Consider the following 71390-nt stretch of genomic DNA (forward strand, 5'->3'; position numbering starts at 1 on the left):
CTTTGCAATGTCATCTGTGTATGAGCACCATACGAAACACAAAGAGACAAACACCTCAACACATTAGTCAATAACACTGCGGACTTGAAAGAGGAAAAGCACATAACAAGCGACGTTTCGGGCAATGGCTCTTCCTCAGTATTGGGGTGTCAGGTGTAAGAGGGAGGGAGGTTGTGCCATGAGAAAGGGTCATTGCCCGAAACGTCCCCGATTGCATATAGTCCCTTATAAGGCCGCAGTGCTTTTGACGAAACCGTAAAGCCTTTTCAAGTGATAATTGTTTTTTTACCCTTTTATCTGGCAACAAAACTGACTCCTTTTTTACAAGAAGTCATGTTTGCATAGACCACAATACCTGCAGTCGTAATGCAAACAAAAAACACAACTCTGATAATGTATACACTGTCCTTGAAGTGATGCCTTTTGGCGTCATCTGGTCCAACACCATGTGAGACTAGGCTCTAAGAAAAGCTGTCTCGGGTGTGGACCAATCAACTTCAAGGACGGTGCATACATTATCAGAGTTTTGTTTTTTGTTTGCATTACGACTGCAGGTATTGTAGTCTATGCAAACATGACTCCTTGTAAAAAAAGGTGTCAGTTTTGTTGCCAGGTAAAAGGGTAAAAAAACAATTATCATATGCCTTTTTAAGTGTTTATATTGTCATATATGTATCCAAGGTAAGTTTCAGTGAGTCTCTGGGCATTGGGTGGAATATCACAACAATTCCTTTGGCGTCAGCACTATTTTTGTGCTTTGCGTGGGAGAAGGCCAGAGTACCCGGAGCAACGAGGGGATGACCCGCACCAGTCGACACACACACGCGGGTTGTTCACGAGCCCACTGCATGCGCTCCTTACCGCTTCGTGACCCAGCGCGCTTGCGAATTCGCACACTCGGATCAACCAACCGGCGCCTCCAAAGCGTTGGATCGCCGGGCGCGCGCATCGGCAAAACCTGCCAAGCGCTACCCTGCAAGTGCCCCGATGACGCCCCTGCCCTCGGAAGGTGGCTCCACGAGAGGGAGCTCGAGAGGGCCCATCTTAGAGAGCATTTAGGCCTCAAGAGGGCCGTCCTCTCCCGCCCTGGTAGGACGCGTTTGAGGAGGGAGGGGGGTCCCCACGCTTTGCCCCGCCGTGATCGCGTCCCCGCGCAAAGGAGTCTCCGCACTCGTCCAATGTCAGGCAGACGCCGTCCCCAAAACCCGGCGGCGCTTGAGTGCGAATGAGAGTCGGCGAACACGAGCGGGAAACAATTGACAACAATGGTACTTGACCAGCCCTCCCTCCCACTACACTTCGTCTCCCCTGCTATGCCCCCCCCCAACTCATCCTCCACTCGCCGCGCCCCTCCCACCCCTCTTCCCCCACGGCCACCACCAACCCCGTCTCGCTCTGCACCCCGCTCGACAGTCACAGCCTTCGCGAGCAGATTGCGGGACCTCATGAAGCGCGGACTCTCGAGGGAGGGGCGCTCTCTCCCCTCCCCACACACAACCCACCTCCTCCTCCCCGCCCCCCTCCCCCATTTATCCCCACCCCCTCCCTCCCCCCGCATCTTGGCCCCTGGCTCTGACACCCCAAATCACGATCGATCGCTAATGAACGACGCGGCGCCGGCCGTCTCGGACTTCGCTGTGCTCACATTGAGAACGCGGCCGCGACGCGCTCAAGGGTAGAGGAGGCAGACGCACGCGTGGGGAACGATTTGGGCGCGCGGCCGAGCGTCGGACGATGGCCGGGGAGGGCCGGGGTGGGGGGGGTGGGGGGGAGGGTCGGGGTGGGGGGGGGGAGAGTGGGGGGGAAGGCCGGGGTGGGGGGGGAGAGTGGGGGGGGGGGAGTGTTCACCTGTGTGGTGGGAGAGAGGCACAGTGCCCGTGATTCTTGAAGATCTTTCTCGTTGGGAGACTCGAGGGGACGCTCGCTCCCTCGCCACGTGCGGTTACCTCTGCCCCCCCCCCCCTGCCCTGAGTTAGGAGTCGGGATGATTCACGTGGCGCGCGCGTTCGTGGCCAAGACGTCTTAATGCCATCACCATCATCGTCGTCATTTTGCTGAGAGAAAGCCGATTACATCATCGTCACGCTGTTGTGGAATGTGGGTCGATGTCGCCCGCAACTCAGATTGTAAATGTTGTGGCTTGGCTCTCCAACACAGCGGTGTGCTGCACCAGTAACGAATTGGCACGTTCTGTTTACGGGACAAACCTTACCAATCGGCTGTGTCGGGTGGTGGCGGGTTTAACGGCACATTTCTATTTACGCGATCAAACCTCGGGCCGCCATAGGTGCTCGCTAACGGCATTTGATCACGAGTGGTGATCAGTGGTGGTGGTGAGTGGTGAGCGCTAGTGATGGTTGATGGTGGTTGGTGATTGTGGCCGCGCGCAGTTCAATTTGTATTCGGCGCCGCTTCGGCTATCAAATATTGAGCAGCGACCCCCCCGCCCCTCCCCCCCCTCACCCCCCCCGCCCCTCACCCCTCCCTACCCCCGCGCGCTTCGTCCAATAATTACAATTTGCAACTTTACCGCGTGCGGCGAAATCGATTCTCATGGTTGAAGATCTGCGCGTCGACACGCGCGCCTGGGGACGGCTCAATTTGTGATTGGTCAATCGCCGCAGCAGCAGCAGGAGCAGCAGCAACAGCAGCAGCAGCAGGAGCAGCAGCAGCAGAGGACGACGCAGGAACGTCCATTTGTTGTTGTCACCCCATGCACGTCCCGCTCGACACGTTGACCATCGCGGTGAAGTATGGTCAAGTCACCCTTGCGGGGGCCCCGCACGGCGCACAAATGAGACGGTACAAACGGGAGAGAAAAAATACACGAACAACACAAACGAATCGTAACAACCGGTCGCATCTCTGTGTGTGTGTGACGCGAATGCATTGACCCGCGCGTACATCCTCGATATCTATGTAGTGGTGGTGCGGACGCGCGCCCGCAGTGAGAGATCACTGGGCGGCGCGGGGTGCTTGGTTGGGCACGCGATGTAGGCGTGGTGTTGACGCGCGCGCCGAGAGTGAGAGATTACGGGGGCGGCGCGGGGTGCGTGGTTGTGCGCGCTGACACAAGGTGGGAAAGAGGATCGTGGGCAGCGCGCAGTGATTGGTCAACTGGGGTGGGTGCTCTCAGCGACGTCCGCATGAAGGACTATAAAGGGGGACGCGCGGGAGCACTCGGGGAGTTGTTAACCAGTCGAAGACCGAAGACGGAGTTCAAGAGGTAGGCCCTGAGACCCCTAGTCCCGCTGTCCTTGTGAGGGCCGGGGCCCTGTGTGGCTCGGAGGCGAGACTGTGGGACCCGTGGTCTGACGTCCATGTGGACCGAGACTGTGTGACCCAGAGTCGAGACGGACACCCCGGCGGGGTGTGTTCCGAGAGGCTACGGGGCGTAAGAGCCCGTGTGGGTGTAGCCGGGGGAACCCCGTGGGTTAAGGCTGGAGTTAGCCACCCGTGTAATATAAGTTGGTGTTAATAAAAGAGTGTGCTACCCGAAAGGTCGTCTCCCGCCAAGTTCCTACATTACATCTACATCAGTGGAAACCTCCTGTAAAGCACGTGACTTCTGTACGCCCCCCCCCCTCTTCCTTCTCCCCACCCCCTGTGAAAACAGACGCCGTGCCTCTTCCGTGCCGCTCACGTCTGCTCGCTCCATCCGTCTTTCTTCTCCGTCTCTTCCCTCCCCTCTCATCATGGTCACTATCGCCACCCTCTCTCTCTCATCTTGGCCCGGTCATTCCCTTTCTCCTCCTCCTCCTCCCCTCCCTGCCCCGCCGCTCCTCCTCCTCTCTTCCTGCTGCTCATCTCGATCCGCGTGCCCCTCTCCCGAGTCAGTCCGGTGGAATTTTTGTCCCAGCATTCATTCTCTTATCTCTCTCCCCTCTCCCTGTCTATCCTTTCTCCCACATTCCACGTTATTTTCCCATTACAGTTATGAATGTCCTTGACTCTACTCCCCGTCCCGTCGTGCGACCGCGGCTAAAGTAAAAAAAAGCGGTGTATCACATTAACAACAGCACAATTTGAGAATAATGACTCACTGTCTGTGGGGGTGTGTGAAGGACATACACACCGAAAGACACACACAGAGGCAGTCGCCCTCCAGCAACAACGGAGGGCGGAGGAGCGACGCTCACAACAACGAGCGGAGCGCCGAGCGGCTAAAACACAGCAAATTAGCACAGTAGGGGGCACAGGTGGTGCATAGGTCAGTCATCTCAGTCGATCGACCAATGGCACCTGGGTCTGCCCCGTGACCTCCTGCCAGCGGGCGTTCGACACTTCACGTGGCCTAAACGTGCACCTAGCCTGGCACAAGTGTTGTGGTGACGTCACCGCCACTTAGTAGCGAATCGCGGCTATTGTTGTGTGATATACAGGGTGCTTCTAAAAATGCTAACACTTTCATGGGACTATCGTTTTTAATGTAAAAAGAACGGATAATGTACTGTAACATGATAACAAATGTACAGTATGTTAATAGCTTCAAAAAGTCAAAGTCTCCATTTGTTCGCCATCGTTGTCAACGCGTTCCTGGAATCTTCTCCAGGTGGTCTCCAGAGCCCGGAGGCGGCACATTTCCCGTGGTGTTGTTGCAAATTCTCAGAAGCGTTAACATTTTTTTTAAGCACCCTGTATATATGTAGTGACAGGGAATGAGTCACTGTAGCGCGTGCCACTGGGAGATTGTCAGGCAATAGAATTGGGGGTATCAGTCCGTGCTACCAGTTGCTCCTGTGGGCAAGGCACGGAGCCCTCTGTGGGATCGAGAGGGGTGTGCGGGGCCCGAGGGCGGAGCCTGGCCACGCTGGGGAGGATAAAAGAACGAGCTCCGACTCACAGTCAGTGCTGTTGCCATCTGGAGTGGAACTCGTCGTGCTGCCGTCGTCATCGTGATCGTCACCCTCTTCAAGATGTGGGTCTGGCAGCGTGTTGGCCGTCCCGACCCGGTGTGTAGTTAGCCCCTAAGGCTGTGAAGGCCGGAATAAAAGAGAGTGTACCTCCTACTTGTGTCTGTGAATTAGCACAATCCATGTGTATAAATATATAAGCTATGCGCCAGGGAGTGTTATTGCTGTGATCCGCGAAATCCGCAGCACGCATCTCCACCGATGCCCTTGGGACGTCGCTCCCAACGTTAGGATCGTGGGCTCTTTTCGTGTGTGTGTTTCCGTTCTTCCTGCTCGCTCGCTCGCTCCGGCATCTCGCGGTTTCGGGGTCGCGTGCATCGCACATCCACGCTACACCGCCAACGACGCAGGGTTTAATAATTAATTACATAATAATTACAGCAACGGCAATGTTCTTCGACTTCAAAAGGTAGAGTTTCCGTAGCCCATGTCATACTTGTTTTGCTGTTAGGTTAGTCCACGTAGTAGTAGTTTGATGATTAAATTTTTTTTAGTATTCTGTTGAACTTCTTTCGCCCCGTACGTAGCCAACCGCGCTGATCCGAGGTGCGCGGTTGGCTATATATATAATATATATAATAACCCTCCACCACCCGGCAGGATCTTCACGTTGACATCGATGTTACCTTGAAGCGTGGAGTCAGCTGATGGGGCAGCCGCAGCAGAAGCGGCGGCGGCGCTCGATTTCCGAGTTCACCGCCTGGCGAAGCTCGAGGCGGTTCGAGCGAAACGTCGGCGCGCGTTGGTGACGCCGAGGTCGGCCGCGACGAGTCTGAAGCCACCGCCCGCGAAGGAGGAGTTTGATTATTGAGACGTGCGTCGATACAACGCCCGTGTCCACGCGACTGCCCCGTCGGGTGGCGGAGGGGTTAGCGACGCGACATTTTTTTTAGCGGAAACTACCAACGTGCCCTGGCCCGAACTCAAATCTGGATCGACAGCGTCCTGCAGGCAAAGGCGCAGCCCTTGCAACGTCTTGCCACCGCCACTGCTGACCGAACGGCCTCAACGAGCGAGAGAGAGAGAGCGTTCCAGAGAGCCTCTCTCTCTCCTCTTCCACACCGACCAGACGCGTGGGGAGAAGCGCGAGTACTCACACTTTAGCCCACCGCACGGGATCTACCGATCGACTAACTGCGCTGTCCCCGTGTTCTGTTTACTGCGGTGAGGACAGCGGCAGTGTGACGAGACGGAGAGGGTGGGAGGGGGGGGGGTTACAAAAATAACTTGCGTCAAAGTTTCTACTTCCGTGACGGGAGATCGAACGGGAGGGCCTCGATCGTAAGTGCAGTTCGCCAACTTTACACTATGGACACATCTTAATATTAATAATCACTGGTCAACACACTTTTTCTGGCATAAGGTATTCCAACGGTTTTAAGGTCATTTTGGGATGCTGATTCCAAATCTGGCATCAGTTTATGTCAGGTTTTTGAAATATCAAAAATTGCATTTTCAATAAAAACTGCAGAAGAAAAATATTAAATAAATGTGGATATCTACATACAATTATATTATAAACACACTATCCTAAAAATACAGCACCATATTTTAACACTAAAGCAGTCACTGACTCGCAACAGCTTGCAATCATAAGTGGCAGAGTTAATTTCGGGTAAAATCAATGAAAATGGGGTATGTCGATAGCATAAAATGAGATGTGATAGAGCAAATCTGAGATCAGATTTGGAATCAGCACCCTGAAATTAGTCTAAAACAGCTGCAAAAGTCCAGGCCAGAAAAAAGTTTTTTTTGTTGTTGACCAGTGTAATGCCAGTGAGTAATGCCCTTTATACGTTCGGTCTCTTGTAGACCGGAGTTGGAACGCGAGTCGTAGCCACAGCCAAGGCAAACAGGCGCGCTGGATGCAGTGTGCCGGGTACCGGAAAACATCGTCCAAGTAGCTGGTAGACGAGAGGAGACACGTGGCTCGTAGTCACGGCCGTGGCGAGAGGCATCCTATGGGGGTCTGAGAAAACCCTTGGCCGGGCAGCGAGAGATCTTGCTCCGTGAGGATGTGCGGCTGTGACCGCTTGCAGAGGGTGGTGCTGCAGAGAGCACAGCGAGGAGACGGAGCAAGTGGTTGCACCCCAGCGGCAAAGACTGCGATGGAATTCACGACGAGGTGGTCCCTTCTCGACATGGCGCACCGAAGTTGGACGGCATCGTCGCCGTTTCCGCCAACGCCGGCGCTGGGGTTTGCGCGTCTCGTGTCTCTGCGCCCCGCGTGCGAGGCCCCAACTCTTGGCTGCCTCGCCACAGAAAATAATTCAATTTGTTCGCTTTTGTTCGCCACTTGCGGCGCGTGTGCGGGGCAATTCCCCTCCCCTCCACCTCTACTCCTCTACCTACCTGCCTGCCTCCCTTTCTCTCTCCCTCTCTCTCTCTCTCCGCCTGGCCACCGTAGCTCTGTGAGCAATGCCTTGTTAGCGAATTATACGGAAACGCGAGCGAGCACACGGCGCCGCCGTCGAATGTGCAGGCGGTGCAACTGCACAGGGACCCCCGGTTCCAGAGGGACGGTCCAGGCTCCAGGATATTACGGGAGGTGGGGGCAGGAAGGGGGGGTCATTGCGTCCCATGCACAAGGGCCAGTGCACAATCACGCTAGGCCACTGTTTTCGCATGGAACGTGAGTAGAGGGGGGGTGTGGGGGGCAGGTAGGGGAGGCTCAACGTAGCTGTGAGGACACAAGAGATGGCAGTACAGGAATGGATTCATGAGCCACTCACTCAGCCACGCACACTGACTCTCAAACACTCACTCATTCAGCCACTCACTCAGACACTCACACTGACTCACTCAAACTCACTCAGACACTCACTCACTCAGGCACTCACTCAGCCACTCCCACACTTACTCACTCAGCCACTCACTCATTCAGCCACGCACACACTGACTCACTGAAACACTCACTCAGCCACTCACTCACTCAGGCACTCACTCAGCCACTCCCACACTTACTCACTCAGCCACTCACTGACTCAAACACTTACTCACTCAGCCACTCACTCAGCCACCCAGACACTCACTAACTCAGACACTCACTCACACACTCACTTAGCGACTCAGACACTCACTCACTCACTCAGCCACTCACTCGGACACTCACCCAGCCACTCAGACACTCACTCAGCCACTCAGATACTCACTCACTCAGCCACTCGGACACTAACTCACTTGGCCACTCAAACACCCACTCACTCAGCCACGCAGACAGTCACTCACCCACTCAGACACCTATTCACTCACGCACTCACCACGCGATATATCGCAGCATGTGTCTGTCTGCATCTTGTCTCTCGCACTGCTCCACTGTGGAACCCCCTCCTCCCATCGTCTCCATTTCCACGCTTCTACAACAATGGTTACCTTGCTCGATTCAAGACGCGTGTTAACTCTCTTCCATCTATTGGCCCGTGGACCTGTGCCGTGTTTTAACCGCAAAGGGTAATTAGCCCTCGCCCAGCCAAGCCCCTACTCCACCCCACCCCCCACCACCACTTTCCCAGCTAAAGAGAGATGGGGGTGGTGAGTTGATGCGTTTCTTGTTAGCGCTTAGGCTGCGCAACGCTTCAATATAATCATCTGCAGGCGCTCCCTGCTCCCCCCCCCAAGTTGCTGCTGCTGTGTGGGGGGGCGGGGGTTGTTTTTAAATTCTGGTAAATCCCGCGGAGAGAGCCACACTCGGAGACAGAGACGGAGCGAGAGAGCGAGAGAGACTATTGGAGAGAGAGTGACGGAGAGAGAGACACTCTGAGAGAGAGTGAGTGACTGAGAGCGCGAGAGAGACTCGGAGAGAGAGAGCGACACTCGGAGAAAAAGAGAGGGAGGGAGGAAGGTGCTCTACTCCTACATGGTGCGGTCTCACCAACAGGACACCCTGAGGAACCACAAGGACCATGCCTGGAGGAAAGCCCTGCCCTGCGCCTCTCCGGAGAGGCCTCGCTGGAGGCAACTCTACTCCAGCCCGACGTACAACCGCATCGGTGACCTCAGCTGGAGCATCGCCCACGGCACCGTCACCACCAACGCCTCCCTGGCGAGCTTCACCGACACGTCCCCGGAGTGCCGGTTCTGCGGTAAAGTGGAGACGGTGGCGCACCAATACGTGGAGTGCAAGAGCCTGGACTCGCTGTTCAAGGTCCTGAGAAACATCCTCCTAAGGTTCAGCCTCCACTTCTCCCCGACGGTCCTCATCTTTGGACACCCGAAGGGCGACGGATCCCAACATCTTCAGGGGCTGGTCAACGTGCTCGTTGGCTACGCCAAGCTCGCCACACACAGGGCGAGGAAGGTGGTCGTGGTGGGGAAACGTCCGGCCAGCAGCCTGGGCATCTCCCGCGCTCTGGTCGGTGCCAGGGTGTGTGGGCTGGAGTTCCGCCATGCGCGGCTGACCCACGCCGTGCCGGCCTTCATGGAGCAGTGGGCGCTGGAGGAGGCCGTGTGCTCGGTGGCAGAAGACGGGGAGCTCTGCATGGAGTTCTGAGAGAGTGAGCGAGAGAGTGAGCGAGAGGTGGGGGTTTACATAAAGCAAAGTTATTATGAAAAAAAACGAAATGATGAACGAAGCAAAGCGCCGAATACACCGATCATCTTCTTGTTTCCACTGATCGTAAAAAAAAAGAGGGGGTAGAGAGAGGGGGTGGAGAGAGGGGGGTGGAGAGAGGGGGTGGAGAGAGTGTGGGTGGATAGAGGAGGGTGGAGAGATGGGGTGGAGAGAGGGGGTGGAGAGAGGGGGGTGGAGAGAGAGGGGGTGGAGAGAGGGGGGTGGAGAGAGGGGGTGGAGAGAGGGAGTGGAGAGAGGGGGGTGGAGAGAGAGGGGGTGGAGAGAGGGGGGTGGAGAGAGGGGGTTGGAGAGAGGGGGTGGAGAGAGGGGGGTGGAGAGAGAGGGGGTGGAGAGAGGGGGTGGAGAGAGGGGGGTGGAGAGAGAGGGGGTGGAGAGAGGGGGGTGGAGAGAGGGGGTTGGAGAGAGGGGGTGGAGAGAGGGGGGTGGAGAGAGAGGGGGTGGAGAGAGGGGGTGGAGAGAGGGGGTGGAGAGAGGGGGTGGAGAGAGGGGGGTGGAGAGAGGGGGGTGGAGAGAGGGGGTGGAGAGAGGGGGTTGGAGAGAGGGGGGTGGAGAGAGGGGGGTGGAGAGAGGGGGTGGAGAGAGGGGGGTGGAGAGAGGGGGGTGGAGAGAGGGGGTGGAGAGAGTGTGGGTGGATAGAGGAGGGTGGAGAGAGGGGGTGGAGAGAGGGGGTGGAGAGAGGGGGGTGGAGAGAGAGGGGGTGGAGAGAGGGGGGTGGAGAGAGAGGGGGTGGAGAGAGGGGGGTGGAGAGAGGGGGTTGGAGAGAGGGGGTGGAGAGAGGGAGGTAGAGAGAGGGGGTGGAGAGAGTGTGGGTGGATAGAGGAGGGTGGAGAGAGGGGGTGGAGAGAGGGGGTGGAGAGAGGGGGGTGGAGAGAGAGGGGGTGGAGAGAGGGGGGTGGAGAGAGGGGGTGGAGAGAGGGGGTGGAGAGAGGGGGGTAGAGAGAGAGGGGGTGGAGAGAGGGGGGTGGAGACAGGGGGGTGGAGAGAGGGGGTTGGAGAGAGGGGGTGGAGAGAGGGGGGTAGAGAGAGAGGGGGTGGAGAGAGGGGGTGGAGAGAGGAGGTGGAGAGAGGGGGTGGAGAGAGGGGGGTGGAGAGAGAAGGGGTGGAGAGAGGGGGTGGAGAGAGGGGGTGGAAAGAGGGGGTGGAGAGAGGGGGTGGAGAGAGGGGGGTGGAGAGAGGGGGTGGAGAGAGGGGGGTGGAGAGAGTGTGGGTGGAGAGAGGGGGTGGAGAGAGGGGGTGGAGAGAGGGGGGTGGAGAGAGTGTGGGTGGATAGAGGGGGTGGAGAAAGGGGGTGGAGAGAGGGGGTGGAGAGAGGGGGTGGAGAGAGGGGGTGGAGAGAGTGTGGGTGGATAGAGGGGGTGGAGAGAGGGGGGTGGAGAGAGGGGGTGGAGAGAGGGGGTGGAGAGAGGGGGTGGAGAGAGTGTGGGTGGATAGAGGGGGTGGAGAGAGTGTGGGTGGAGAGAGGGGGTTGGAGAGAGGGGGGGTAGAGAGAGAGGGGGTGGAGAGAGGGGGGTGGAGAGAGGGGGGTGGAGAGAGGGGGGTAGAGAGAGAGGGGGTGGAGAGAGGGGGGTAGAGAGAAAGGGGGTGGAGAGAGGGGGGTGGAGAGAGGGGGTGGAGAGAGGGGGGTGGAGAGAGGGGGGTGGAGAGAGGGGGGTGGAGAGAGGGGGGTGGAGAGAGGGGGTGGAGAGAGGGGGGTGGAGAGAGGGGGCAAGGAGGCGCAGAGTGTGCTTCTTCATGTTGATCTGTGTGTCTACGAAGAAAGTAGCACGGATTGATTTTGTTGCACAATGGTAAAACACGTAAAAAAATTCATTTAAAAAGGGTGGGAGCGCATAAAGCAAAGCAATGGGGAAAAAAAATCGAAATGATGAACGAAGCAAGTGCCGACTAAACCGAGCATCTTCCTGTTTCCTCTGATCGTAAAAAATAAGAAAAGAGAGAGGGAGGGAGGGAGAAAGAGAGATAGCGACTCTCGCGAGACATGTGGCGAGTGCGAAGCGGATCGTGGCTGCACATGCACCGTGAATTATAATTGAATGAGATGCGTTGCCAGGGCCTGGTCAGGCAGCGTTCTCTGTGCCCAGATTGTCTGCGTTATAACAATGAATCGAATTATTGTCAACATTATGTTTGCACTCGTTTAACCAGGAGAGCCTCTTTCTTTCTTTTATTTCGATTTAAAGCTTTCGTAACTGCAGGGATTCATCTTCTTGGTTCTTTCGGTAAAGTCACGTAGAAGGGAAACAATAAAATAAAATAAATTCTACATAATAATAAACAGGGCTGTCGGAAAGACAGCGTCTGAATGAACCTTCATTCAAACGCTGTCTTTCCGATAGCCCTGTTCTTCACCTGAGGACGGCTGCTTGCGTTGTGGCCGAAACGTCGTAAAAATTGTATTTTATTATGTTTTATTTTTATTATCTTTCTTTGTTCGCCGGGAGTGTCCTGCCCCACGTTTTCGAAGTCGTGGACGGGCCCGATATCGATATTGTTGTTGTGTGTTGATTCCAATTGAGCAATTTGCACGGAATGTTGCAACATTGGGATGTTGTTTTGGGCCCAAATTATTGGCCTTGTGTGTGTGCGTGCGTGCGTGCGTGTGCGTGCGTGTGCACGTGCGTGCGCGTGCGTTAGCTATGGGAGGAAACCGGAGAACCCAGAGGGAACCCATGCAGAACCAGGGGGGAGAGCGTTCAAACACCACACTGAAAGGCACCCGAGTCGAGAATCGAACCCACACCCTTCTTGACGCGAGAGGCACAAGTGTTACCACTGCGCCATGCTGCATCCCCTGATTGCGTCCCTAACATGCGGGAGACATCGCAAGTGTGAAAGTTAAAAAAAATCACGCGAGCCCGATCTGGGAATCCGCTATTGCACGCCGGTCTAACTCACACGTGGTGGTGACTACCGCCTCCATCGTTTGATGCTCAACAATCATCATTGCACGTGTGCGTACGTGTGCACGGTACACACGTGCCCACGTACCCACGTATGCGCACGTGTGCGTACGTGTGCACGGTACAAACATGTGGAAGTGTACAGTCAGGCGGCCGCGATGTACGATGAGCACGCTGGACTTGCAATCCTCCTCCCCCCACCCTCTCCCCACCTCCGCCCACTGGGAAGCATTCTAAGTGGTTACACCACAACTCGATCGGCAGGTTGCGTGTGGTGGGGTGAAGCACGAGAACGTTGAACGTGAACCACCCCTCCAGTACCTCGCGTCGAAGACGAGCTTTACAAACACGACTCGCGAGGGGCCCGATGGATCTCGTCTCAGCCGGAGAGCCTTCGCCAGCGGGGGAAATTACAGGGCTGCGCCTTAACCCTTGCGTTTTTTGATGTTTTCCCTCGTTTGTTTGCAGCCCGCGTGATGAGTGTATCCCCAATTACGGGAGAAAGGATTGGAATTGCTTTAACGCATTCTCGGTCTCCGTCTGCGCAAGGCTGCAGCGAGGATCGCCTTTCTCTGGGTCTTCTGTGATTAAATCATCCATCGCTTCCTCGGATTCCCTCGAGGTCCACCCCAAACCCCTCCCCCCTCCCTAGCCTCGCCGTCTCGTTCCCTCGTCCGCGCGCAGCGACTTCACATGTAATGGAAAAAGTAATATTTTAAAAAACTTTTTTTTAAACATGCTTTTATGAAATGTACTTGTAATGGAAGAACTCCACGACTCCAGGAAGTGGCCCCGAGGCTTGCCATAACGTAAGGGACCGTGGGCAATTACAACCAACGTCAGTTGACCGTGGATAATTAGACCCAAGCCGAAACATAACATAAAAAAAATGTTAAAAAAAATATATATTTTTAATGATAGAATATAGTATTGTCATCAGTATGACATAAATATACCAAGTTTGCAGTCGATACCACATTGGGAAGTGGGTTAAAATTGAGTAACAAGATTTGAGGATACAACGACAACAACAACGACAACAACAGACAGAGTGAGTTAAATGAAAGCGTGTAAAATATGTAATGTTATTAATTACATATGTACTTCATATGTAATTAATAATGACCCGCGATTGTATTTTATGCATCGTCTCGTTCACGCACATCGCACAGAGGCGCCGGGGAAGGAAAGCGGCCAGTTACACCGGCGCTGCCGACGATTTCCCAAGCTCTGCGGTCCTACATTGGGATACTTGGCCATCCCCACGAATATGTTGTTGTTGTTTTTATCATATGCAGGAAGCAGACTGTTTCGGATACAGTATTTGGTATTTATCAATATTAGTCGCGGCCAATATCTGTCCAGCTGCCTGCAAGTATTCTAGTTACATTATACGTCCAAAGTTTTGTCATTCGCATAATAATCATCATCATAATGCAGCCCTCCAGACAATGTATGTACATGCAGATCCTCTCTCATGTAGTCTTGTGAGATCGTGATTTTTCCCCGTGATCTGCCAAGGGTTGTTGTACCTTTCGAGGTGGCAACCTCATGCAATCTCCTCCTGTGCTGTGCCAACGTAGCCGACGTTTATTTGACGACAACATCCCCTTAATATTCACTTGCGCGTGGCTACGGAGCGTCACTGTGGATTTGCGATGAATTGGTATTTCGTTCTGTGTGTGCGCGTGTGCGTGTGGGTGGATACTGGGAAGCGGCAGCGTAGCGGTTAGCGCTACGCTGCGCTACAAATTCGGCGACCCGAGTTCGATTCCAGCTCACGGCCAACACCGGTGACGATTATCTGAATCGGTCCTGGGCCTCCCCTAGGTCGACTCAGCCTCAAATTAGTACCTGGATGCGGTGTGTAAACATCGCCACTAGGAAGGCAAAAGCGGCCGGGCGTGGTGTTGGCCACCCACCCCCTCGTGTGCCGTGTTGGCCTTCATAGGTGCACCCTAACAGCACTTGCCCCAACAGTCTGCTACAGGCTATACGGGTGATATTTGTCTTCGTGGGTACTGGAGGGTGGTCGTCTAGAGATAATCTCACGGAGCGTGGCGTCACGCCGACTGATGGAAGCTCCCCCAGGGATCGCGGCCACGGGGTCCGTGGAGCGTGGCGCCTCCATGCGCAATGCGTCCTGAGTGACGTGAAAATAAATCGAGCAGCGTTCGTGAGTGACACGCCACCCCACGTGTTGATCGGTGGCACACCATCCCACTTTGCACTCCTATCGGGTTTGGTATTGTCGTCGTTGTAACTTTCTATGCCCGCCCCAACTGGACAACTGTGAAAAAACGTTTCATAGCTCATCGGATTCCTCCAGTCTGAATAAAGATTCTTATTTCGCCTTGATTTGAAGCTTTCGTGACTGCAGAAATCCATACTCTTTGGTTCTTTCGGTAAAGTCACGTAGGTACAAAATATAATACATCACGACGTTTCATGCTTTCCCACCTGATGACGGACGCTTGTGTTGCGCCCGAAACGTCGTGATTCATTTTATACCTACGTGACTTTACCGAAAGAACCAAAGAGTATGGATTCCTATTCTGATTCTGATTCATGTATTGATCAGTGACACACCATACAACGTGTTCGTCAGTAACAACGCCACACGTGTTGCTCAGTGACACCAACCCACGTGTTCGTCACAGTAACACAACGTCACACCTGTTGATCGGTGACTCACCATGCCACGTGCTCATCGATCTGCAGACGTGGCAATCTTATGTGGTTGAGGGTTAATGACAAAAACCTTGGCTTCAAAATACCGCGTGACTTAACCCCTCCAAAATACAAATATGGATCAATCTATCGGCTACGAAACCTCCGCTTTAAGTGAACTAACCAACCACTAATCAACCAGTGGGCTCGATGGCTTAGGGTTTTGTACACCACTCCTATTTGATTGGCTACCGCGCTCTGATTTGAATGCGTTTAATTCGCCATGAATAAAGGGCCATTGCCGAAAACGTCGTCTATGTTTTTGCTTTTAAGGCCACGCAGCCTTTTTGACGAATGTGTTAATTTTGGTTTTGATTTTGAGATGTTTGTTTGCTATTAAGCTGCTCTCCGTGCACCTCCACACACAGCAGCGCTCTCACCGATCGCGGCTTCTCGCGCTCATCCCGGGACCCGTGCAGACGTCACACCCGAGCTCCTTTGTTCATCCCGTGCCGGAGTCGTGCATCATCGCGCGTGCGGCACCAGACGAGCCCAAGGGGGTGGGGGGTGGGGCGGCGTGGGGAGGTGAGGGGAGGCGAGCGACGGAGTGGGGCGGTCGCCGTTCATTCACGCCCGTGGAATTCTAATGCGTCCACGGTCCGCGTTGCCACGAGTAAGAAAGAGCCGCCCATTGTTCCAACAATAATACACGGGGCTATATATAGACAGGTGAGCGAGAGAGCGAGGGAGTCAGACGGGGAGAGAGAGGGAGACGACGAGAGAGGTTGCGAGGCGTATGGGTGCAAATGGGGAGCGGTGGCGCTGCAGTCGGCGCACTGGCACGGCCGTGTAAGCCTCGCGGCCACGGCTTGCAAACAGTGGCGAGCGGCATCTAGACCTGCTCTGAAGCTGCGCCTAAGTTGACTCAGACTTAAATCGCCGCCTGGTGAGGTGTGTGAAAACAGCAGCGTTGGGGGGGGGGGAGACAAAATCGTCCCGGGGTTATGATGCTCACCCGCACCCCAACTTAGTGCACAGCGCCGCCTGCCTCAAATAGGCGCTCGCTAAGGACACTTTCCCCGGCTGTCTGTTTAAAAAAAATAAAAGTCTTGTCGGAGCATCGCTGCCTTTCTTTGTGTGAGGGCCGCGCGGGGAGGCGAACGAGCGACGAATTACCCACGGCGCGTTCCCCGAGCGGCGACTCTCAATTTGAGATGCCGGTGCCGCGCCGAGGAGGATTTTAGTGTTTTTAGTTTTTGACTGTCGGCGATTGGATCGGCGGAGTCGATGCTGACGACCGCTTGCTGCTTCAACTCCGCGGGCATTTCGGATGCGCCGCTGCTCGCGGCACTCGCAAAAGACGAAGCGATGGCGGGAGGACTGAGCACGGACGGTGGGAGCGTGACCAGGGAACGGCAGAGGGCCCGACGGACGGTGGGAGCCAGGGTGGAAGGTCGTGGCGAGATGGCCGATTAGAGTTGAGCGGATTGGAGAGTGGAAGGCGAAGAGGAGGGGGGGGGGGGAGGTGAAGGATCGTGGAGTGGAGCGTGGAGGATTGTAAATAGTGGATACGAGTGGGGGTGGGGGGGGGGTGCTGGATGGAGGGTTGAGGATCGTGTGGGTGCCCCATGGAGAGTGGATCTACGAGTGGAGCGTGGAGCGTGGAGGATTGAGGGAGGACGAGGCTCGAGTGATTTGCGCGAGGGGAGCTCCGCGGTGAGCCGTGTCGGAGCCCCTCCCGGCCACTCGGCCCCGTCATCAGCGCGGCGCTCCCCGGAGCGGACGGTGCCGCCTCCACGCGCGCATTCAACATCCCTGGGACAGGCGCGGAATGACAGCGCGGTCACGTCCCGTCTCCTTCAATTTGAAGACCTCCACGCGTCTCCCTGTGCCATGCGCTCTTCCCCTCCATCCCTCCCCTATAGCCTCCCTGCCAACCTCCACCCATCTCCCCCTCCGTCCCTCTCTCCTTTTCTACCCCCCTCCCTCCCCACCATTCCCTCTCTTCCTTTCTCATCCCATTAATATCTCCCTCCTCCGTCCACCTACTCTGCCTAAGTTCATATAATTTATTCTGAAAATTACGTAATTATACCCTCCCTTCTTGCACCCACCGTAGCTTCCTCCTTCCGTGTCACTCTCGATCCATCTCCCCGTTCCCTTCATCCACGCTCCTTCCTCCTGTCCTCGCTTCTCCCCCCATCCCCTCCCTCCCCGCAACGCGAGGTGAGAACAGATGATCGAACAATCGCCACGCTGCCGTCTCTGGGAGGGAGAGCTGATGACATGAGACTAAATATTGGGTCCGAAGCCGTTTGACGGCATCCTGAGAGAAGAGTGGTGGGGGGAGGGGCGAGGTCGCGGTGTCTTCGGGGTTCCGCCCGTACCCAGGGTCCCCTTGCTGGGTCGCCACCCCCCGTAGACTGCTCGCATCTAATGGGTCCATTACGCGCGCCTCCTAACGAGGCGGGCTGACACAGCCGGGCCTCGGTCACGAGCGCGATGAGCGGTAGCGGCACGCGCGCGCGAGCGATCGTAAGGCACGCGGGGACACGCGGACGCCAGTGCTTTGACGTAAATGCACGAGGCGGCGAACACGTGGATGCACACGTGCGTCTGCAACCAAAGATAAAGACAACGTTCCCACTATAGCCTGTTTAGGCTGCTGGGGCAAGTGCCCCTGAGCAAGTGGCACCAGGAGGCGGGAACGACGCACGCAGCTCGCCACCCTCGCCACCCTGATGCGGCGTGTGAATAGTGTCCCCAGGGCCGATATTTACGCACCACTTTAAATACTCGTTTAAGGCTGAATCGACCTAGGGGAGCGCCTGAACCGGTTCAAATATTCGCCACTGATGTTGGCCGTGAACGGGAATTGAACTCAGGTCACCGGGTTCGTAGCGCAAGGTGCTAACCTCCACGCAACCACACCCCCACTACACACTCGTGCATGCCCTAACCATAACTTTAAATCTAGTCTATCCTCTAACGATAGCCCCTAGTCCCTAATCTTAACTCTCGAGCAAAGAGTGACGCTTACAACTAAACCTGACTCGAACCCTAACCATGACCCCATGCCCATACCGGACATCTGCGAAAAAGAGCTTCATAGCTCATCGGATTCCTCCGGCAGACTAAATACAGACTCTCATCTGATTCTGAACCTGTGCCGAACCCTGCCTCGAACCTGAGCTCACGCACGCCCCTCACCGTAACCACGCCCCTTTGTATCATACCCGTTGACATCTAGTCCTGACCCAAATCTTGACTTCATAAATCCACGAACTCTCTCTTCGTCCCTGAGCCTGGACTCCTTAACCGTGACCTCCCTGACCCCCACTGCCGTGACAGCCGGTCACAGTCTCCCTCTCTGCGTTGGCGAGACAGTCAACGACCCCGCTGTTGCGCCGGGCCCGTTACGTCCACATGACGGCGGCCGCGGAACGGGCTCGGTCCTTCTTTGTGAAGTCGCGTTGCGGTGTTTTTATGAGGCCAGGACGGATGACGCGGGACACCACGTGGGTAATGTATTCCCCAACAGCCGACCACGGCGTTTCGCGTCGTCAGGCGTCAACGCGCTTTGCGATGCTGCGTTGACGGGGCCGGGTATGGCCGGTGAACGAGGAAAACAAATGATTGCGTGTCCAGGGACTCCTCTACTTACGAACGAATTATCTTCCAGAAGTCTGTTCGGAAGTCGATTTATTCGTAAGTCCAACTTGACTCCAATCGATTCTAAACCATGTTGAACGGCATGTACGCTAAACACGGTGAATGGATTTAGACGGTGTATAATCTCCTGCAGATGTAGATGCCACTGGTTCTTCATGTTCTGCAGATGCCACTGCTTCTTCACGTTCTGCAGATGTAGATGCCACTGGTTCTTCACGTTCTGCAGATGTAGATGCCACTGGTTCTTCACGTTCTCCAGATGTAGATGCCACTGGTTCTTCACGTTCTGCAGATGTAGATGCCACCACCACCATTTATTGCGCTGCGGTTGAAATTACGACTCTCGGTCCAAACAAGCAAATGGACATACGCATAGGTCTGTTCGTATCTCTGAGAGTTCGTAAGTCGAATGTTCGTAAGTTGAGGAGTTCTTGTATAATAATAGCCAACGTTTCGGGCAATGTATCCTTCTTCAGAGCAAGTGATCCTTCGAACTGGAATGATTTTTCTTAAGAAGTCGACGCACCCGTCAACAACACGATCTTACACAATAAATATGTTTTTATAATTGGCGACGTTTCTGACAATGACCCTTCTTCACCTCCGATTGACGCGGTTGGCTACGTGCGGTGCAAAAGAAGTTCAACATACAGACATAGAACGTGAAGGTCCGATGCTAGAAAGGTCACCTAATATACACTTCTCTTTAAGACTCACAGTGTTGTTGATAGTTGTTGTTGTTGTTAATTTGTGCTTGTGCACCACTGCCAACGCAACAGCAGCACCACCACCAAATAACTCTCTTTTTCAAAACAAGGGCAATTGCCAGAAACATCGCCGAACATGTTATATATTGACGCTGAACATGTTAAAATGACGTGCACGACCCGCCCGGAGTGTAGACCATCACCATCATCATCCAGCAGTGGAGTGCCAGAGGAACTATCCCCGCGCCGTTGAAAGCCCTCTGTGCATTGTCCAATATCCGGGACAATCCGCACTTCTAAACGGGACCATCCCCTGCAATCAGCCAAATAAACTCAAAACTCGACAACGGCATCACAATCAGCTGTTGTCCTTCCCCCGCGCCGCCTGCGACGTGCAACGTGTTGGCCACGTGCGTCGCGAAACAAGCTCGAGGTGCTGCGACCGCACGGGCTGCCGAGCTCGCGCCCCGGGAGTCGCACGGAGGCGTCGGGAAGGAGTTGCGGAGAAAGCCACCCGGGGCTGGTAGAAGATGAGCCCAGCTAATGAATGCGATGATGATGATGGTGGTGGTGTCAGCATTGGGGGAGGGGTGACCGGGGGTTGGGGGCGGGGGGCGGGAAAGATGGGCCCAAAAACGTTCGCCCCCCCACCCCCTATAATTGAGCCAAACCCCCCCTTCGCACCTCCCCTCCCCCCGCCGCCCCCGCCTCTCCCCCTCCCCCCCCAATAAAACTCATTTCGTTGCGTTGGCAACAGCTGCTACAATTGTAAAACGCACAAACATCGAATCCCGTAAATGCCCGCTTCGATTGTACGTGATGCGATTGTCCTCGTGGCTTTGCGATAGAATTGTCATGTTATTTATTTTACTCCATATGCGGTGGACGCGGTGGCGTCGCAGTTAGAGCCCTGCGCTATGAATGCGTCGAACCGAGTTTGAGGGAGGGAGGAAGGGAGGGGGGGAAGGGAGGAAGGGAGGGGGGGAAGGGAGGAAGGGAGGGGGGGAAGGGAGGGGGAGAAGGGAGGGGGGGAAGGGAGGGGGGAGGGAGGAATGGAGGGAGGGGGTAAGGGAGGGAGAGAGCCGAATCTCATTGAGGCGCCACGGTAGCGAGATGTTAACTACCTCGCCTGATGTACAGGAGGTCGTGGGATCGATCCCGACCCTGACGCCTACAGTATATTTGGAGTGCGCGTCCCTCTCCTCCCCGTGGTCGCGTGGATTTTTCTCGGGGTCCCTCCACATTTAGAATCAACGTGCGTTCGGAGCATTAGCCCGCTATGAATTTCCACGCGATAATCCACTTCAAATTTGCATTGCCAGGTCGCTTCCAAAAAAGAGAGCTACAGAGCTCAGCGAGCCTTACCTCGTGTCACCACGTGGGACGAGCGACCGCAGGGGTCAAACCGTGGTCATTAAGGTCAGGAGGGGGTCAGCGGGGGGCGTGGTCTGGTGGGGGGGGGGCTGACTGCTCGTTAGTGTCTCTAAGCGGGCTCTTGACAAAGCCTCAGGCTGCCGCGCCCGCCTCGTAGCCCACACGGAGTCTCGCCGCGCGATGTCGAGACGCGTTCTCGCCCCACGGCGCCCGGGCGGTGTTCCCGCATTGCTGGGCTGGCGATGGAGAGAGACGGCGGCAGCGCGCGCGTCATCGCCAGCGCGTCGCCCGCCACGCGGCGGGGGCCTATTGGTCAAAGGCGATACTCGACGATTCAATCATCGGACCCTCCTTCCTGTAAAGTGCCCGGGGGGGGGGGAGGGTGTCACGCTCACCAATGAGACTCAACTCCCGGTCGCTTGAGTTATCGGCCCGTTTGTATAAACGAACAGGGCTACGTGCAAACCCCGGCTTGACAAAGTGTGCGCAACGGCGGACTAATGCGCGATGATTCCCTCCTTTCCCGAGATTTGGAATTTGGCCGAGAGCCAACGCAGCGATTACCCTCAGAGTCCCCGTCTTTTAAATATGCGGAGCTCGTAGGGGCGGGGGGGAGAAATATATTGTCCGTAAGCTCCATAAATTAATAAGTAAAGGGGAGGAGGAGAGAGAGAGAGAGCGATACGAGCTCGGCATTTTCAGTCGCGCAAAATCATTTATCGGCGATTTCTCTCCGACGCAGTTCGACCCTTGGCGCCGTTGACAGCGACTTTCACACTCGCGAGCCGCCCTCCCGTCATCCACGCCGCCAGTGGCCGCGCCGTGCAAGCTGAGAGATTAAAGGCGCAGCCCTGCAAATCGCGCTGCTCACGCCTCGTCAAGGCGGAAGGTGCCTCCGCCAAAGGGGGGCTTCACTGAACATCACCGCTGTCCCCGCTCCTCGTTGGCCACGCGCGTCGGAAGAGGTGGGAGTTACCCACGCTTTACCCTACCACCTGCTGGTTGACGAACTGCGATGCACCAGTCTACCCTGCTGGGCGGGCAGGAGCGACGGGATTTTATCAACGATTTCCACCCTTTCGACTGCCGCGCCGAGAGATCGAACCGAACCGGTGACCTCAGGAATGCAAGTCCAGTGAGTTTATCATCGCACCACGGCAGCCGTCTACGCCCCGTACTCAGGGTTTACTTTCATCCGGGTCTGCCCGGCACACCACATCGAGTATGCACCTCTTGCTGTGAGCGTGACTCACTGTTAACGGGCACAGCCTTACCGGTGACCCTGCAAATATTCGGTGACAAATTGACTCGGCGACGTGCTTCTGGGTGATACCGCGTGTGTATGTCTGTATATCTTCTTGGTTCTTTCGGTACAGTCACGTAGAATGGAAATAATAAAATAAAAAAATAAAACATAAAAAAATAATTATTTTTATTATTTTATTATGTTTTTTTATTATTTTTATTATTTTATTATTATTTCCATTCTACGTGACTTTACCGAAAGAATCAAGAAGATGAATCCCTGCAGTCACGAAAGCTTTAAATCGAAATGTATGTCTGTATATTGAACTTATTTGGCACCGCACGTAGACAGCCGTGCTTGTCGGAGATGCGGGTGAAGGACAACAAACTAAACACAAAAAAGCAATTCAAAATAAATTAGTTTTCAATCTAGATGATGATGTAAAAGTGCATCGTTCCAGTGGTTTCCTACTATCGGAAGGGGAGAGCGTTCCAGACGGCCTCAGAAGCGCATCTGAAAGCGCCGCGCGATGCGTTGACCTTTGTCTTTGTTCGATGGCCAGCCAAAAGCCGCTGCTGCGATGATGACCGGAGTTTGCGTGGTGGTCTATGCTCCTTGATGAGTTTAGCGTGTTCCTCAGCAAGATGTCCGACGTTTCGCGCCCCACGTGCTGGAAGCATCTTTGTCGGCGGGAAATGTGAAAAAAATGGATGTTCAGGATTTAAAAAAAAAATCCCACCACGTGGAGCTAAACGTCGCCCTGCCCGACAGCATTCGCTCTTTCTCTCGCTCTCTCACAGAGAGAGAGAAAGAGAGAGGGCGACTCAGAGGCGCGATGTGGAAGCACAGACGAGCGGGGAGGGTAGCAGGAGCCACGCGGTGAGCCGGCAACACCATCAATTGCCAAGCTCTGCGGTCTTCTATGTAGTGTTAAATATGTTTTCAGCCCAATTAACGAGTGGTAATACACGTGGGGGGAGGGGGTCACCGGAGCACCAGGATAAAACCCGCGCCTGGGAGAGGGGGGGGGGGGGCGGGCAACACTCTATCCCACTCTATCCCATAGAGGTAGTGCAGATCGAGAGGAGTCAGCAATTTTCTCTGCGTTGCACGTTCGTGGCGAGCCAAGGTACGGCCGCTCCTCTACGCCTACCCAACGGCAAAGGGGAGTTCCACAACATTTAGTGCGGCGATCCACCAAACCTCTGCGGCTGCCTCGATGGCGACAGGCAGCCACGTGCAGCGCAGCTACCGCCGCTCGACCACGACGACTTCTAATGAGCGCGACGCGCGCGCACGGCCGCGTGCGTGGGGTTGATGGGGCGTGCGGGGGTCTGCGTGCGGAGCGTGTCCCTTATTCGGTGGGGGTGGGTATAGGGGAGAGGGTGGGTTGGAGGGCGAGTGGGGGAGACGGCAAACACTAATGACCCCGTGACGCCACAGCGCAACGCGAGACCGCTGTGTGCTGAGAGGTTCGCGGCTGCAAATTGTAAAAGGCAATGATGCAACCTAGAGCACTGCGGCCGAGACAGACCCCTCCTGGAAAATGATCGTTAACGTGACTCTCGCTGCTCGGCCGGTTAAACGCGGGGCGCCAATAAATCAATCGGAGGATCGCCTTCACGTGCGTCTCGGTGCGGGGAGCTCATCGTTATCATCGTCGACGTCGTCATCAGCCACGGTCCATCCACTGCTGGATGAAGGCCTCCCGGACCCGAGTCGGCACCAGACGGAGGTGCGGAGCAGAATCCCACGGAGTCGTTCAGCGCGAGCGAGGCTCTGTGAGCTGCGCGAATGACCTTGCCCCCCCCCCACACCTTCGCCTCGCCCTCCTCCTCACTGCCCCCACTCCTCAGCCCCCCTCCTTCCCTCCCTCCCTCCCAACTTCTCCGCGTCATTTACATTCAGGGAGAGGAGTGAGGGCGCTGGGGGGGGGGGGGGTGGCGGTTGTGCAACGAGGTGGAGGGCCCCGTTAGCGGCTAGGGACGGAGCGGTGGAGCCGCCGCACGACACTCGCGCGGATTCCTTCCCCCGTCAACCACCGCACGCGGACGTCGCTCACAATGCCCCTCGAGGCGAGTCGGGGGACGCGAAGGGTTAGGTAGGGGGGGGGGCTGGGTGGGCGTGGGGCGGGGGAGAGGGGGGGGGCCGTGGCACTCGACGTGATCGCCGCGAGCCCCGATAATGGGCTGTCAGGATGAGCGCAGCGCGCAGCGACAGTGCGGGGGAGGGGAGGGGGGGAGGGTGGAGAGGGAGGGAGGGAGGGAGGGGTGGAGGGAGATGCCAGGATAGGCAGGAAAGCGATGGAAAGGGGAGGAAGAAATGGACGAAGGGAGGGAGAGATGGAGGGAGGGAGGGATGGGATCATGGTGGGGCTGGGTGTCTACGCACAATGCGTGTTTTTATTTACGTATTGCCACAAACCCGGCGACGGTAGTTCGAGTCCCGCTCACGACTAATAACAGTGGCGAATATCTGAACCCGTCCTGGGACTCCTCTAGGTCGACTCCGCCTCAAATTGATACCTGGTGCGGCGTGTAAGCATCGCCATTTGGAGAGCCAAAGGCGGCCGGGTGTCGAACTGAGCACCCACCCACCAAGTGAGCCGCGTGCGAACCTTCACGAGGTGCCCGCGATCCACCGCCTGTCCCGACAGCCTGTTAAAGACCCGACGGCGGGGATCTTTGTCCTGCGTGTCTGAGCGAGCGAGCGAGCGAGACCCAGTGAGTGGGTCTCCGTTGTGTGCATTACTACCGTGTGTGCATTTGTGCAAATCCGCGAGGTGCGCGTGATGTCCTCTGATTGTGGCCCGTTAACATCATCATCCACCGTCGTCGCTGGGGGGTGGGGTCGAGTGGGACGGGGGGGTGGGGTCGAGTGGGACGGGGGGGTGGGGCAGCACGCCTCTTCCCTACGGATCCTCTGGCCACTTTGCCTCGTCCGTTCCTCCGTCGCCGCGCGCTTCTTCTCTGGCTGCGCATTGCGCGAGCCTCGAGCTGGCTATAAACAGATCCATCCTCATCTTCCCTAAGCACACGCCACCCACGGCGCCAACGCGGCGCTCTGACGTGTCCATGATTTCATATCGCCGCGGAGGCAATTAATAAGAGCCGCGCGCGCGCGCCCCTCCTCGCTCGTCTCGCACAAATTCGTTTGGCTGCGATCTCTCAGACATCGTCCCCGGATTTACGCGATGCGCGCGCACACGCGCAACATTGACACACGTGCGTGTTGGGTGGGTGACTGTGGGTGAGTGTGGGTGAGTGTGGGTGGGGGTGTGTGTGGGGTGAGTGTGGGTGAGTGTGGGTGGGTGAGTGTGGGTGAGTGTGGGTGTGTGTGGGGTGAGTGTGGGTGAGTGTGGGTGTGTGTGGGGTGAGTGTGGGTGTGTGTATATGAGCGTGGGTGGGGTGAGTGTGGGTGGGTGTGTGTAGGGTGAGTCGTGGGTGGGTGAGTGTGGGTGGGTGAGTGTGGGTGAGTGCGGGTGACTGTGGGTGTGTGGGTGTGTGTGGGTGTGTGTAAGGTGAGTGTGGGTGGGTGAGTGTGGGTGACTGTGTGTGTGAGTGTGGGTGAGTGTGGGTGTGTGTGGGGTGAGTGTGAGTGGGAGTGACTGTGGGTGAGTGTAGGTGAGTGTGGGGGTGTGTGGGTGACTGTGGGTGTGTGTGTGTGGCCTGGCACAAGCGTCGTGGTGACGTCACCGCCACTTAGTGGCGAATGGCGGTTGTTGTTGTTGTGTGTGTGTGGGGTGAGTGCGGGTGTGTGTGGGTGTGTGTGGGTGGGGTGTGCGTGGGGGTGTGTAGGGTTAGTGTGTGTGTGTGGGGGGTGAGTGTGGGTGAGTGTGGGTGGGTGTGTGTGTGAGTGCGGTTGTGTCTAGGGGTGAGTGTGGGTGAGTGTGGGTGAATGTGGGTGTGTGTGGGGTGAGTGTGGGGTGAGTGTATGTGGGTGTGTGTGGGTGAGTGTGGGTGACTGTGGGTGAGTGTGTGTGGTTGGGGTGCGTGGGGAGCGGCGGTGTAGCGGTTAGCACGCCGCGCTATGAACCCAAGGACACGAGTTCTATTCCCGCTCACGGCCAACACCATTGACTGTTATTGTGAACTGGTCCGGGCCTCTCCTAGGTCGATTTAGCCTCAAATAAGTAAACATCGCCACTAGGGAGACAAAGGCGGCCGGGCGTGGTGTGGGCCATCCACCCCCTCGTGTGCCGTGGCGGCCTTCACAGTTGTTCGCTAACAGCACTTGTCCCAACAGTCTGTTAAGACTATACGGGCGATCTTTGCCTTTGTGTTACGGAGATCGTGCGGAGCGGTGGCGAAGTGGTTAGCGCACTGCGCTGTGAAACGCGGCCTTAATCAAATTCAATTCCCGCTTAATTCAAGATTTTAAGCTTTCGTGACTGCAATGATTCATACTCTTAGGGTTTTTTTTCGGTAAAGTCACGTAGGTCAATTTATTTTTATATTATTTGTATTATTTATCTATTATTATTTATTTAATTTTTACCTACGTGACTTTACTGGAAAAAAAACTAAGAGTATCAATTCCCGCTCACGACCAATATGAGTGGCGAATACTTGAGCCGGTCCTGTGCCTCTCCTAGGTCGCCTCATCCTTAAAACGAGTACCTGATGTGTGCACATCAACACTGGGAAGACAAAGGCAGCCGGGCTTGGTGTTGGTTACCCACCTCGTGTGCCGTGCTGGCTAACAGCACTTGCCCCAACGATCTGTTCAAGGCTGTCGGGGGATCTTCATCTTTGGTGCGGTGCACACGTGTAACATGATACACGTGTACGTGTGTGGGGCACACGTGTGACGTGATACACGTGTGTGTGTGTGGTCCACACGTGTGACGTGATACACGTGTGTGTGGTGCACATGTGTGACGTGCTAGACGTGTGCGTGTGTGGTGCACACGTGTGCGGGTCGGGCAGGTTGCTCGATCGTGGGGGGGCATAGAAATATAGAAGTAGAGTACAACATTGGTTTGTGCTGCGCGCCCTTCTGCTGATCGCCACGTGTGTGTGTTCAACCACCGGGGAGCGGTGGCGCAGCGGTTCGCGCACTAAAGTGATGAATAGCTGAACCGGTCCTAAGCCTCCCGTAGTTCGACACAGCCTCAAATGATTGCCTGGTGCGGTGTATAAAAAAAACGAGTGCTGGGGAGACAAAGGCTGTCGGGCGTGGTGCTGGCCACACTACCTCGCCCCCGTGCGCCGTACTCGCTCCAACACACGGCACTTAGCCCAACAATCCGATAACGGCTCCGCGGCGGCGAGGACCTCGTTGTAGGTACACGTGGCCGGTGCGTGGAATTCGTTCAGTGCGTCGTAAATATTCAACGCGGCGGCTCCCGTTACGAAGTTGGGTCACGAATTGAAGCGAGCAAATCGATTCGCAAATTCCTGCACGTCCCTCCGCATCGCCCTCACCCCCCACTCCACCGCCCCCCCCACACCTCCCTCCCCCCCCGAGCCCGACGTAATGGACCGTCTCGGCTCACGTGACGCGACCATCTCTGGAACAAAGCGATCCGCGGACTCTACCATTGCTTCAAGCGCATGGTTGGTGGGGGGGGGTGTGTCTCGGCGTCTGGTTCATCTCGACTCTCCCCACTGGAATAAATAAACAAATAATGCTCACGCGAAGGGGCTCCGACCTCGGCCGTCAGCTGTCGGTGGCGGGTGCGAGAGAACGCGGCGCCGGGTGAGAGTGCGAATCCTCCTCTGTCTGCCGAGCGGAACGATCCCTCGCCGAGGAGGAGGAGGAGGAGAAGAACGTCCCGAAGCCCGTTTGGGGCCGGGAGACACGGCAGGGGAACAATCAGTGGCGCTCTTATGTCTGCCCGGAGCGCGAGCCGCAAACCCACGGCGCAGTTCCTCGCGGGTTCACGGCCACCGTCAAATGGCAGCGGCGCGTCGGAGCGCGCTGCTGACGCCGCCTCCGTCACCGCCTCGAGACGCGCGCCTCGCGTTCCTTCCCCGAGCCGGTGAGGCTCATGTGAGCGCGACCCCTGCCCGACATCATCCTCCTGCTCTTCGACTCGAGCGAGCACAGCTCCACGGAACCGGTGAGCGGCACCTGGAGCTCCTGGGCTTCTGTTCCTCCTCTTGTCCACTCGCCTCCACCGCCTCCTCTTCCTCGTCGTCGTCCTTCCGTCCGCGGTAACGGGAGTCGCTTTAGTCGCGGGCGCCTCTGCTCCTGCTCCTGCTGCTGCTACCGACGTGAATCGTTGGCGATCGTCAACGCCTCGGAGGAGGGTCTCGTTGAGTGGCTGCCACAGCAGCTCGTTTGCTCCGGCGTGGCTCGCTCGCTCTCGTTCGCTGGGCTCGCAGCACCCACCGCCAGCACCGTCAGCACCGTCAGCACCGCGCGCACCAAACTCGACTCCGCCGCGGTCTCTGCCGCCCCGCGGCTGACCGAGGCGAGTTTTACGAGCGGCGCTGCTGAGCGGGGACTCGCGGAGTCGTGGGGCGCGCGTCGCGGCCCCGCGCGAGGCGGCGATGGACGAGGCGGACGGGACGACGAGGGGGAGAGGCTGAACAGGCGCCGTCAAAGCGCACCCCGCTCCTGAACGGTGAGCGGCGAGCGTTCCTGATGCGCGCGCGCGCGGATGTGTGCACGTGTGTGTGTGTGTATGTGTGTGCACGTGTGTGTGTGTATGTGTGTGCACGTGTGTGTGTATATGTATGTGTGTGCACGTGTGTGGTGTTCGTGTGTGTGTATTCGTGTGTGTGTTCGTATGTTCGTGTGTGTGTGTGCACGTGTGTGTGTGTGCACGTGTGTGTGTGTGTGCACGTGTGTGTGTGTGCACGTGTGTGTGTGTGCACGTGTGTGTATGTATGTGGGGAGCGATAGTGTAGCGGTTAGCGCGCTGCGCTATGAATCCGGCGACACAGGTTCGATTCCCGCTCACGGCCACACCAGTGACGATTATCTGAACCGGTCCCGGGCCTCCCCTAGATCGACTCAGCCTCAAATGAGTACCTGGTGCGGTGTGTAAACATTGCCACTAGGGAGACAAAGGCGGTCTGGCGTGGTGCTGGCCACCCACCCCCTCGTGTGCCGTTCCGGCCTTCATAGGTGCTCGCTAACAGCACTTGCCCCAACAGTCTGTTCCAGGCTATATGGGGATCTTTGTCTTTGTGTGTATGTACGTGTGTGTGGCACAGTAGGGGGCACAGGTGGTACATCAGCCAGTCATCTCAGTCAATTGACTCGTGGCACCTGGGTCTGCCCCGTGACCTCCTGCCAGCGGGCGTTCGACACTTCACGTGGCCTCAACGTGCACCTAGCCTGGCACAAGCGTCGTGGTGACGTCACCGCCACTTAGTGGCGAATGGCCGTTGTTGTTGTGTGTGTGGGGAGCGGTAGTGTAGCGGTCAGCGCGCTGCGCTCTATGCACCCGGCGACCCGGGTTCGATTCCCGCTCACGGCCAACACCGGTGACGATCATCTGCACCGGTCCTGGGCCTCCCCTAGGTCGACTCAGCCTCAAATAAGTACCTTGTGCGGTGTGTAAACATCGCTACTAGGGAGACAAAGGCGGTACGGGTGTGGTGCTGGCCACCCACCCCCTCGTGTGCTGTACCGGCCGTTATAGGTGCTCGCTAACAGCGCTTGCCCCTACAGTATGTTAAGGCTATACGGTGGATCTTTGTTAGTGTGTGTGTGTGACTTTAACAGGATCTCGCGAACAGAACTTGTCTCGGCAGCATGAACGCGACGTGGTGGATATTTGTCTCTTGTGTGTTCGTGTCTTTGTGTGGGGAGCGGTTGTGTAGCGGTTAGCGCGCTGCGCTATGAACCCGGCGACCCGAGTGACGGTTATCGCAACGGGCCCTGGGCCTCCCCTAGGTCGACTCAGTCTCAAATGAGGAGCTGGTGCGGTGTTTAAACATCGCCACTCGGGATACAAAGACATGGTTTAGACCCTTCGTGTGCTATTCAAAAGTCTGTTCAGGCTATGCGGAAGAATTTTGTCTTTGTGTATATGAATATATGTGTGTGTGGAGGTGGAAACGTTGTGTGTGCGTGTGTCTGTGAGTATGTTTGACTGTAGATATCTGTGCGTGTGTGGGAACGTGCGTGTATGTGTGTGCGTGGCAGCGTAGCGGTTAGCGCGCTGCGCTACGAACCTCGCGACCCGAGTTCGATTCCCGCTCGCGGCCAACACCGGTGACGATTATCTGAACCGGTCCTGGGCCTCCCCCAGGTCGACTCAGCCTCAAATGAGTACCTGGTGCGGTGTGTAAACATCGCCACTTGGGAGACAAAGGCGGCTGGGTGAGTTGCTGGCCACCCACCGCCTCGTGCACCGTCCCGGCCTCCATTTAATTGTCAAACCGCACTTGTGCAGGCCACACGGGGGATCTTTGTCTTTGCATCCGCGTGAGTGTCGATTCACTTAAAATGCGCAAAGGGTAGCGGACTCGCGTGGCCCGGCCGCTACGAGCTGTGAATGCTAAAGTCAGCGGCGGCTATCGACGCGACGCGACTCACGCGGCTTTAACACAGCGAGCGGCTCGATGTGGCTCGATGTGGCTCAGCGCGGCTCACGCAGACCAGGTGGCTCGGCGTACGCGTGGCTTAGAGTGGGCTCACGAAAAGCGCGCGGCTCAGCGAGACTATAACAACGGCCCCGACTCATTCTCATCAGCGAGGCTCTCTCGCGGTTGAGGCTGATCGTGGCTCAGACGTCTCGTTACGGGCTTGTCCGCAATTAAAGGCTGTGGCTCAGAATGAGGGCGGCTGTCGTGTGTGTTTGTGTGTGTGCTTGTGTGTGTGTGTTTGTTTGTGTGTTCAAAATCAACGTTTTTGGGTTTAGATCGCGTTATTTATAAATGTGTCGTAACCCTCCACCACCACCCGACACGGCAAATCAGTAAAAAAGTGTCACGTTGACAAAAGACAAATAGTTCACTGCTTTATCCCACCGGTGTGTTGAAGCGTGAAACCACAACATTTACAATTTGAGTACGACGTTTCGCTGGTAATTGCATCCAGCATCATCGGGCAATTCGCCACTCTTTTTCTGATTGGCCGTGTCGGGTGGTGGAGGGTTACGACACATTTATAAATAACGCGATCTAAACCCAAAAACGTTGATTCTGTGTGTGTGTTTGTGTGTGTGTGTTTGTGTGTTCTTTTTTACAGCTGAAACTCAGAGAACCGCGTGAAATCCGCGGTGCTGGGAGGAATGGCGGCCGCACAGGCGATTAGAGCTCCGGCTTTGAAGGGGATTGTTGGATATATATTTTTACCGCTTTCATTTAAATGCCGCGTTTGATGCGCGCGCGTGATACGTGTGCGTGTGCACGCGCGCGGCCCCGTCTCGAATTCCCCGCACGCACCTGCATCAGCGAGCGAGCGCGGGGCGCAACAGCGGTGGTACCGATAGTGGACGTGCCGGTGGTGGTGTTGGTGGAGTTAGTGGTGGTACCGGTGGTGGTGGTGTTGGTGGTGGTACCGATAGTGGACGTGCCGGTGGTGGTGTTGGTGGAGTTAGTGGTGGTACCGGTGGTGGTGGTGGAATTGGTGGTGGTGCCGATAGTGGACGTGCCGGTGGTGGTGTTGGTGGAGTTGGTGGTGGTGGTGGTGGTTGTGTTGGTGGTGGTGCCGATGGTGGTGGTGTTGGTGTTAGTGCCAGTGGTGGTGGTGTTGGTGCAGGTGGTGGTGGTGCCGGTGGTGGTGTTGGCGGTGCCGGTGGTGGTGGTGGAGTTGGTGGTGGTGGTGGTGGTGGTTGTGTTGGTGGTGGTGCCGATGGTGGTGGTGTTGGTGTTGGTGCCAGTGGTGGTGGTGCCGGTGGTGGTGTTGGCGGTGCCGGTGGTGGTGGTGGTGCCGATGGTAGTGGTGGTGGTGTTGGTGCAGGTGGCACTGGTGGTAGTGGTGCCGGTGGTGGTGGTGTTGGTGTTGGTGCCGATGGTGGTGATGGTGGTGGTGCCGGCACCGCCTTGGAGCCAGTATGTTGACAACCGGTTCCATTTAATTGCGAGCGGCTGGGCTCTACGACCCGCTAAATCACTACCAGGGAGCCGTGACTGACGGGGGGTCTCGTGTCCCCCCCGCGCGGAGGGGGCCTGAACCTCTCCCACCAACCCCCCCCACCTCCCCGCACACCCCGCCCCTCCTCCGAGCGGGTGAGGTTGCGAAATAAATGACCTCAGCCGTGGCAGCGACACGAGCCCTCTCTCATTAATGTCCCGCAGCGCGCCGCTCGCACAGCTGCCAGCGGTGGCCGTGGCCATTGGCTTCAGGCGGCGTTCACCGAAAGGGCGGCGGAGGAGGAGGTGGCGGGTAGGGGGGGGGCTGCCTGTCCGGGGGAGTGGAGGTGGAGATGGCGGGCAGGTCCATATTAGCGCGTGGCGGCTCGAACGGTTGCGTGGAGGCGCGACCGGTTGCGTGGAGGCGCGACCGGTTGCGTGGCGGCGCAACCGGTTGCGTGGCGGCGCGAACGGTTGCGTGGAGGCGCGACCGGTTGCGTGGCGGCGCAACCGGTTGCGTGGCGGCTCGAACGGTTGCGTGGAGGCGCGACCGGTTGCGTGGAGGCGCGACCGGTTGCGTGGCGGCGCAACCGGTTGCGTGGCGGCGCGAACGGTTGCGTGGCGGCTCGAACGGTTGCGTGGAGGCGCGACCGGTTGCGTGGAGGCGCGACCGGTTGCGTGGCGGCGCGACCGGTTGCGTGGCGGCGCGAACGGTTGCGTGGCGGCGCAACCGGTTGCGTCCCTCCTCTGATTTTCACGGGGTCGCGGGCGTTGCGCGCGCCGGTATTGACGGGCGATTAGCGACGCGGAGAGGCGACGCTGGCATATTTGTTGTTTTCTTGCTGGAGACGGGGGCACGGAATGTAAACGACGCCGTGACTCTGTGCGAGTGGTTCTAAGGCTCAGACGAGCGGGGTCTCCGAGAGAGAGATAACCAATATTCCAGCATCAGACACCTGTCCTGCGGTTGGCACGTGAGAGTGGCTTTTAAATAAGAGGTTCATTGGGCCAGATGTTAACTACCTCGCCTGGTATACAGGAGGTCGTGGGTTCGATCCCGACCCTGACGCCTGCGGTATATTTGTTGTCTCTCTCTGCTTGTGTGTCTGTCTTTGTGTTTCCGTGTCTGTCTCTTGTCTCTCTCTCGAAATTTCACACTTAACTTCTAATTTATAATCTTTGGAAGAACGTAATCAACCAGGCTATGCGTTAATAGTGTGTTGACCGACTCTCTGTGTTGCATTGCAATACATTTCCAAATTGTACTAAGTTTGTTTGATTAAGTGTGTTTTCTCTCTTTCTCTCTGTGTGTGTCCTCGTGTTGTCGCTCTCGTATTTCCTGCAGTCGCGAAAGCTCCAAATCTCTCATTGACATGCTAATTTATCTACCCCCCCCCTCTCTCTGCCCCCCTCTCTCTCTCTATTTAAGGCCTCGACACAGAGGCGTTGTTTCTCTGTGTGCCTACGTGTGTGTCTCTCTGTGTGTCTCTGTGTTATCTCTCTCTGCTTATGTGTCTGTCTATGTGTCTCCGTGTCTGTGTTTTGTCTCTCTCTCAAATTTGGAAATCTTTGTAAGAACATAATCAACCAGGTAGGGTGTTGCCTTATGTTAGCCGACTCTCTGTGTTGTATTGCATTATATTTATAACTTTACTAGGTTTGTTTTCACTTTCATTTGTACCTGATGATGATTGCGTGTGTTGCAATCGAAACGTCGTATGCTATTATTAAATTTATTTTTCTTTCTACGTGACTTTTCCGAAAGAACCAAAGAGTAATTCCTCCAAATCAACTTTTTTTATATTTGGAGTTTGCGTGTCTCTCTCCCCGTGGTCGCGTTGATTTTTCTCCGGGTCCTCCGATATTTCCCTCCACAATTAGACTCCACGTGCGTTCCGAGCGGTGATTCTTAACCTGGGGTGCACGCACCACCACCTCGGGGGGCGAGATGCCCCTTGTGGGGGTGCGAGATATATCCAGATTTTTTTAGAAGTTAAATCAGCGAAAGACAAATTATGCACGGGCACGTAAGTGCAGCTCATTTGTTACATCAAACCCTAGGTATGTATTAACATTATAACTTTTTTTACGATTGATAACCAAGGGTGTGGAAGGCTGCAGTAAAGGTTAAGAACCACTGGTTTAGAGTGTCTGGCTGCTATAAATTTCCACGTGGTAAAAGATTTCGTTGAGCTATCATTTGTGGCCAGGTCGTGTATGAAAAAGAGCTACATGGCTCAGTGGGCCTTACCTGGTCAAAAATAAAATGAGTTTAGTTTTAGCCTCCCCTCGGGAAATGACCAACTCCCAATGGACTGCAAGGATAACGTCGGTTTTTTTTTATCCAGGAAAACCACACCGAGTCTCAAGACTCTCCTTGAGGAGGGTCCTGCTCTACCTTTGGATGTTTGACCGAGTCCCTTCTCACCCAGCAGCTTTCTGGCTTTGTGGACGGGAGGAAATCGGAATTCCCGGAGAAACTCTCCCCCCCCCTCTCCCCCTTGCGAGGAGATGACAAGAACACGTCCGCTTAGACAGATTCAAGAACTTAATTCTAGATTTGAAGCTTTCGTGACTGCAAGGATTCATATTCTTAGGTTTTTTCGGTAAAGTCACGTAGGTAGAACATTAAAATTAATAAAAGTAAAATAAAAATCACGACGTTTCGGAGGCAACACAAGCCTCCGTCTTCAGGTGGAACCGTCACAGCCACGACAGCTGTATCAATCTCTCATTTACATTTACTTGATACAGCTGTCGTGGCTGTGACGGTTCCACCTGAAGACGGAGGCTTGTGTTGCCTCCGAAACGTCGTGATTTTATTTTATTTTACTTTTATTAATTTTAATGTTTTACCTACCTGGTGACTTTACCGAAAAACCCTAAGAATAAGATTCAAGAACCACACTTTGCTGTCCCTTACATTTCTCCTCTTTGGGCAACCCACTTTGCAGCGAGGTCTGCGAGCTTTCGCAAAACAATTCAACGTGCTCCACCAACCCTTCCATCCAAAGCGGCAGATTGACAGAGGAGTGCGCCACGCGCGATTCACAACTGATTGCCACGTGGTTGATGCGACACGCGGGGTCACGTAGCGTTGGGACGCGACGTCAGATCCGGGAAATCTTGGATGCAGGCGGAGGGATCAGAGACCAACGCTCCTAGTAAACATTATCTTATACACGCACGCGCGTAGCCAGAGATCTAGGCCCGTATGGTTTGCTCCCTGACCCCTTTGTGTGTGTGTGTGTGTGTGCCACGGTGGCGAGATGTTAACTACCTCGCCTGGTATACAGGAGGTCATGGTTTCCATCCCGACCTTGACGGCTGCTGTATATTTGGAGTCTGCGTGTCTCTCTACCCGTGGTCGCGTGGATTTTTTCTCCGGGTCCTCCGGTTTTGCCCTCAACATTGAAAAACATTCGTCTGTAGTCTTTGGCTGCTATACATTTCCACGTGATAAGCCACTTCGTTGAGCTATCACTTGTAGCCAGGTCGCTAATGCAAAAGAGTTACATAGCTCAGTGGGCCTTACCTGGTCAAATATAAAATAGTTCAATAATAGTTCAGATCCGGGAATGTTTGGGTGCAGGCGTAGATATGAGAGACCAACGCTCTTCGGAAACCGGCTCTCACGCACCCACGAGCCAGAGAGCTCGGCCCGTCTGGTTCGCCCCCTGACCCCTGTGTGTGTGAGCGAGTGTGTGTGAGCGAGTGTGTGTGAGCGAGTGAGTGTGTGTGAGTGAGTGTGTGTGCGTGTGAGCGAGTGTATGTGAGCGAGTGTGTGTGTGTGTGAGTGAGTGTGTGTGTGAGTGAGTGTGTGTGAGCGAGTGAGTGTGTGTGAGTGAGTGTGTGTGTGAGTGAGTGTGTGTGTGAGCGAGTGTGTGTGTGAGCGAGTGTGTGTGTGAGCGAGTGTGTGTGTGAGCGATTAGCGCGCTGCACTACAAACCCGGCGTCCCGAGTTCGATTCCCGCTCACGGCCAACACCAGCGACGATTGTCAGAACCGGTCCTGAGCCTCCCCTAGGTCGATTCAGCCTAAAACGAGTACTTGGTTGCGGTGTGTAAACATAGCCACTGGGTATACAAAGGCGGCCGGGCGTGGTGTTGGCCACCCACCCCCTCGTGTGCCGTGTCGGCCTTCATAGGTGCTCGCTAACAGCATTTGACAAAACAGTCTGTTAAGGCTATACTGAGGGTGGGGGGGTGGGTGGGGGGATCGTGGTCTTTGTTTTGTGCGCGCCGATGCGATGCGAGGCGCGCGTGCACGCGTCAATTCCAAATCGCTCGCAGTCTCGCCCACGCAAATGCGGGGAGCACGGTGGCATTGGTTGAAGAGCGACGCCGCAGCGATGGTCAGTGGCTTCTGGACGCTCGCGGAGACGCGCCAAACAGCGCACCACGATCAGGGGGAGCAGGCGCTGGCGCCGGCTCAGACAGCGGGGCCCTTGACCGGCTGGAGCGACGTGAATTTGTCGGTCAACGAACCTCGACTGTGCATACAAGCGACTGTGACGATGTCGCCTCGTGTGTGTGTGTGCGCTGTATATGGATGTGGAGAAATCGCTCGGTGGAAAATCTCTGCGTGTAAATTGCAGTGGACGAATTACGTCGTGCAAATACTGATTTCTGGTTTTTACAAATTCTCTCCCCGTGAAAGTTTTCGTTTAAATATTAACCGCGATGAATGCTACGTGGACATCTCCTGTACAAAACACTCGTGTAGAAATCACTCCGCACAAACCGCTCTGTGCACGCGGCTGCGTACAAATCTCTCTCTCTTTTTTTGTGTACAAACTACACCCACACACACGCACACAAAACCTCGCTCCCTACAAATTGCTATGCACAAATCTCCTTTAGAAATCGGCTCGGCTTTTATACATATCAAATCGCTCCACGTTCTTCCTCCCCCCCAACCCGCTCCCTCTCTCCCCCCCCAACCCGCTCCCCCCTCTCCAACCGCCCCCCCACCATCAGCCACCAGCCCCGTGCCGAAGGAGCCGTATGCCGGGGGCGCGTCGCCTCCTCGCCATGCTCTCCATGATGCGGCTGAGGGATCGTGGCGTGCAGAGCGTCCTCACGCTCTCCGGCGCTTTCGCCGCCTTTACGCTCATGGCCATCTCGGTGGGCACCGACTTCTGGCTGTATTCGCGCGGCGTGTGCCGGGACCGCACCAACACCGACAACGAGACGGTGAAGCGCAACGAGGAGGTGCTCACCCACTCGGGCCTCTGGCGCGTGTGCTGCATGGAAGGTGCGTCTAGTCCCTGAACACCCTTTTACACCCTGGCAAACTCCGTCTTACCTGTGCAATGAGCCTCTGACCCTTGCTTCTGGCCTGACACTTAACCAGGTGCGTGGCAATGGCCATTGTACTGCCGTCGAAGTTAGAGTGCAAATTTGGCGACGCTAAGGACAACATATCGCGTTGAACTAGCACTCATCGTCAAAGAAAGGGGCCCTTGCCTGCGACTCACCAGCATTCAATTCGAGCAAAGCCTGACGCTGTTGCTGATGAGCTGCTGTTTGTCAAAGCGGGTCCAGATTTTGCTTGTCTGGAATCAATGCAGGTGATATTACGCGCTCCCCAGAATGCAGTGCGGCTGATGGGTTGTCTGAGAAATCCCTTCTTTACGTAGAGAGACGGATTGGTGTAGAGGCACAATTCACCTGCTTATTTACGTCATTCTATACTTTCCTATTAAGGCCACAGTGTTACTGACGAATGTATTACGTGTGTGTTGTTTTATCTGTGTGTGTGTGTGTTAGTATAATACTACAGCGCTAATCGTTTAACTGGGTTAGTGTTCATGGAGATTCGCTTTGGTTGTGAGCCCTGGCAGTTGCGTTGGTATTCTGGTAGTTTGTATATTTGCATATTTTTTTAAATTATTCTTTAACCAAAGATCTCCTCTTGCTAAAATGGTGTCTGCAGGGTCCCCTGTTGTACGTTGTAACATCAGTTATAGTAGCCATGTGGCCATGCTTAGCCGTGAGATTAAACCACAGGCCCTAACCCGTTGAAACAGATTGATCGTCTCTGTTGCTAGAAAACTCAATTCACTCGTCAACAGCACTGCTGCCTTTAAATATTTGAATGCATTAGGCGTAGTTCCGGGCAATGGCGCATACACATTATGTGATGTGCATAAAAGTGAAATGCCTTATGTGATATGAAGATGGGGCATTTCCCGAACCGTGTCCTGTTATATATATTATTGAGGAATGTGTTGAGCGTGTGTTGTTAATTGCGCCTGTGCACCACATCCAACGCAGCAGCTGCAGCGCCACCAAACAGTCTGATCTCTCTTGCAAGGGAGAACAAGACGCCAAAATACTTCACGATTTAACGGATATATTTATAGTCATCTGCAAAAAAAAATGCCAGGGATACGTACGGTCATCACAATAACGTGGAGGCGAACTGGAAAGTGCTGTGACTAATATCATAGACAACGAGTCTCAATCTACTCTGCAAACACTGGGTGGTGCCAATGTCTCTGCCCGGGGCAATAACGATGAGTAACGTGATTGTGTGATAGCTATTATATTTATTTTCTTCAATAAGTTGGTTATCACATCGCTCGCCTTTATTGGCCAAATATGAAATTCTCAAACGATACATTTTCGCGACTTGGCGGCGTGGGGGAACCCGATGTCTGCCTTGGCGCGGTGCCGACGATTACCGTGACTCTTGCTCGTGCTATCAGAGCTGACCCCGTGACCTCGTCCTAGCCTGGCTGACCCCGTGACCTCGTGCTATCAGAGCTGACCCCGTGACCTCGTGTTAGCCAGGCTGACCCCGTGACCTCGTGCTATCAGAGCTGACCCGTGGCCTCGTCCTAGCCAGGCTGACCCCGTGACCTTATGCTAGCCAGGCTGCCCCCGTGACCTCGTGCTATCAGAGCTGACCCCATGACCTCGTGCTAGCCAGGCTGACCCCGTGACCTCGTGCTATCAGAGCTGACCCCGTGACCTCGTGCTAGCCAGGCTGACCCCGTGACCTCGTGCTAGCCAGGCTGACCCCGTGACCTCGTGCTAGCCAGGCTGACCCCGTGACCTTGTGCTAGCCAGGCTGACCCCGGGCTTCGTGCTATCGATGTCACTTGGATCCGCCGGCTCACTCGGCTCGGCGTGGCCACTTTAAGTGATCCCTGCCAGACAAAGGCGGTCGGCCGCGGTGCTACTCGCTAACACCACGTACACGTGGAACGCGTGTATACACGTATGACACTACACACTCACACGTGGAACACGTGTACACACACGTGTGACACTACACACACACGTGGAACACGTGTACACACACGTGTGACACTACACACACACACGTGGAACACGTGTACACACACGTGTGACACTACACACACACGTGGAACACGTGTACACACACGTGTGACACTACACACACGCGTGGAGTACGTGTGCATACACGTGGAAGAGGTGTACACACACGTGTGACACGACACACACACACACTTGGAAGACGTGTACACACGGACACACCGAGATTTTAATCTACATTTTAACCGGCTCTATCTATAAAATTCACAATCATCGGGCGGGGACTGACTCTCCTACTGGACATCTGTGAGAAAAAAAAGAACTTTATAGCTCATCGGATTCCTCCTGCCGTATAAATCATACATTTTCAGCTTCTGATTGTAATTTGTATCGGTAACCGCGGAAAGACGTAGCAACGTGATGGGCCTTGATGACTTTACTTTGGGATCCTGTGTCCGAGAGTACAATGTCCTGATTTTCCATGATAACCTATATATCATTGCACCTTATTACGCCTCTGATCGGAGGTACAGCTGTATAAATCACAATAACACTTGTCAGTGTGGTTTCCGCAGTTATCACGAGGATAAAATAAGGCAACGAGATGGGCGATGTGAGGTGGCTGGATGCCAAAATGATCCCTTCCCCCCCCCCCCCCCCGGGAGGAGCGTCCCTGTCTATGGAGGAGCTTCCCTGTATGGAGGAGCGTCCCTGACTATGGCTGGAAGCGGGGGCATTGGGGATGGGCGCTGGGTGACTCCAATCCGAAGCCAGAGATGTCGTCCACTTGCAAAACCCTTGCGACATTTCGCCCTCGGGGCACACCGCACGTGATCGATGTCTCGTGTCGAGATGACACCGGTGTATAATTTTAAACGCGAGTGCGTATGGGTGTTTTTTTTTTCGAACAAACGAAAAACTCTTTCGAATTTCGCGAGATGTTTAATCTCGGGATGTATCTGCGGGCGCAGTCGCCTGCCTCGCTCGTCTGATTTGGCAGCTCTCTTGTGAGCGATTAAATTAGTACCCGCTGCAATGTGCGTAAACATCGCCAGTGGGGAGACAAAGGCGGCTAGGCGTGGTGTTGACCACTCAACCACCTCGGTGTGCCGTTCCGGCCTTCACAAGTGCTCAATCACAGCACTTGCCCCAACAGTTTGTTTAAGGCTATACGGGGGGGGGGGGGGGTCTTTGTCTTTGATCATAACTCACAATGCTGGTCATTGTGAACTGGTGAAGCGATGCGTGGGTGTGATGGGGGGAGAGCTGGAACGGTTCAGATATTACCCGCGACTGACGTTGCTATGGCCATGGCAGGGATTCAAACTCGGGAGCCCGGGCTCACTGCTCGGAGCGCGAACGCATGCCCGGAGCGGTGCGGTGATCCTCAACACGCGAGCTCCCATCATCCTCGCTCACAATCGAACAAAGACGGTGGCCACTGCATCGCGCGCTTTCAGATGCGCTTCTGCGGCCGTCTGGAACGCTCTTCCATCGGGCAACAGGAAGCCGCTGGGGCTACGGACGTTTAAATCCTAATCTAGATTGACAGACTACATTCTTTGGAATAGAGTTTTTTTGCGTGTGTTTAGTTTCTTGTCCTTCCCCCCGCACCTCCGATTAGCGCGGTTGGCTAACGTGCGGTGTGAAAGAAGTTCAACATTCATCGGCAAACCCAGGGCCGCGATTCCATTCAAGAATTGGGTTTTTATCCGTCTCGTTTTGTTTTTTCCTGTTGAGGTCAGCCCGGTCACCAATGACTGGACAATGAAATATAAATGTGAGATATGGTTTTCCGAGGGAGCCGAATGGTGTTGTAAATATAATAATACATCATGGTGTTAGACCAGAGGACGCCAAAAGGCGTACAGTTTGAGACGAGACTCTGATGTGGACAATTCAGTTTCAAAGACAAAGCATATATTATACTCGTTGGTTTTTTTCGGTAAAGTCACGTATGTAGAAATAAAATAAAATGTTACTAAATTAAATTAAAATAAATCACGACGTTTCGAACGCAACACAAGCGATCGTCATCTGGTGGAAATGGGTAAAACACATAGCGAGGGAACACACAGGGGGACATCACGCACAGAGCACACAGAGAACGGCAAACTGCACGGAGGCAAATACAACAAGAAGATGGGAGACGAGAACTCAACAGACCTTAGAAACATCACGTGATGCAAAACCAGTCGGCCAACGACAAATTAGACACTAACCTGGTTGACCACGTATTTAAAAAGACTGCAACATTTATATATTAATGCATATATTATCGGAATATGTTTTTTGTTTGCATTCTGACCACTAGTATTGTGGTTAATGCAGACATGATTCCTTCTAAAAGGTTTCAGTTTGGTGTTTAAACATCTTAACACCTGTTTTGCCGCCAGAAAAAAGTGGAAAACCTATTCTCAATAAAATAATACTTGGACAGTATTTGTTTGTGTGTAGAGACAGATGTGTGTGAAAGGAGAAGCATCGCCAGCTCGCCTCTGATAGGAGACGTCGATGGGGACGTTTGTTTTTCTTTCTCTCAAACAGTTGCCGAGCACAGGGTTTGCCAAACGACCCAAAACGTCAAGCGGCCAGTCACAAACAGCGCGATCAAAGTTGTAATCGATGCGAGTGTTTAACACGTTTCTCGACTATGATTTTGTAAGCGCTTCCGGCAAGAGACGATGATGGGGAGAGCGAAAATCCCAAAGCCGAGCAGAGTGCGAGGGGAAGAAGCACACAGAGAGAGCGAGAGGGTGGTGGCGTTGTGACCTACAGTGTGTGCAGAGTGGACACAGCTATAGATACGATGAATCAGTCCAGACCTCAACTTAGACAACAGGACCCTCGGTGGCTATTTGTGTAAATTTTACGCACGGCGCTTTCGCGACCAATTATTCACGATCAAATGTTGGGTGAGGTCGCGTAAGTGTAAATGTGTCGTGCATCCACCTCCACCCGACATACTTCCGGCAAAACGCCTGATGATGCTGGTTGTAATCACCAGCGAAACCTCAAACTGGAAATGTTGTGGGTTTGCTTTCTAACACACAACCGGTGGCGCTGCAGTCAGATTGAAAACTCATTTTAGATTGAAACCTCATTTCTTAGATTGAAAACGATTTTTGTTAGAACTGCTTTTTGTGTTTCGTTTGTTGTCCTTCCCCCGCACCTCCGATTGGCACGGTTTGGCTACATACGGAGCGAAAGAGGTTCAACACACGTGACAAATTGGCACGTACCTTTCACACAACACACCTTACTAACTGGCTGCGTCGGTGGATGTGGGTGTGCGATGCGCATTTACACTTTCGCAACCAAACCCACGAACAAAAATTAACGTCACCGTGGCTTCATACTCTTAGGTTCTTTCGGTAAAGTCACGTAGGTAAAATAATAATAATAATAAAATTAAATAATAATAATGAATGAAAATAACTAAATTAAATCACGACGTTTCAGAAGCAACACAAGCCTCCGTCATCAGGTGTAACTGCTCCAGTAAAATTACTGTAGCGTGTGAAGAGAGCTATTCAACTTCTTGGTTCTTTCGGTAAAGTCCCGTAGAAGGGAAATAATACAAATAAAACATTACAAAATAATTCTCACGACGTTTCGGCCACAACGCAAGCAGCCGTCCTCAGGTGAAGACCAGGTCTGTCGGGGAGACAGCGTCCCTTCCACGTGACTTTACCGAAAGAACCAAGAAGATGAATCCCTGCAGTCACGAAAGCTTTAAATCGAGAGCTATGCAAGACACGTGCTTTATATAAAACGTCGTGATTTAATTTAGTTATTTTCATTTATTATTATTATTTTATTAGTATTCCTTCTACCTACGTGACTTGGCCGAAATAACCTAAGAGTATGAATCCGTGCAGTCACGAAAGCATCAAATCTAGATTTCACCGTGGCCTTTTTTTTACGCTGCGTTTCTGAGAGGCGAGGCCCTCGACCGCGCGACTCGCGGGCGACACGCTGCGTCCACGCGTCCGTGTCGAGGCTGCCTTGGCGAGCCAGTGAACGGCATCAGCAGGAGCCCACATCGCAATGCAGCTCTGAAATGCTGTCGGTGGCGAATGAGCGAAGAGGACGTTGGTTGTTACTGCGCCATCCCGTGCATTGTGATCGGCGAGCGCAATTTTGCGCTGTGGCCTCGTCCCGATTAAATCGTGCGAGCCGCCAACTTATTTTCCCTGTACACATCATGCCACGCAACGTGCTGCCTACGGCCGCACATTGTCTTCAGATCCCGGATGCTAAGCAGGAGTTGAGCCTGGATGGTGCTCGGATGGGCTGAGCACCGCGCACAAAGAGCTTGACGTGTCGGCTGCTGCTGCGGGACTTCGTTAGTTATTATATATAATACCAGATACACAAATGGGCAATTAACAAAAATTACTCTTCTGTGTGCGACCTTGGTCATCCGGAAGAGACCGTACAACTTCTGTGACGACGCAAAGCCCCGATGAGCAAATGCGATGGAGACATCACAGCGATGATACACCACTCCGCCACGGCTTGACCACCTGAATGTCAAATTTATCTGCGTCTACCGTCAGCCGTACGAAGGACGAATACGAAATAATAATAATAATAATAATGATAATTAAGAAACACAGTTTTCTGTATCGCAATTCACACAAGGTCTCAAAGCGCTTTGACGTGAAACTTAATAAGTTCCGGCGAGAGTGTGTTGTAAAAGCGGGCGAGATTTCAGACGCGATTTTAAACAAAAAATGGAACAGACTTAGAATCCCTGATGAACCGTGGAAGGGAATGTCCACTATCGCGGAGCTCGGCTGCAGATATCTCCCCGTCGTCTCAGAGAGCACAACATTCAGCGGATCGAAGTTTTCGCGGTGGAATTAAAAACTTGACAAAAGTCTCTCTGTTGTACTCTACTCCTACGCTCTCGCTGGTCCGCGACGGCGAGGCCGCGCGTGCACTCTCCATGCCACCGCTCGCATCGCCCCAAATCGGCGGGGATGTGGGGCGCGTGGCCAGGCCTGCGCCGTGGACATCAGTGGCCAGTGCCGACACAATCTCTGTACCCCCCGCCCCGCCCCGAAGGCTTCACCCTCTCGCACTGAAGCACCGTGATGAAGTATGGCTCAATCGTCCCCCCCCCCACCCCACAATCTCCCCCGCCCCCACTCCTCCCATTGGTCACACGCGACTCAGTGCGCGCGAGCAGGGCAGGCGGCGATGAGGGGTGGGTGGGCGATGGGGCTGTGGGTGGGCGATGAGGGGTGGGTGGGCGATGAGGCGGTGGGTGGGCGATGCGGGGTGGATGTGGATGGGCGGTGAGGGGTGGGTGTGGGTGGGCGATGGGGCTGTGGGTGTGGGTGGGCGATGAGGGGTGGGTGGGCGATGCGGGGTGGATGTGGATGGGCGGTGAGGGGTGGGGCTGTGGGTGGGCGATGGGGCGGTGGGTGTGGGTGGGCGATGAGGGGTGGGTGGGCGATGAGGGGTGGTTAGGCGATGAGGCGGTGGGTGTGGGTGGGCGATGAAGGTTGGGCGGTGATGAAGGGGTGGGTGTGAGTGGCTTGCATGTGGCGGTTGCCTAAGGCGGAACATATAGGGGACACAAACATGGCTTTCAGAGACAGCCTCTCATCCCTTGAGCATCCCACGGCTCCCTCCCAGGCCCCTCTCCCACTCACATCCTGCCCCCCTCCCGCGCCTCCCCCATCCACCCCAACCTCCAGCCCCCTCGCCGGGAGCGCTGCTCAAGCTGGCCCCAGCCCCCACTGCCCGCGATGAATCTCAGAGCACCGCGGCCTCTCGCTGGCCAGGCTCCAGCTGCATGCACCAGCGCCGGCAGCGGTGATGTCATTGCCCCGTGTCCAGACGCAGTGGCAGCAGCAGCAGTGGCAGCAGTGGCAGCAGCAGCAGCAGCGTCTCCTGGCAGCAGCAGCAGCTTCAGCAGCCTGGCCGCTCAGCACCGTGCCGAGTGAACGGGGGGAGAGGCGGCCCGCGCCGTGCAGTCAACGAAGATGTTCTTTGTTCACGTTTTGTTTGTTGCGTTTGCACCCGAGTCAAGAGCCTCATGGCTCACAGGGCTGTGCCTAATAAATGAAACTGAACGCGGCAGGGGTATCCCCTACAGAGACCCCGATCCTGCCAGAGGGGCCCCATCCCCCATAGAGAACCCCTATCGGACTATCGTGAGCACCTATAGAGATCCCGGATAGAGACCACGTAGATATACCGGTCAGCATCATGCTACAGAGCTCCCCTTTAGCAATTCCTTAGCACGCGATAGAGATCCCCTACAGAAAAATCATATTGAGACTAATTTTGCATTATATAGATCCACCTTATAATCCCCTATCGAGACCCCCTACAGAGATCCCCTATACCGATCCACTATAAAGACCCCCCAATAGAGACCCCCAATAGAAGATCCCTATAGAGATCTCCTATACCGATCTTCTATCGAAACCTCCCCCCCCCCCACCTCCATATAGAGGGCCGCTATCGAGACTCCCGAAAGAGGCCACCTCCAGTGCTCTGGAGAAGAGCCCCTTCACGAGGGGACGTGGCACCTGTCACGATCTGCGTCGCGCGCGTTCGAACCGTGGAGACGATGAAAGAGCGGCTCAGCATGCAGTGGTGGCCTGGGGGGAGAGGGCATCTGGAGACAGCGAGACAGAGAGATGCAGCGCCAGAAGGAGAGAGAGAGGGGGTAGCGCTTTGGGATGTTCGGCTTTGGGTTATAGCGCAATTTCGGGCCGCGCTAGGTGTTGGAACACGTGTGCAGGATGGGGGGGGGAGGCCGATTGCCCAGATGTTCATTGGAGTGGTGGTCTCCGCTAGTCGGTGACCGTGGGGAAGAGAAGGCCAAGGTGCGGATGGTGGGGACACTGTCAGGGCGGATCGTGGAGGTCGTCGTGTGTCTGCAGCGCAGCCACGGCACGATCTGGCGGAGGGGAGGTCGCGTTGGCAACGAGGCGTGACCCGCCCATCATGGACACGTGTGAAAATGAGCTTCATAGCTCATCGGATTCCTCCAGTCTGAATACAGATTCTGATCAACATTCTGACTCTTGCCCCGTCACGACATCTTGATCTCGATTTCAGGATCAATAACCTCAAACAACAGCAGCAGCAGCACAATCTGTAGTGGTGAATTATAACCTCAAGGCATGCGCTGTGCGTCGGATAGCGAGATATCTCACAGCCGAGCGGGGAGTATAAACCTGCTTAGGGCGTGGAAGGGTGACCACCACCAGGGCTTGCCAGGTGTCGTAGGAGCGGCGCTACGAGATGGGCCTGCTGAGCGGCACTCCCCTCGTCTGGGTGTTCTCCCGCTTCTCCTCGCTTCCTCCCCAAACGCGTAAACTAACTCTCACCACGACTGGAATTCATTGGCGAACCTCCCCGAACGTAGCTGTACCCTCCTGAACAAGAGCCCCTGGAGACTCGGTGAAGCTTTGGCTGTTTTTTTTTACGGGTGAATAATAATAATTGTGATTATTGAATAATAATGATGATTATTTTTATTCTTCTTGGTTCTTTCGGTAAAGTCACGTAGAAGGGAAGTAATAAAATAATAAAAAATAAAACATAATACTTCTCTTCTACGTGACTTTACCGAAAGAACCAAGAAGATGAATCCCTGCAGTCACGAAAGCTTTAAATCCAAATTATTATTATTATTCACGCCACCGCCAATTTTAAATCGGCAGTGGCGTGGGACGACGGCGGAGAGCTCCACCCGTGGAATTCGTGCGGGTCAAAATCACCACAACAAAGATGAATATCCCTCTGATGGGTAAGACTCGTTACCCGTAACGAGGCACTTAAGGAACGAGTGGCTTTTAATTGGTGACCCCGGTGACCCGGTGGTCGGAGACTTGGCGGTAGAGAGAGCCCTCCGCTTCTCATTCGCGCCCGTCTCTCCCGGCGGTGCTCGCAGAGCTTCGGGAACCGAATTACCGTCAGCTGTTTGGTGACGTGGGCGTGGAAGAGGCCCCTGACGACATTGGCACGAGGTGACGGCAAGAGGGTCTCGCCAACCTGCTGCTCCGGAGCCGCGTGGCGGCTCTTTAAGGGCCGCTACTTCGTGACCGCTCGTATTCACCCACAGTGCATTGCGGCTCTTGAAATATTGAGAGGGTTTTTTTTTTACTTTTACTACCGAATTCTAGTTTCTGTTGCTGATCCCCTGGGCTACACCATCCATGGCTCTCCGATGGCGTTTTGGGATTTGAACCGATATGCCTCGTACGGGGTACGATGTCCGACGTTTTTTGCCCCACGTGCTGGCAGCTTGTTCAGGAAGTTAATTTCATAAACAATACAGAATAAAGGGGGGAGGCGGGGGGGTGTGCTGGGTTAGATCGCGTAAATAAAAATGTGTCGTTGGACCCGCCACCACCCGACACAGCCAAGTAATAAGGTTTGTCAAGTAACCAAAACGTGCCGATTCGTTACTGCTTCAGCACACCGTGGGGTTGGAGAGTAACCCCACAACATTTACAATTCGAGGACCGTGTCGTTGGCGATAACAACAACCAACTTCATCGGGGCGATTTGCCAGAATTGTGAAGTCGTCCTCCTGTTGCGGTCCTAAATAGAGCAATGGTCATGGCATCACTTTGAGCCCATCAGGTGCGAAGACCAGGGGGAGGCTGATGGGTGGTCAAGCTTATTTATTTACGCGATCGTACCCATGCAACCTTTACAATGGACAACATTCGTCGCGAAAGCCAACGCGTTGAACTTGGGTCAACAACCTCCCAGCTTGGGCCGTCGGTGCTTTGATGCTTCCGGCACGTGGAGCGAAACGTCGGAGACATCGTGCCCGAACGACGCGCGGCGCGACTCGAAAACGCCGGGGGGGGGACGGTGCCGTGCAGCCAGATCGCCCGGGCACAGAGCGGTGGTCGTCTCACACTGGATGTGCCGGCGTGATGTCTCATACAGCTCACACGTGACGCATCACTTAACGGCGACAATTGTGAGGAATGAGTATGCCGGTGCTGGCGCTCTCTCTTTCACTCTCTCTCTCTCGCTCTACGTAGCCGACAGGAACCCCCCAGGTCTTCATTGCAAATGAGAGAATGAATCTCAATGGACACTCAACTGCTGTCTCGTGGTTGAGTCGGACGGTAAAGTGCGATCAGTGTTTATGTGACGTCGTGTTAGAGGCGCGCGTGTGTGCGCGTGTATGTGTATGTGTCATAGGTGCTCGCTAACAACACTTGCCCCAACAGTCAATTAAGGCTATAGGGGTACATTTGTCTTTGTATCTATGCGTGAGTGTGTGCGTGATTTTGCGTGTGAGTCTAAACGTGTCTATGCGTTTGTGTGTGTGTGTGCATGTCTGTATGTGAGTCTACACGTCTCTATGTGTGTATGTGTGCATGGTTTCGTGTGTATGTGGGTCTAAACGTGTGTATGCGTGTGTGCATGGTTATGTGTGTATGTGAGTCTACACGTGTGTATGCGTGGGTGTGTGTGTGTGCATGGTTTCGTGTGTATGTGAGTCTACACGTCTCTATGTGTGTGTGTGTGTGCATGGTTTCGTGTGTATGTGGGTCAACACGTGTGTGTGTGTGCACGCGTGGAGCGGTGGCGCAGTGATTAGCGCACTGCACTGCGAACCAGGCGAGCCGAGTTCAATTCCCGCTCACGACCGATAAGAGCGGCGAATATTTGAGCCGTTCCTGGGCCTCCACCCGGTCGCGTGCCACAGTGCCGATCTTCACAGCTGCTACTCGCTAACAGCACTTGCCCCAACAGTCTGTTAAAGCTATAGGGGGATCTTTTATACCTTTGTACATGTGCGTGCGTTTCAATGTATGTGTACGTGTGTGTTGGTGTGCATGCGTGTACATGCATGTGCACACACACGCATGCACACCATGCGTGTATATGGGGAGCGGTAGTGTAGCGGTTAGCGCTACGCTGCGCTACGAACCCGGCGACCCGAGTTCGATTCCCGCTCAGGGCCAACACCCAGTGACGATTATCTGAACCGGTCCTGGTCTTCCCCTAGGTCGACTCAGTCTAAAATTAGTACCTGGTGCGGTGTGTAAACATCGCCACTGGGGAAAGACAAAGGCGGTCGGGCGTGGTCCTGGCCACCCACCCCCTCGTGTGCCGTTCCGACCTTCATAGGTTCTCGCTAACAGCACTTGCCCCTACAGTCTCGTACAGGCTATACGGGAGATCTTTGTCTCTGTTGTTTGTTTTATCTATGTGCCTCCCCTAGGTCGACTCAGCCTCAAATTTGTACCTGGTGCTGTGTGTAGACAAAAGCAATGGGGATACAAAGGCGGTCGAGCGTAGTGTCGGTAGCACATCCCCTTGTGAGCCGCGTTGACCTTCCTAGGTGCACGCTCGCAGCGCTTGCTCCGACAATTTGTTAAAGCAATACGAGGAGGGATCTCTGTATTCGCTTGTGCGTACACGTGTGCGTGGGTGCAGGTGTATGTGTGAGTGTGCGTGTGTAGCTGCGTGTGGTGTATGTGTGCGTGCGTGCCGAGCTGCGTGTGTGTGTGTGTGTGTGCGTGCTGGTGTATGTGTGAGTGTGCGTGCGTGTGTAGCTGCGTGTGTGTGTGTGCTGGTGTATGTGTGAGTGTGTGTGTGTGCCGAGCTGCGTGTGTGTGTGTGCTGGTGTATGTTTGAGTGTGCGTGCGTGCGTAGCTGCGTGTGTGTGTGTGTGCGTGCTGGTGTATGTGTGAGTGTGCGTGCCTAGCTGCGTGCGTGTATGTGCTGGTGTATGTGTGAGTGTGCGTGTGTAGCTGCGTGTGTGTGTGTGCGTGCTGGTGTATGAGTGTGCGTGCGTGCGTGCGTAGCTGCGTGTGTGTGTGCTGGTGTATGTGCGTGTGTGCTCAGCAGTGTTGCGGTTAGCGCGCTGCGCGGGGAACCCGGTGACCCGAGCTCGATTCTAGCTCACGGCCAGAACTAGTGACGATTATCTGAACGGGTCCTGGACCTCTTGTAGGTCGACTCAGCCTCAATCGAATACCTGGTGCGTTGTGTAAACATCGCCTCTGGGGAGACAAAGGCGGTCGGCAGCCCACTCCCTCGTGTACCGTGCCCCGCTAGACGGGGGATCGATGTATTTTTCGTATTGTGCATTCAAGGTACAAGCGCTACAACTGACAGAAACGTCCAAATCAGGAGTCATCATTCGTGTCAATGTCATCACGGTCATCATCATGACCTGCAGATATCACAAATCATCATCATCACCATCATCATTGTTCATCATCCATGCGATGCGCTGCACTGTCGGGTTGGTGGTGATGACGACTTGTGTGTACGTGTGTGCGCGTGTGTGTGTGTGCGCGTGTGTGTGTGTACGTGTGTGTGCGTGCGTGTGTGTGCGTGTGTGTGTGCGTGTGTGTGTGCGTGTGTGTGCGTGCGTGTGTGCGTGCGTGTGTGTGCGTGTGCGTGCCACTGTGGGTTGCACGCTGCTCATTGCATCGTCACTCTGCTGATGCGGTGCTCAATGTGTCCATGTGATTGTCAATTCGTGCACGCGCATTTCTCTCTGTCTGTGTGGTTCTCTTTCCCAGCGTGGTTCTCTGTTAGTGTGGTTCCCTCTCTGTCAGTGTGGTTCTCTCTGTCAGCGTAGTCCCCTCTCTGTGCCAGTGTGGTTCTCTAACTTTCCGCCGTTGTGGTTGTTGTGGTTGCTATGTGGCCGACTTGCCCTTCCCTCGCGAAGCCAACGCGTCTCTTCTTCTTCTCCTCCGCAGGGAGCTCCAGGGGCGTGTGTAAAACCATCGACCACTTCCCGGAAGACTCGGATTTCAAGGACACGGCTGAGTACTTACTCCGTAAGCGCGTCTCTATCGGTGCTCACACGACGTGCTCACGAGGGAGTGGGGGAGACGCGGCTGTCCCACAGTCAGCTGCTTCTTGACGAGCTCGTTGTGTCATCGCCTTGGCACGCTTGGCGATGTCACCGCGTGGCTAAATCGTCGCGTCATCACTCGCGTGCCGCTGCCAATCAGAGGCGGCGGTGGTGGTGGTGGCTATGCTGCTGCTGCTGCACGTGGCGAGCTGCACGTGGCGAGCTGCACGTGGCGAGCTGCACGTGGCTAGCTGCACATGGCGAGCTGCACGTGGCGAGCTGCACGTGGCGAGCTGCACGTGGCGAGCTGCACGTGGCGAGCTGCACGTGGCTAGCTGCACGTGGCTAGCTGCACGTGGCGAGCTGCACGTGGCGAGCTGCACGTGGCGAGCTGCACGTGGCGAGCTGCACGTGGCTAGCTGCACGTGGCTAGCTGCACGTGGCGAGCTGCACGTGGCGAGCTGCACGTGGCGAGCTGCACGTGGCGAGCTGCACGTGGCTAGCTGCACGTGGCGAGCTGCACGTGGCGAGCTGCACGTGGCTAGCTGCACGTGGCGAGCTGCACGTGGCTAGCTGCACGTGGCGAGCTGCACGTGGCGAGCTGCACGTGGCTAGCTGCACGTGGCGAGCTGCACGTGGCGAGCTGCACGTGGCGAGCTGCACGTGGCGAGCTGCACGTGGCTAGCTGCACGTGGCGAGCTGCACGTGGCGAGCTGCACGTGGCTAGCTGCACGTGGCGAGCTGCACGTGGCGAGCTGCAATCCGGCACTTTGGAGGCAGCAGTGAGGCTTGGTGTGGGTCGCCAAACGGATGTTGCGCAATTCCCTCCCCCCCCCCCCCCCTGGGCGTCGAGGAAGAGCCGTGCCCCTGGCTCGCCAGATAAAGGCAGTAGAGCAAGTGGACTGATCGCCATCTGTTTCCATCTGTACGGCGGAGGGGGGGGGAGGTTAGAGTGTTGTCCCATCACGAAAGGCGTGGGGTTTCTCCGTGTGCTCCGGTTTGTTCCCCCCCACCCACCCTCCTCAGCTATATAATCCCTTGTCAGAGCCATCTGTTTGGCATACCTCAGCAACTGTTTTCGCTGTGGTTGTCCCCACCTGATGCTGGACGCTTGTGTTGCGCCCGAAACGTCGTGATTTAATTTAGTTATTTTCATTTTTATTTTATTATAATTTTTATTTTCATCTACGTGACTTTACCGAAAGAACCGAAGAGTATTCCTCCCACACCTATAATAATAATCAATATTGTTTGGGTCTTTCGGTGAAGTCACGTAGATAGGTAAAAATAATCCTTTATTATGAGGAAATGATTGTTATTATTAGTACTACTTTCTTGTCGTGTGTCAGTGTCCCTCTATGACCTGCCCCCCCCCCATCACCAACCATGATCAAATACACTGCTAGACGCAGGTCTCCCCCGCACGCCGTCGCCATCTCTCACGATCCTGCCATGTCCTCAGGCAACTAGCTGCCTGCGCACGAGTTGAATTCCTCGCTCCGTCTCCCTGAGGCGGGCGTGTAACTGGAATTCGATCCATCCGTTTGCTGCCACTCCGTCGTTATCATTGACCGTCGGCTATCGAGCGATGGCGCGTCCTCCCTAAGTCTCACTTCCTCACTTCTTATCAGTGTGAGCGATGGCGAGATGTTATTTACCTCGCCCGGTATACAGGAGGTCGTGGGTTCGATCCCAACCCCGACCGCCTGCTGCTGTATATTTGGAGGTTGCGTGTCTTTCTCCCCGTGGTCGTGTAGAATTGCCTCCGGCTCCTCCGGGTTTTTTCATCGCCACATTTAGAAACATTACGCGTTTAAAGTATTTTTGCTTCTATAAATGTCCACGTGATAAACGCACTTCGTTGAGCTATCATTTGTCTCCAGGTCGCTTCTAAAAAAATTGTTACATAGCTCAGTGGGCCTTACCTGGTAAAACAATTATAAATAGCAGTTAAATAGTCACGAAAGCTTCAAATCAAGATCATCTGCGTATGTTCTCCAATCCACGTGTTCATCTTTTCTGTCCATGTGCGTGCGTCTCTCCGTACTCTTCCGTTTTTTGCGCCATTTCGTTTGGCGAGCGTCCACGATTTATTTTTGTTGGGAGCCGTACGCCACGGCAGGAGGCAGCGGCATTCACCGCTGAGAACTCCACCCAACCGTCGTTCACCCCTCCATGTCAGCGGTGCCACGCCGCCCCGACCAGCGGGCCCTTCATTTCTCGCCCGATATTATCCGGAACAGCGCTAGGCTGGCTTGGGAGTAAGGATCATCGGCGTAAGGCACTACCACTAGAGTACAAGCAACGCCTATCCATAATAATAATAATCGTCTATTGAGGACAGCAGGTAACTCTGTGAACAGCTGCTAGCCCTAAGCCCTATTCACGTGCGTGTATTTTGCGCACGACCACAAAGACAAAAGCTCCCCCTAATACCCTTAGCAGACGGTTGGGGCAAGTGCTGTTAACGAGCACCTATGAAGGCTGACAGCGCACGAGAGGGTGGGTGGCCATCCCCACGCTCGGCCGCCTTTGTCTCCCCGGAGACTCATTCGAGGCCGAGGGGAAGAGGCGCAGAACCCGGTTCAGATTACACTTGTCAACAGCAAAAAAACGTTTTTTTCTGGCCTGGACTTTTGCAGCTGTGTTAGACTAATTTCAGGGTGCTGATTCCAAATCTGATCTCAGATTTGCTCTATCACATCATTTTTATGCTATCGGCATACCCCATTTTCGTTGATTTTACCAGAAATTAACTCTGTCACTTATGATTGCAAGTTGTTGCGAGTCAGTGACTGCTTTAGTGTTAAAATATGGTGCTGTATTTTTAGGATAGTGTGTTTATAATATCATTTTATGTAGATATCCGCATTTATTTAATATTTTTCTTCTGCAGTTTTTATTGCAATATTTTATATCTCAAAAACCTGATGTGATAGACAAAAACTGATGCCAGATTTGGAATCAGCACCCCAAAATTACAGTATAACCGTTGGAATACCTTATGCCAGAAAAAGTGTGTTGACCAGTGTAGTCGTCACCGGTGTTGGCCGTGAACGGAAAGCGAATCCGGGTCGCCGGGTTCGCTGGCGCAGAGCGCTCACTCACGGCGCGTGCAACGCACGCCGCTGCACCGTGACGAGGACACGCCGAGATGGAGATTGATCGGGGCTGGGCGACAAAACAATTGGAGGAGCAGCGGCCTTCCCGACTGTTCAGGCACCGAGATTCGGCGCTACGTTCCAGGATATATCGCTGCGTTCCACCGCGGGTATTCTCTCGGAAGCGGCGCTGCGGAGTTTAGAAGCACCCGGGGATAATGATCTGCGCGGGGATAATATTTCGCGAAAGGTTTCCGCAAGCCGCGTGTTTGCGCGTCGCCCAGGGCACGCGCGTGCGTTGTTTTTTTTTCCTGTTGCACACGAGGTGAGTAATGATTTGTGTGGAAGGAGGCGGAGGGAGGGAGGAGCGGTGACTGCCAAAGTCTTTTATTATTCCGCTTTGTGCTGAGTGTCGCACTTAACAAATTACTCTGGCTGATTAGAGCAAACATTTTCCACCAAACACGTCTTTGTCTTCCGCGCGTAAGCGCCCCGCAGAGGCCGGCGACACGGATTTTCGCGACGCGCGAGCACACAAAGACAAAGCTCCCCCGTGTAGCCTCAACAGACTGTTGAGGCAAGTGCTGTTAGCGAGTAGCAGCACCTACGAAGGCCGGCACTGTGGCACACGAAGGGGTGCGTGGCCAGTGCCACGCCCGACCGCCTTTGTCTCCCTAGTAGAGATGATTACAGGTGCTCATTTGAGACTGAGTCGACCTAGGGGGGGCCCAGAACCGGTTCAGATAATCGTCACCGGCGTCGGCCGTGAGCGGGAATCGAACTCGGGTGGCCGGGTTCGTAGCGCAGCGTAGCGCTAACCGCTACACTACCGCTCCCCCCACACACAGACACACATATCGTGACGTTGCTGCTGCAGCTGCTGCGTTGTCAGTGCTGCACAAGTACATATATTGCTCATTAATCGTACGATAAAACCTTTATATGTAGAGAACCACAGAGCTTTGGAAGGGGGGAGGGGTGGATTTCTGGCCGCTGCTGCTCTCCCAATGTAACCGTCACTCGCCACGTCGACCCATTACTCCGTGTCACCCCGTGACCTCTCCCCATGATGCCTCACCGTGACCTCTCCCCGTGAACCTCTCCCCGTGACGTCTCCCCGTGATGTCTCGCGTGACTCTCTTGGTCTCTTCGTCTCCCCGTGACTCTCCACGCGTCTCGATCCTTGTCCCCCCCCCCCCCCCACGTGTCTCTGCTCGCCCCCCCCCCCCCCCGTGCCACTATCCTCACGCCAATGAATCACCGCGACACCCTCCCGGGTGTACCTCGCCCTTCCCCGGCGACCTCTCCCCCCCCCACCCAAGGGTTGATGCGCGCCTCCAGCATCTTCCCCATCTTCAGCGTGCTGCTGCTCCTCTTCGGAGGCCTCTGCATCGCCGCCAGCGAGATCTACAAGTCCAAGCTGCACATCGTTCTCGGTGCCGGCATCAGCATGGTGGCGGCAGGTGATAGGGCTACGACAGTGACGCACAAAGACAAAGATCCCCCGTATAGCCTTGACAGACTGTAGGGGCAAGTGTTGTTTGCGAGCACCTATGGAGGCCGGAACGGGGGTGGTGGCCAGCACCACGTCCGACCGCCTTTGTCTCCCCAGTGGCGATGTTTACACACCGCACCAGGTACTCATTTGAGGCTGAGTCGACCTAGGGGAGGCCCAGGACCGTTTCAGATAATCGTCACCGGTGTTGGCCGTGAGCGGGAATCGAAACCAGATCGCCGGGTTCATAGCGCAGCGCGTTAACCGCTACACTGCGGCTCCCCACGACAGTGACACACACAGTGACACACACAGTGACACACGCACACACATCCACACACCTCGCCAGCAGTAACTCTCACACCTCTCGAACACCTCCGTCTGTCCGTGCCCCCCACCTCCACTCACCCCCCCCCCCCCCCTCCAACATCCCAGGCCTGTCGAACATCATCGGCATCATCGTGTACATCTCGAGCAACGCGGGCGACCCCAACATGAGCGACCCGAAGAACAAGAACTACTCGTACGGCTGGTCCTTCTACTTCGGCGCCCTCTCCTTCTTCATCGCCGAGACGCTGGGCGCGTGGCTCGTGCACGTCTTCATGGACGCGCACCAACACGCCCTCTCTCAGGCGCTGCCCGGCATCATGCCCGGCATGGGCCTCGGTGTCACGGCCATCGACAGCGACGACTATCTCAAGAAGCCCTCTTCCTCCTCCATGGCGGCCGCTTCGTCATCCGCGGCCGCAGCCGCCGCGGCTGCCCAGGCGATGGCAGCCGGAGGAGGAGGAGGCATCGGAGGAGGAGGAGGTGCGGGCGGGATGGGGGTGGCGGGGATGCGACTTCCCAGCTACCGCTGGCGCTCACGCGACCCGTCGCCCGTGGGCTTCAAGCCGCTGAACGCGCAGCCGTCCACGGACACGCTGGCCATGTACACGCTGCCGCGGGACTCCCCGCCGGACTTCAACCCCTTCGTGTCGGGCGGCCAGCAGAGCGGCTCGGGCAGCGGAGCCGGCGGGAGCGGCGGCGGCGGCGGGGTCGGAGGCGCCCCCACGGGCAGCGGCTCCGGCAGCGGCACGGGCACCGCGGCGGAGATGTTCGCCGTGCAGAACTGCCTGCGCAGCGAGCTCGAGGAGACGCTGTTCGGCTCGGCCGCCAACCGCAGGACGACACCCGTGTGAGCGGGGAGCGGTGGCGGTGGAGGTGGTGGAGGAGGTGAGACGGGCTCCGGTTGCGCGCGCGTGGAGTGGCAGGGGGGGAACGGTGGTGCAGCGGTTAGCGTCTCGCTGCGCAATGAAACCCTGGAGGCCCGAGTTCGATTCTCGCTCACGACCGAATAACAGTGGCGATTATTTGAACCGGATCTGGGCCTCCCCTAGGTCGATTCAGCCTCAAATGAGGACCTGTCGCGATGCGTAAACATCGCCACTATGGAGACAAAGGCGGTAGGGCATGGTTCTGGCCACTCACCCCCTCGCTAACAGCACTCGCTAACAGCACTTGCCCCAACAGTCTGTGAAGGCTATACGGGAGATCTTTGTCTTTGTGGCGCCAATGCATGGGAGGCGACGTGGAAGGACACGAGGTAGCGACGTGGACGTTTCACTCCGAGCGCATTCTGCTCTGGTAACTCAGCAAGTCATATGTGCGTAACGCCGTGGTTTTCCCGGGGGAATGTAATAGACATCTACCACTCAATGTTAGCGATCGTGATCATCAGCCACGGTCAATCCACTGCTAAGCCGCCGCCACTGTCTATGTATGTACGTTGAACTTCTTTCGCACCGTACATAACCCACCGTGCTAATACCGATACCCTGCAAATGTCCCCCGTGTGAAAAAAACAAAATAAATATTTTTTAAAAGCTCGTCTCGCACACACACACTGCGGTCGTCATATATAAGACGCACTCCCAACGTTTTGCTTTAGAATATAGGGACATGGGGGTTCCGGCGCCGGCGCGAAGGGGGCAGGAAGAGGGGGGTGGGGGGGCAGGGAGGGGGGTGGTGGGGGAGTAGGGAGGGGGGGTGGTGGGGGAGCAGGGAGGGGGGGTGGTGGGGGGAGCAGGGAGGGGGGTGGTGAGGGGGTAGGGAGGAGGGGTGGTGGGGGGGTAGGGAGGGGGGGTGGTGGGGGAGCAGGGAGGGGGGGTGGTGGGGGGAGCAGGGAGGGGGGTGGTGGGATGGCAGTGCGTCTTACAATCCCTAAAATGTGGTCAAAGCCAAATCCGTGGCAAAGTTGAAACACCCCGAACGGCAGCACAGCTGTCGAGGGAGGGGAGGGGGTCACAGTGCCGTGGCCCGCTTAGAGCGTCGTCATTCTGAAATGCTCATCCAGCTCTCTGGGGCGTTCACCCTCGCTGTGGCTCGTATGGCGCACATTTAAAATCGAATCAAATATCTCCCTCTGCCTCGCTCGCCTCTGCACGCACTGCGCGCTCTCTCTCTCTCTGTTCAATTAACGTCCGGACGCCTCGGGGGGTGGGGGGGGGCGAATTGGATGATGGGGGGGGGGGCTCTGGTGTTACTCATGCGTGCGTGTAACGTGGGCATGCGAGATATTAACCAAAGCCAAGGTTCCATAGCTCCGCGAGATATTTCATTTTTTTTTATATATAAATTTTTAGTTATTTCTTATTTTGCGATAATCACAAATTGGACGCTGGTATTTGTATGGTTACGGTTGTTTACGCAGAGGAAAGCCTCACTGAGTCGCATGACTCTCTTGCAGGAGGACGCTGCCGAGTTGCATTTTCTCACTAGGCTGTGCTGATCGCCATCCTGTGTATATTTTATATCTCAATTAAGTCATGTTGCGGGGTACATATTTACATTTTGGCAAAACGTGTGTGTGTGTGTGTGCCATGAACCCGGCACACAATAGCCTACTCTTGCGCATGATGTCACGGAATCTATTAAAGTTCACTGTGAATCAGACACGGCAGTATTAACCAGGGCGACCAGCTGGATAGCGTACACGGGGGAAGCAAAAACACGAGGGTGAAAACGCTGGCTTTGGGGGTTCCCGGACGTACGGCGCGAAAGAAGTTCAACGCACAAGTTCATGCATACAACCCGGCCGCCTGAGTTCGACTCCTTGGCTCGTGAATCGCGACAATTCTTAGGATCGCTCGGCGCAGGAGGGGGCTCGAGACGGGTGGAGACGATGACACGCAAAGCTGAGCAGTCGTTTGAGGGCCTGCGCCATGAACCCTGGTCCACCCGAGTTCGATTCCCAACAGTGGTGAGCAGCATCGGTGTGGCGAGAGATATCAGGACCGGTCATTGAGAAACCTCCCTCTCTCCCCACTTGGCAAACCCGCGCTGACCAGCGTGGTGAAGTATGGCTGAAGCAACGCGCGTGTCCGACGTGCCGCGGGGGAGGCACGTCATCCAGCAGTAGATCCAACCGATGTGTGCGCAGCGTACAGGGTCCTCGCAGTGACTGTGAAACGCGTGCGAGGAGTAACCCGGTGCCTGTGTTTATCTTTCCCGCAGAGCCACTCGTCTCGCCACGCGGAGGAGGGAGTCGTGGGGGACGGGGGGCGGGGGGCGTGGGGGCAGGGGTGGGGGTCCCAGGTGGAGCTGGGTCACGTGACAATCCTCCCACCGCGCTCAGGGAAATCCTCAGCCCCCAGCGTGGAGCCGACCCGAGCTCCATCCCACCGCTCCACCCACCTCTGTCCACCTCCATCATCCGTGCCGGCTTCACCCCCCCCCCCCCACCGAGGGTCCGCGGGTTTGACTCGGGGGGTGCCGGGCAGGCACGGGGGTGGAGGGGGGGGGGGCAACCGCCACGGCTTCGGGGCAGTGAGCGGCTCCGAGGGTGGTCGAGACGGGCTCCTTGTCCCGGGGCAAGAACGAACGACCGAAAAAACGAAATGAAAGTGTTCGCGCTCCACGATGAGGTTGAGATGGCTCCTGGCCCCGAAAACCCAGCGTCCTACTCCCTGCTCCTCGTCCTGCCCTGCCCGCACCGAACCCAACTCCGTCGACCTCTGGCCGCGTCGCGCGTAACGCGCAAGCGAGCGCAGCGCAGCGCCGACTCTGACCGCTCGGAACTCCACGCAGTGCTTTGCACAGCAATAGTAATTGACCAACCACTCAATGTGTCACTTTCTCTCTCTCTTTCTCCCGTCTCAGTCTCTAGCATAGCCACCTCTCCCCCTCCCCCAAATCCGCGTTGTCCATCGCTCCCTTCCTCCCTCCGTCCGTCCCCTCGTCGCTGTTTACACGTGACGGACGCGCGCCGCGCGCTCTGCGATGATGCGAGCCGAGTTCCTCTGCGCCGTTGGTACCAGTCGAGTTCGTGAAGTTTGCACCCCCCTCCCTCTCCTTCCCCTGCGCCAACAAAAAAAAATGTGATTACTCTCTCTCTCTCTGCTGCTGCTGCTAGTGGTGGTGGTGGAAGCCTGAGAGATAGAGAGAGGGGGGGGGGGCAGGGTGGTGGCTGAGACGTGAGTGGATGGACGTACTGTGACGCGCACTGACCCACAGTGGAATAAGGAGCCGCGTATTTACTCCGCAAGAGAAGGGCTCCCTGCCCCCCTACGCTCACAGCTGTCTGGGGGCTGTGTTCCTCCGACTCGAGGAGGTTGGGGCTGACGGAAGAAGAAGCAGCGAGCGAGTGACGGGGCCTGGACCCAAACAATTGAGCCCCCCCCCCGCCCACCCCTTCCCTTACAGGGCGCCGAGTGAGTCAAAGCCAAAAAAAAAGATATATAATAATATATTATTTTATGCTAAACATTATTATAAAAAGGATATTCATATACTTCATCTGCAAATTGTACTTTGATCTCTATGATGTGTAACAACAAAAGAGAACACGTTGTATAACCTGTAGGGCGTAGACGATTCGTGGTGTGATGCCTTCCGTGTTTACTGTGTGTCCACGTGTCACCCGCGCATGTTATTCCTGTAACCGAGCCACACCACTGTCTTGCATGTCGGTGATGACTTTCCTGTGGGCGATGCCATATTCCGTTCCTGTGTCCCGTTGTGTTGTACCGGCAAGCGGTGTAGTGATGGGGACTGTGAGCCGGAGTACGTGTGTGTAAGTGTGTGTGTGTGGGGAGCGGTGGCGTAGCTGTTAGCGCGCTGCGCTATGAACCCGGCGACCCGAGTTCGATTACCGCTCACGGCCAACACCAGTGACGATTATTTGAACCGGTTCTGGGCCTCCCTTAGGTCGATTCAGCCTCGAATGAGTATCTGGTGCGGTGTGTAAACATCGCTACTAGGGAGACAAAGGCGGTCGGGCGTGGTGCTGGCCACCCACCCCCTCGTGTACCGTTCCGGCCTTCATAGGTGCTCGCTAACAGCACTTGCCCTTACAGTCTGTTAAGGCTATACGGGGGATCTTTTTGTGTGTGTGTGCGCGTGTGGTGTGTGTGTATGGGGAGCGGTGGTGTAGCGGTCAGCGCGCTGCGCTACTAATCCGGCGACTCGAGTTCCGACTCCTGCTCGCGGCCAACACCAGTGACGATTATCGGAACCGGTTCTGGGCCTCCCTTAGGTCGACTCAGCCTCAAATGAGTACCTGGTGCGATGTGTAAACATCGTCACTGGGGAGACAAAGGCGGTCGAGCGTGGTGCTGGCCCACCCACCCCCTCGTGTACCGTTCCGGCCTTCATAGGTACTCGCTAACAGCACTTGCCCCAACAGTTGGTTAATTCTATACGGGGGATCTTTGTCTTGTGTGTGCGCGCGTCCGTTAGAGCACTTCCCCAACTATGTCGAGGTTTTTTTTTTTAGGGGGGGGAGGGGGGGGGAGGGGGGGGGGGAGGAACCGCGGCTCTCTGATCGCTCGCTGAGCCGCGCATCGCTCCACCGGAGCGGAGAGCGCCCGCCACCATCGAAGCGATCCGTCTCCCCCAGGTCTCCGTCGACCTGCCGCGTATCTCACAAAGGGCTCCCGGTGTAGGCAGAGAGCGTGCCGGGACCACGGACTTGGCAGCGGGCATTGGCGGCGTTGGTGGCGACGGTCGGTAATCCTCCTGGGGACTGAGTGAAACTTGGAGAGCCAGCCAGGTTGACTCGTGGAACGATCGACCATCGATCGTCATCGTCGTCGTCGTCCACCTGCTGATGACGACCACCCCCTCGTGTCCTCCTGCGCTCGCCCCCGTGTTGCTGTGCACCTTGCGCTCAGAAACCAAAGCTGGGGTGGGCATTCGTGTGCGTACAATATACAAGTATTTATTATATTATATCCGTTCATATAATGATAATAACAATGCACCGACTATGGTGGGAAACTGTGAATTGACGACGATGGTACGGGGGAGATAGTAAAAAAAAAACGTATGAAATGCAAAAATGACGTCTTTAAAAAAAAATCGATTGCTGGTTCTGCCTTGTGGTGTGGAGGTGAAGAGTCGAGGACGCCCCCACCCCTTCCTCCCCCCCACCACACAACCCACACACAACCAACACACGTGTGCGTGTTCTTTAAACGTCACGTGGGGGGATTTTAGCGACCCGAACCTCGCAGTTAAGATCCACGAAATGGCGGTGGGGTGGATCTCGACGACGTCGCGCGCGAAGTGGTCACCGACATGAAAAATGAGCGCAGTCAAAATCGCAGGCACCTCCTGAAGATTCCCCCCTGGGGCTCTGCTCCCCCCCCCCCGCCCCCCAGGCCACTGCTGTATCCACCTGGGCCACTGCTGACCCCCCCGGGGTCAATGCTGCCCCCCAGGGACCACTGCTGGCCCCCCAAGGGCCACTGCTGTCCACTATTTTGCTGTCACGAGTTTGCCCTCCCCGCGTGCACGTGGCCCTGGTACCATGGCAACAACAACAACAACAGTAGTAGCAGCAGCAGCAGCCGGTGGCGTCACTGTTGACCTGAGGTTAGTCCGCAGCTGTAGCCGTGTCGTCGTATAATGAGATTCAGGGGAAATGCGTCAAAATCGCTGAGTTCGCGCCCTCATATGGGCGACGTTGCCCGAGGGATAGCGACGGGAGGCGGGGGTGGGGTGCGGGGGAGGATGCAGCGGCGATGGCGCTACACCGCACCCGGTCACGAGAGTCTCCGGTTCCCCCCTTTCCTCTCCTCGCTCCTCTCCTCCCCCCGTCATCCTCCCCGCCCCGCTCGGCTCCCGCTAATTGCCCGAGCCAGGCGTGCGTCTGGGGTCGTGCGGGGTGTCACCGCGCGCTCATCGGGCGGACGAGGCGAGAAGAGCTCGCGGTGGGCGAGGGGGGGTGGAGGGGAGGTCATCGTGGGTGTGGAAATGTGGAGCGGCGTGAGACTCACGAAGCCCGAACGAGGGCGGCGGTCCTCGGAACCCGTCGTGACGATCGCTGCGACGACAACACCGGCAATAAACGAATAAATTTAAATAAATAATACAATAATGCAATAAAACATGAAGACGCGGTCTTCCCGACAGACCTGGTCTTCACCTGAGGACGGCTACTTGCGTTGTGGCCGAAACGTCGTGAGAATTATTGTATTATGTTTTATTGTATTATTTTGTTATTTCCATTCTACGTGACTTTACCGAAAGAACCAAGAAGATGAATCCCTGCAGTCACGAACGCTTTAAATTAAAATAAATCAACGACCGCGATCGAAAATTGAGCGGCGCTACTCCGCCAGGTCGCCCCAAATCGCCGTCGTTCTCCATCAACGGTAGAACGACATTCGCGCACCGGCGAGAGGTCGTCAATTCGATCCGGTGGGGTGGGGCGGGGGCGAGAGGAGCGAGGGGAGTTGGCGCGCCTCGTGCGTGCGCACGCAAAGCCGATTCATCAACTAACCCCCCCCGCCACCCCCAGCCGTGCACGACGCGAACTGTTTCTCGATCGCCGCGACGTCGAGCGTTGGGGAATCGCCACATCCCCCCCCCTCCCTCCCCACCCACCCCGGGGCCGATCTGAACCGTGCGGCCGGTGGCACCCGGGTCAGTCCGCTCGTCGTGGGCCCTCTCTGTGTGCGCGCGTGTCCTGGTCGTACGACGGACTGTTAAACGGTTCCGCGGGCGATGTGCCGCCGACGTCACGTGCAGCAGCCCTTGTTGTCAACACACTGCTGGATAACGGGAAGCGGAAGGTGCTTCCGATGGCGCGCGGGTTGTCGTGTGGATGGGATCGTGTGAACGTCACGCTGGTCAGTGCGGATTGGTGAGAGCGGGTCGCATAGATGTGTCACAGTACAGTACAACAACGCGTGTGTTTGCACTCCTCTACGCCGCCTACAGCGTCTGTTTGTTCGCACGGCGCTCGCCCGTCGGAACGACCCTCCCCGATCTCGCCAACCCGGCTTCATCTGCTTGAGATCTGAATGAGGAGACGGAGCGCGTTCTTAAGCACGTTTGGTCGATTCTGGCACGGGCCGACACTCGCAGCGGGCTTCGTTAAAACAACAAAACGAAACTAAACAGAAATCCGCGTCGACTGCCTCCCCCGTGATGATAGCGGTGGTGGCTCTGGCGAGTTAACGCAGGAGGTTAATTTCAATACAAATTAAAATCCCATGAATTATTCACGCTCCGCGTGCCCCGCGAGCCACGTTCGCAAAGCGCACCGGGGCCTGGCTGACGCGCCGCGCCTCGCACGATGTATTCATTCCCCATCGTCAAGCGTCAACGTCGTCAGCCATGGTCCATCCACTGCTAGACGAAGGCATCCCTTCTCACGCGTCCACCGCCACCTCTCACGGTCATGTGATGTAACAATGCTCCGCCTAACGGAGCGTGCGCGCTCTCTCGTTCATTTGGCCACTTGCGTTTATTCGCCTGTTCGAGCGCAAACATTCAGTCCTCTCCCAGAGCAATCAGCGCCTGGGGGGAGGGGTGGGGGGAGATGTTTGGTGGGGGGGGGGGAGTGCTGGTGGGTACGGAGGCCTGGCTATCGCGAGGGGGAGGGGGTGAGCGGGTTTGGGGTGAGAATCCTGGGGGGTAGTGGAGGTGATGGGAGGTGGATGACACTCACGATTTATAACCCAAGCGCGCTGTGTTCCTGCCTCCAATTGTCCTACCACCCACAATTTTTTTTTATTTTGACCGCGCTCGATGATAGGGAGTTCTCTCCCTCTCTCTCTCTCTCTGTAATAACGCGCGCGCGGGTAACCATAATAATATCATTGTTAATAACAACAGCAGCAGCGGTATAGAAATAAAATCCATCGCGTTACATAAAACATGAACGCGGTGATGCTGTGTGCGGGAAAGGGAGCGGTCACGATAGATGAATACAAGGGGTCATGAGCCCCCCCCCCCCCGCGGTGAGGGTGGGGGGGGAAGGGGGTTTGGTTGTGTGGGGGAGGGAGGGAGAGAGATAGGCGGAGGGGTGGGGGGTGTGCGACAGAGGGGGGGGAGGTGCAGACAGTTACGTAACACTCACTGGGTGAACATTCCCCGAAGCTCGCAACGATTTACGTTGCGAACGAATCGAAAATACCACTTGAGATGCGTCACGCGACCGACCGCTCTCGGTGTCTCCTGCCACGTGCTCCCCGCGGTGGCCTCGTCTCGTGCCGCGTGCCACGCGGGCGACTCGGCCACGCGGTTGCGCGGTGTCTCTTCTCGTGCCACGTGAGCGACTTTGCCACGTGTCCCCCCCCACCCCACGGTGCAGCCCCCTACGTAACGCGCCGCTGTTCACGTGGCCTCATTAGGCCGCTTTGTCGCACCTTGTCCACCTGGGGGGGAGGGAGGTGGGGGAACATGGGGGGGGGGGGAGTAGGGGTAGGGGGGGAGGTGGAGGAACGTGGGGAGGGGTAGGGGGGGGGGGAGATTTGCAGCACGCGCCGAGCGGAGGGGGGAGGGGGACATCCAGCGAAGGCTTCACCGCATGGAATGTAATTGCGAGGATGAGGAATGATCGGATTGTTCTGATTTATTATTACTACCCGATGGCATTTAAAGTTATTATTATTAATAAAAGCCGATGTAAAGGGAATACAAGAGCCTTGCGCGTGTTTGTGGTGAGCGGCGTGTCCGCGTGGGATGACCTCCCCGGCAGTGAGAAGCAGGATGCTGCCACCGTGGGGGGGGGTGGTGGGGTGTGGACGTGATCAGCACGCTGAACTTGCAATCGACAGGTCACCGGATCGATTTCCCGGCGCGGCATTTGACTAACACCGCAGTATAAATGAGTACAGCATAGTGCTAACGGGTCCGGCAGGTCGCTTGCGGTGTGGATAGAGTGTGAGCTACTCTCCCACCTCTTCTTCCAACACCGGGGAAGAGTAGGCCAAAAGAGACCCCCACGACTCAGCGGAGAGTTTTCGAGAGACGTTTCTCGTAGTGGAGGCGCTTCCACCAGCAGTAGCGTGGGTAACAATTGGCGCCTTTATCATTTGTACATTTTGTGGGGAGGAGAGGGGAAAGAGAAAACGTAGTTTTAGATTTGACCAGGTAAGGCACGCTGAGCTAGATGGCTCTTAATCAGAAGCGATCTGGCTATCGTGAATAGTAGCTCAACGAAGTGGCTTATCGCGTGAAAATGTATTGGAGCCAAATGTTCTAGATTTGAAGCTTTCGTGACTGCAAGTATTCATATTATTAGGTTTTTTCGGTAAAGTCACGTAGGTAAAAAATTTAAATTAATAAAAGTAAAATAAAAATCACGACGTTTCGGCAGCACGATAGCTGTGACGGTTCCACCTGAAGACGGAAGCTTGTGTTGCCTCCGAAACGTCGTGATTTTTATTTTATTTTTATTTTACTTTTATTAATTTAAAATTTTTACCTACGTGACTTTACCGAAAAAACCTAAGAATATGCAGCCAAATGCTCTAAGCGCGTGTGTCTGAAAGTGTGGAAGGGGAGGGGGAAACCCGAGGACCCGGAGAAAAAAATCCACGCGACCACGGGGAGAGCATGCAAACTCCACACATACAACAAGCGTCAGGGTTGGGATCGAACCCATGGCTGTATGCCAGGTTTGTGATGGTGCATCGATTGGTCTGTTCATACGGATTATTTCGTGAGCGAGCATATGTGATTATGGGTGAGCGTGGATGAGTGGGTCAGAGCGAACGTGGGTGATTGTGGGCGAGTGGTTGTAAGCGTGTGGATGGAGGTGATGGTGAGCGATGGCGCTGAGTGGGAGAATGCAGTGAATTGGTGAAGCGTGGGTGAGTGAGAGTGGGTGAGCGTGGGTGAGTGAGAGTGGGTGAGAGTGGGTGAGCGTGGGTAAGCGGGTGTGTAAACATTAGCTGTCGAGATACAAAGGCGGCCGGGCGTGGTGTTGAACCCACACGCCTCGTATGCGTTGCCGGCCATCAAAGGTGATCACTAACAGCACTTGCCCCAGCAGTCTGTTGAGGCTATAGGGGGATCTTTGCTACGCCCCCACACACTCGCTGCGTGCTCACACTCACTCGTTGTACACACACTCACTCGCTGTACACACACTCACTCGCTGTACAAACACACACTCGCTGTACACACACACACTCGCTGCGTGCTCACACACACTCGTTGTACACACACTCACTCGCTGTACACACACACACTCGCTGTACAAACACACACTCGTTGTACACACACCACACATTCACTCTCTGGGCACACACACACTCGCTGCGTGCTCACACATACTCGTTGTACACACACTCACTCGCTGTACACACACTCACTCGCTGTACACACACTCACTCGCTGTACACACACCACACATTCACTCTCTGGGCACACACACACTCGCTGTACACACACACTCGCTGTACACACACACCACACTCTCACTCGCTGTACACACACACACACTCGCTGTACACACACACACCGCACTCTCACTCGCTGTACACACACACACTCGCTGTACACACACACTCACTCGCTGTACACACACACACTCGCTGTACACACACACACCGCACTCTCACTCGCTGTACACACACACACTCGCTGTACACACACACACTCACTCGCTGTACACACACACACTCGCTGTACACACACCACACATTCACTCTCTGGGCACACACACACTCGCTGTACACACACACCACACTCTCACTCGCTGTACACACACACACACTCGCTGTACACACACACACCGCACTCTCACTCGCTGTACACACACTCACTCGCTGTACACACACCACACATTCACTCTCTGGGCACACACACACTCGCTGTACACACACACTCGCTGTACACACACACCACACTCTCACTCGCTGTACACACACACACACTCGCTGTACACACACACACCGCACTCTCACTCGCTGTACACACACACACTCGCTGTACACACACACTCACTCGCTGTACACACACACACTCGCTGTACACACACACTCCCTCGCTGTACACACACACTCACTCGCTGTACACACACACTCACTCGCTGTACACACACACTCACTCGCTGTACACACACTCACTCGCTGTACACACACTCACTCGCTGTACACACACACTCACTCGCTGTACACACACACTCCCTCGCTGTACACACACTCACTCACTCGCTGTACACACACACTCACTCGCTGTACACACACTCACTCGCTGTACACACACACTCACTCGCTGTACACACACACTCCCTCGCTGTACACACACACTCACTCGCTGTACACACACTCACTCGCTGTACACACACACTCACTCGCTGTACACACACACCGCACTCTCACTCGCTGTACACACACACACTCGCTGTACACACACACTCCCTGCTAGCTGTGGCGCGGAATCTCGGCTCCGGTCACCGGGGTTCATAGCGCACTGCGTCAACCACTGCGCCACCGCTCCACCCACACTCGTGAATTATTCGCCCTTAAATAGCGCTACCTATTTAGGAGGTGCTCGTCGCACGTCGGGACGCGTTCTGCAAATCCGGTGCCACTCACAAGTATGGGCAGGGAGACAGCGAGGAGGAGGAGGAGATGAGTGATTATGATGATTGCATTGTATGTGCGCGCACGTGCGCGAAATAATGTGTGGAGCGGTGGCGCAGTGCATAGCGCACTAAGACATGAACCCAGCGACCCGCGTACGATTCCCCGCTCGCTCACAGCCAACGTTGGAGGCGAATATCTGAACCGGTTCTGGGCCTCCGCTAGGTCGACTCAGCCCTAAATTAGTAACTGGTGACGTATGTTAACGTCAGCATTGGGAAGACAAAGACTGTCTGGCGGTGATGCTGACCCTCGTGTGCCGTAGTGGCCTTCATCGGTGCTCGCTAACAGCACTTGCCCCAAACCGCCTGTGAAGGCTATACGGGGGGTCTTTGTTGTTGTCTTCTGTTACAGATGTAGAACAATGCCGGAATTGGAACCGCACGCGGTTCGCAGGAGAATCTCCTGCGCATGGACCCCGACCAGCCGTGGGGCCAATTATTTAGAGATCTCAGTTTCTGTACATGGCGACTAATGATGATGATATAATAACGTCAACGTGTAGCACTGCGCCCACCGCACAGTGATGGCTCGCTCTCGTAGAGAGAGAGAGAGAGGACGACTCAGAGAGAGAGGACAACTCAGAGAGAGAGAGAGAGGACGACTCAGAGATAGAGGACGACTCACAGAGTGAGGACGACTCAGAGAGAGGGAGGACGACTCAGAGAGAGAGAGGGCGACTCAGAGAGAGAGGACGACTCAGAGAGAGAGCGGACGACTCAGAGAGAGAGAGGACGACTCAGAGAGAGAGCGGGCGACTCAGAGAGAGAGGACGACTCGGAGAGAGAGCGGGCGACTCAGAGAGAGAGGACGACTCGGAGGCGCCAGGCGGAGGAGTTGGAACCAGAGACGAACGCCAAGGCAGCAGCAGCAGCAGCGAGCCACACGGCGAGCCGTCGTCAACAACTGCCCAAGCTCTGCAGTCCCCTCTACATATATGGAGGTGCGCTCGGCCATTCTGTGCTTACATGTGGGAGGAAACCGGAGCGACCGGAGAAAAACCCCCACGCGTGCGAGGGGGAAGCACGCGATCCCGCACACGCGGAGCAGATGGAGTGCCGCATTTTGTCTCCCGGCACCTCCCCGACGCCCACGGTTTGAGGGAGTTTCTCGACATTTGTCGCGACGATCCCACACGTGGGTGACTTGCCTCCAGAGTGCCGCATTACAGGCAGCTGGCGTGCGAGAGGCACAGCCAACATCGCCAGGACGGATTATGCGATAACGTCGCCCATTTACTAGCTCCTTGTATCATTCACTCTCATCGTGCGATGAAAAGATGATGACGCAACTCGTGTTTTGATACCAACGATCACGATCTTTTCGTCTGGGCCCATGGACTATTGTATGTATGTGTGTTGAACTTCTTTCGCACCGTACGTAGCCAACCGCGCTAATCGGAGGTGCGGGGGGAAGGACAACAAACGGAACACAATAAGCGGTTCTAAAGAGATGAGTTTTCAATCGAGATTTTGAAAGTCCATAGCTCCAGTGGCGTCCGAATATTGGAAGGGAGGAACGTTCCAGACGGCCTTAAAAGCGCACCCGAAAAGCGCGCCGAACGTCTCACTGTCATCTCACGGGGTACGGGTTAAACACCTATACCGGGCGCTGCAGGTAATTTAATTACTGGACCCATTTAGGGGAATATTAATGAGGGCACCTCAACGCAACCGTGGCGGTGGTGCACGTGTTAGCGCACTGCGCTACCAACTCTGTCAAAACGTTCGCAGCGAACATCAGTGGGAGATCTTGATTTGAAGCTTTCGTGACTGCAGGAATCCATACTCTTTGGTTCTTTCGGTAAAGTCACGTGGGTAGAAAAAATATTAAAAGAAAACACGACGTTTCGGGCGCTTGTGTTGCGAACGAAACGTCGTGTTTTCTTTTCTTCTTTTTCTCTCTCTACGTGACTTTACCGAAAGAACCAGAGGGTGTCAGTGGGAGACTTTTCTTTTTGCCTGAGTCGGTCATTGCCCCCCCCCCACCCCCCTTCATTCAACCCGCACTGACCAGCGTGGTGAAGTATGGTCAAACTAACCCCGCCGTTTGCCGACACGGCCTTTTGGAGGGAGGCCTTCATCCAGCAGTGGATTGACAAAAGGGCTTTGAATCTTCCTGTGGATTCGAGAATGTAGAGTAATTAACCAGTCCAGCATCATGACCAACACGCATTATTTGGCGAAGCTGCTGTCATGGTAGTGGTACACAAAGCGCGGTTTAATAACGCGACACATAAACGGGGGGGGGGGGGGGGGTGGTCTTCAAAGTGTATAACAGGTAACGTTTCGGGCAATGGCCCTTCTTCATAGCACATGGAGAGGCCAGAGAGGTGGGATACAAAACAATTTATACTAAACAAAATAAATGTAAACTTCTTTTTTTTATCAATGGGTCGGGGTTTTTTTTGCCCAAATGTTATTGGTCCCACTCATTTATAGGTTTAAAATTGTGTGTGTACACACGCGTTCATTACGAGTGTTCTATTTATAGAACAACTTACACCCTTGGACTCTTTTGCAACCGAGGTGTTTCATTAGAAGGGATTATCCGGCTGATATATTTGAGTAAATACGATTTCACAGACGTATATCTTGTACTTCACAGCAGCGCTTCACAACAGATAGCAATGACGCTGCTGCTGCTGTTGCTACAACTGCTGTTGTTACTACTGTCACTGCTGCTGTTACTACTGCTGCTGCTGCTGCTACTGTTGCTGTTGCTGCTGCGACTGATGGTGTTACTACTGCTGCTGCTACTGTTGCTGTTGTCAATGCTGTTGTTACTACTGCCACTGC

General features: G+C 55.3%; 1 protein-coding gene across 1 annotated transcript; it reads left to right on the forward strand.

Annotated features, from left to right (window-relative positions):
* The first annotated feature begins 21821 nt into the window (after positions 1-21821).
* Positions 21822-56907, forward strand: LOC144718909 (voltage-dependent calcium channel gamma-2 subunit-like). The gene is made up of 5 exons (XM_078594554.1): positions 21822-21941; positions 37009-37285; positions 51033-51113; positions 55554-55694; positions 56162-56907. The coding sequence occupies exons 1-5, from the start codon at positions 21822-21824 to the stop codon at positions 56905-56907; spliced, it is 1365 nt and encodes a 454-aa protein (XP_078450680.1).
* Positions 56908-71390: the final 14483 nt, after the last annotated feature.

The sequence above is a fragment of the Lampetra planeri genome, chromosome 1, assembly GCF_965212315.1.
Source record: "Lampetra planeri chromosome 1, kcLamPlan1.2.h2, whole genome shotgun sequence".
In the NCBI taxonomy this organism is placed as follows: Eukaryota; Metazoa; Chordata; class Hyperoartia; order Petromyzontiformes; family Petromyzontidae; genus Lampetra; species Lampetra planeri.

Bases quoted from the DNA above. Each gene is read 5' to 3' on its own strand.
- LOC144718909 (XM_078594554.1), top strand. From the start codon at position 21,822: ATGCACCAGTCTACCCTGCTGGGCGGGCAGGAGCGACGGGATTTTATC. The intron at 21,942-37,008 runs GTGAGTTTATCA...CCCCACCATCAG, and splicing joins ACCTCAGGAATGCAAGTCCA to CCACCAGCCCCGTGCCGAAG. The intron at 37,286-51,032 runs GTGCGTCTAGTC...TCTCCTCCGCAG, and splicing joins GCGCGTGTGCTGCATGGAAG to GGAGCTCCAGGGGCGTGTGT.